Raw genomic sequence first — 66,019 nt, 5'->3', positions numbered from 1 at the left:
AAAATACAAAACTTAGCCAGGTGTGGTGGCGCACATCTATAGTCCCAGCTACTCAGGAGACTGAGGTGGAAGGATCTATTGAGCCTGGGAGGCCGCGGTTGCAATGAGCTGAGATTGCACCACTGCACTCCAGCCTGGGCAACAGAGTGAGATCCCAAAAGTGCCTCCTGAGAAACCAAGGAAAAGGCTTCTGCTCACATTGCAAAGAAACTGCGTGCAGGTGGGACTGATCCCATCTGTCCTGAAATCCCCAGTTCCACCTCCCACAGCGCCTGGCCCATAGCTTCCTGCATTTGTTTAAGAATTTAAAGTAAGAAAATGAAATCCTGTTTACATGTTCTTATATGTCTTTTTTTCTTGTGTGTATGTGTGTTTATGTATGTACACACACCACACACACACACACAAGAGCAAGTTTTTAGAAAATGACAATGTGCCAAGTGGAGCCACTTCATAAAATCTTATTTATTTCGTAAGCTCGTTTCTGTGAACTGACATTGTGCACATAACGTGTCTTTTTTTTAGTCCTCTGCCTCTAGGTCACAGATCTTTTTCTTTTTTTCTTTTTTCTTTCTGAAGCAGAGTCTCGCTCTGTTGCCTAGGCTGGAGTGCAGTGGCATGATCTTGGCTCACCACAACCTCCGCCTCCCGGGCTCAAGTGATTCTCCTGCCTCAGCCTCCCAAGTAGCTCAGATTACAAGCATGCATCACCACTCCCAGCTAATTTTTGTTTTTGTATTTTTAGTAGAGATGGGGTTTCACCATGTTGGCCAGGCTGGTCTCGAACTCTTGACCCCAGATCCGCCCACCTCAGCCTCGCAAAGTGCTGGGATTACAGGTGTGAGCCACCACGCCTGGCTGACACAGATCATTTTGTGTTTCACATCTAAGTCTTTAATCCACTAGACTCTACCTCTATATATGCAGTTAGGTAGAGATTCAAGTTGTCTTTCTGCACAGAGGAAGCTGGTTTCCCAGCTTCATCCACCAAGCAATCTATCCTCTCTCTGATGACCTGTGGGATTACCTTTATTATTATACTTTACGTTCCCATATATGACCTAAATGAAATACAATTCGTATACGGTATTGTCAATGGCATGTGAACCAGAACAACTGGAGCTGGATAAAATGAGGCTAAAACCTACTGGGCTGCGTTCCCAGACAGTTAAGGCATTCTAAGTCACAGGATGAAATAGGAGGTTGGCACAAAACACAGGCCATAAAGACCTTGCTAATAAAACATGTTGCAGTAAAGGAGCCGGCCAAGACCCACCAAAACTAAAATGGTGACGAGAGTGACCTCTGGTTGTCCTCACTGCTACACTCCCACCAGCGCCATGACAGTTTACAAATGCCATGGCAATGTCAGGCAGTTACCCTATATGGTCTAAACAGGGGAGGCATGAATAATCCATCCCTTGTTTAGCCTATCATCAAGAAATAACCATAAAAATGGGCAACCAGCAGCCCTCGGGGCTACTCTGTCTCCGGAGTAGCCATTCTTTTATTCCTTTACTTCCTTTTTTTTGGAGACAGAGTCTCGCTCTGTTGCCCAGGCTGGAGTGCAGTGGTGCAATCTCGGCTCACTGCAAGCTCCGCCTCCCGGGTTCACGCCATTCTCCTGCATCAGCCTCCCAAGTAGCTGGGACTACAGGTGCCCGTCACCTCGCCCGGCTATTTTTTTTTTTTTTTTTTTAGTAGAGATGGGGTTTCACCATGTTAGCCAGGATGGTCTCGATCTCCTGACCTCGTGATCCGCCAGTCTCGGCCTCCAAAAGTGCTGGGATTATAGGCTTGAGCCACCGCGCCCGGCCTATTCCCTTACTTTCTTAATAAACTTGCTTTCACTTTGCACTGTGGACTCACCCCGAATTTTCTTGTGTAAGATCCAAGAACCCTCTCTTGGGGTCTGGATTGGGACCCCTTTCCTGTAACATATTTCTCTGACTGGACAGCATGAACCGTATGGTCTGCTCATACACTGGTTGAACTAAATGGAATGCAATGATCTGTCCTTGATCTTTCTGTTTGCCACTGATTTGTCTGTTTGATCTTGTGCCAGTGATACCACATCATTTTTATTCCTACGTCTTTGTCCTTGTGGTGTGTCTTAGCATCTAGCAGGACAAGTTCCTTCTTTTTAACTGTTTTGAAAGGTTGAATTAGCTATTTGTTCCACTGAATGCATTTTGAAATAAGTTTATTATGTTCCTCAAAAACATTTCAGCTAGACTTTTTATTGGGAGTGTATTGAATGTACTGATTAATTTGGGAAGACTCGACATCTTTGTGTCATTAAGTCACCTGAAGTAAGAGCCTAAATGACCTCTCCATTTATTCAGATCATCTTCTGTAAACTTTATTGGAATTTTATTGTTCTCTCCATAGAGGTCTTATATAGTCTCGGTGATATGGTTTGGCTCTGTGTCCCCACCCAAATCTCATCTTGTAGCTCCCATAATTCCCACATGTTGTGGGAGGGACCTGGTGGGAGATGATTGAATCATGGGGGCGGGGCTTTCCCATGCTGTTCCTGTGATAGTGAATGGGTCTCATGAGATCTGATGGTTTTAAAAATGGGAGTTTCTCTGCACAAGCTCTCTCTTTGCCCGCTGCCATCCATGCAAGACGTGACTTGCTCCTCCTTTGCCTTCTGCCATGATTGTGAGGCCTCCCCAGCCACATGGAACTGTAAGTTTGTTAAACCTCTTTCTTTTGTAAATTGCCCAGTCTCAGGTATGTCTTTATCAGCATCGTGAAAATGGACCAATATAGTAAATTGGTACCAGTAGAGTGGAGTGTTGCTGTAGATACCTGAAAATGTATCTACATTGGAACTGGGTAACAGGCAGGGGTTGGAACAGTTTGGAGGGCTCAGAAGAAGACAGGAAAATGTGGGTAAGTTTGGAACTTCCTAGAGACTTGTTGAATGGCTTTGACCAAAATGCTGATAATGATATGGGCAATAAATTCAGGCTGAAGTGGTCTCAGACTGAGATGAAGAACTTGTTGGGAACTGTAGTAAAGGTGACTGTTGTTATGTTTTAGCAAAGAGACTGGCGGCATTTTGCCCCTGCCCTAGAGATTCGTGGAGCTTTGAACTTGAGAGAGATGATTTAGGGTATCCGGCAAAAGAAATTTCTAAACAGCAAAGCATTCAAGAGGTGATTTGGGGACTATTAAAGGCATTCAGTTTTATAAGGGAAGCAGAGCATAAAAGTTTAGAAAATTTGCAGCCTGACAATGAGATAGAAAAGAAAAATCCCATTTTCTGAGGAGAAATTCAAGCTGGTTGCAGATATCTGTATAAGTAACGAGAAGCCAAATGTTAATCCCCAAGACAATGGGGAAAATGTCTCCAGGGCATGTCAGAGGTCTTCACGGCAGCCCCTCCCATCACAGGCTCAGAGGCCTAGGAGGAAAAAGTGATTTCGTGGGCTAGGCCCAGGGTTCCCCTGCTCTGTGCAGCCTAAGGACTTGGTGCTCTGCATCCCAGCCACTCCAGCTATGGCTGAAAGGGGCCAATGTAGAGTTTGGGCCATGGCTTCAGAGGGTGCCAGCCCCAAACCTTGGCAGCTTCCTTGTGGCAGCTTCCTTGTGAGGCTGAGGCAGGAGAATGGCATGAACCCGGGAGGTGGAGCTTGCTGTGAGCCAAGATTGTGCCACTGCACACCAGCCTGGGCGACAGAGCAAGACTCTGTCTCAAAAAAAAAAAAAAAAGTACACAGTACAAGTACACAGAAGTCAAGAATTGGGGTTTGGGAGCCTCCACCTAGATTTCAGAGGATGTATGGAAACACCTGGATGTCCAGGCAGAAGCTTGCTGCAGGGGCAGGGCCCTCATGGAGAACCTCTGCTAGGGCAGTGTGGAAGGGAAATGTGGATTAGAGCCCCCACACAGAGTCCCTACTGAGGCACTGCCTAGTAGAGCTGTGAGTAGAGGGCCACCATCCTCCAGACCCCAGAATGGTAAATTCACTGACAGCTTGCACCATGCACCTGGAAAAGCTGCAGACACTCAACGCTAGCCCATGAAAGCAGTTGGGAGGGAGGCTGTACCCTGCAGAGCCACAGGGGCAGAGCTGTCCAAGACCATGGGAACCCACCTCTTGCATCAACGTGACCGGGATGTGAGACATGGAGTCAAAGGAGATCATTTTGGAAATTTAAGATTTGACTGCCCTGCTGGATTTTAGACTTCCATGGGACCTGTAGTCCCTTTGTTTTGGCCAATTTATCCCATTTGGAATGGCTGTATTTACCTAATACCTATATCCCCATTGTATCTAGGAAGTAACTAAACTTCTTTTGATTTTACAGGCTCATAGGTGAAAGGGTCTTGCCTAGTCTCAGAAGAGATGTTGGACTGTGGACTTTTGAGTTAATACTGAAATGAGTTAAGACTTTGGGCAACTGTTGGGAAGGCATGACTGGTTTTGAAATGTGAAGATATGAGATTTGGGAGAGGTCAGGGGTGAAATGATATGGTTTGGCTCTGTGTCCCCACCCAAATCTCAACTTGTAGCTCAAAATTCCTATGTGTTGTGGGAGGGACCTGGTGGGAGATGATTGAATCACAGGGGCGGGTCTTTCCCGTGCTGTTCCTGTGATAGTTAACGGGTCTCATGAGATGTGATGATTTTAAAAATGGAAGTTTCTCTGCAGAAGCTCTCTCTTTGTGCCACCATTGATGTAAGATGTGACTTGCTCCTCCTTGCCTTCCACCATGATTGTGAGGCTGCCCCAGCCATGTGGAACTGTGAGTCCAGTTAAACATCTTTCTTTTGTAAATTGCCCAGTCTTGGGTATGTCTTTATCAGCAGCATGAAAACAGACTAATACACTTGGTAAAAATTAATATGTCAGTTTTGGGTGTAGAGGGATAACTAGTAAGTTATTAAAGATTGTTATTTCAAGCTGGGCATGGTGGCTCACACCTGTAATCCCCATACTTTGGGAGGCTGAGCCAGGAGGATCACTTGAGCCCAGGAGTTCAAGACCAAACAGGCAACCTAGTGAGACCTCATCTCTACAAAAAAATAAACAAAGTTAGCCAGGCATGGTGGCATGAGCCTGTAGTCCTAGCTGCTCCAGAGGCTGAGGTGGGAGAATTGCTTGAGCCTAGGAGGTGGAGGCTACAGTGAGCCGTATCCAAGCCACTGTACTCTGTCAGTGCACTCTGCCTGAGTGACAGAGCAAGATCTGTCTCAAAAAATAAATACATAAATAAAATGATTGCTTTTTTTCCTTTTTCTTTTTTTCTTTTCTTTTCTTTTTTTTTTTTTTTTTTTTTTGAGATGGAGTCTTGCTCTGTTGCCCAGGCTGGAGTGCAGTGGCATGATCTCAGCTCACTGCTACGTCCACCTCACAGGTTCAAGCAATTCTCCTGCTTCAGCCTCCCGAGTAGCTGAGATTACAGGTGCATGCCACTGAGCCCAGCTAATTTTTGTGTTTTTAGTAGAGATGGGGTTTCACCATGTTGGCCAGGCTAGTCTCGAACTCTTGACCTCAACCCACCTGCCTCGGCTTCCCAAAGTACTGGGATTACAGGCGTGAGCCACCATGCCCGGCCAAAGATTCCCATTTAAAGATGCCATACACTTGGCAATATCTATCAAAATTACAAGTGCTCAGACTTTGAATTTCTCCAACTTTACCCTTCAGCTCTCTATGAAAATGTGCAAAATGGCATGCGTATGTCATGGCACAAACAATGGAATGTTACGGGATGTTCTGCAGCATTTATAGAAGAAGGTAAAATAATCTCCAAGATGGTTGTGACATGAAAATACTACTGTGCAGGAATGGTGGGAATGGGGAGGATATCCCCATATATGGGAATGGGGAGGAACATATACATGTAGGCTGTATATACATGTATATATGTGCAAGATGATTAACTATCTCAGGGGAGAAACATAAGAAACTATTAACCTTATTTATGTCTGGATTCCTGGTGACAGAAATAATAAAGGGACTGACTTTTCACTGTATATTCTCCTGTAAATTTTGAGTTTGGGCAGGGCATGGTAGCTCATGCCTATAATCCCAGCACTTTGGGAGGCTGAAGTGGGTGGATTGCTAGAGCTCAGGAGTTCAAGAGCAGCCTGGGTCACACAACGAAACCCTGTCTCTACAAAAAAATTAGCTGGGTGTGGTGGCGCACGCCTGTAGTTCCAGCTACTCAGGAGGCTGAGGCAGGAGAACTGCAGTGAGTCATAATTGTGCCATTGCACTCTAGCCTGGGCAACAGAGGAAAACCCTGTCTCTGGTTTGACAAAGATGGTCCTCCCAGTGTCCTTTGGTATGCAAAGCTTCCTGGAAGGGAGTTGGCCAGTAAGACTTCTGGAAGACTACTTCAAGCCAGCCCACTCCCTCCTGCTATGAGGCCTCCTTGGAGAATGGGGGTGGTACCAACTGAGACTCTCTGGCAGGAAGTGATATGAAGGACTCCCAAGGGGCTGCCACCTTCCAAAGGGCAAGTGGTTTATACCAGGGAACTTATTCCTCCATCAAGCCTTAGAGATTGATGGGGCAGGGGGCTGGGGCCAGTGTGTGGCTGTGGCTGCGATACCCTCCTGTCCCAGCCTCCCCTGGCCACTCCACCCAGTTTTATTGTGGAGGTCGTGGTTGTTATAGCAGCTGGCATTCATAACCAACTGATAGCCTAGACATTTGCATTTTACAGAGGACTTACTTCTAATTGATAGAAATTCAGACTTAATTAAAGAGAAAATACTATTTCAGAGAATTGAAGTTCACACCCATTGAGGAGAAGGGGTCCTTCAAACAACCCCTTGAGTCTTAGAGTGAGTCTGGTGCCACGCACCTTTGTGTTTTAAACCACCCTGCAGAATTCTGTCTCTGCAAACAGGACCCCAAGAAGGGTTACTGCAGGTCGGGACTGGAACGTGACCGGGCTCAATTCAAGTGAAGTCAACAACTATTTCTGAGTTCCCCTCCATACCAGGTGCATGTCTAAGCCCCAGCCCACATTACAGGCTTCATGGCAGCCTCACCTTTCAGATCCGGGAGTCCACATTGCACAGCTCCAGGAGTTCAAGGCTGAGCAACACAGTGAGACCCTGCCTCTAAAAAAGAAAAATGAAAATGAAAAAATGAAAACATAAAGCTGTTGGCAGCTGCCACAGACTCAAGACAGCCTGGACAACTCTGTATCAAATTTCAAATCTCCCAACAAGAAAACTGCTGTGTTTTCCAGCATGGAAACTGCCAGGCATGGCGGCTCATGCTGTAATCCCAGCACTCAGGGAGGCCAAGGCAAAAGGAGCGCTTGAGCCCAAGAGTTCAAGACCAACCTGGACAACATGGCGAGACCCCATCTTTACAAAAAATAAAAAAGTCAGGCATGGCGGCACATGTTTGTAGTCCCAGCTACTCAGGAGGCTGAGACAGGAGGATCACTTGAGCCCAAGAGTTCCAGGCTGCAGTGAGCTGTGATCGTACCACTGCACTCCAGGCTGGGGGACAGAGTGAGGCCCTGTCTCAAAAAACAAACAAGCAAACAAACAGACATCATGGTGAGAAGCAGCTGTGACCCACCTTCTCCCGCTCAGTGAGGACTTCTCTTAGGATGTCCCCAACCCACTGCACCCACAAGGCTTCTCTGCACTCATCTGGTATCAAAGCTGGGAGCTTTCTTTAGCAGAGGATTGCAGACACATAGCAGGCATTGTTTAAATAACTTTTTACTTTTCCCTTAATAAGATATTTGAAACTGTTTTTATATCTCATATTAAAAATAAACCTAGGAGTCGAGAGAAACTTGCCACCAGTCCTGGAGCCATGAGCAATTCTCTCCTCCCTCTGGCTTCAGTTTCCTTGTCTGTGAGGTGGGGAGGATCTTTGATCTTGATCTTTAGTGGGTCCCCCCACCATGGCCCCCATGTGAACAGATCTCCACTTTGGCACTCTCTTGGCTCTTCCTGACAGTTCTCCCCAACTCCCAAGCAATTCCAGACATTCCTGTGGGGCTGTGATTGACAAAGCTAGTGGCAGGTGCCGCCTACGTGAGCCACATCTTTTCCTGGAGCCACGCGAAGGATCTTTGTCCTCCACACACAGAGCCGGGATGAAGCAGGGGCAAAGTGGAAAGGGGCGACAGGTGCTGGTGACTGGGAGTGCTTCCTGCTGCTCCCCGGAGCCCCCAGCCCTGCTGGCCCTCAGGGAAGCCAGTGGAGCTGATGGCAACAGAGGGACGGCCTGGGAAACCCAGCTGCCTGTCTGTTGGTCACTGTCGTCGAGGGCAGCCTGAGGAGGACATGGGCCAGGATAAGGGAGCCATCCCTGGACTTCCTGGGGCCCATGAGACCTCCGGACAGTGAGGCAGGACAAGGCCTATGTCTTCTTTATCACACTGTAATATGAATCTGGTTCTTTCTCCTGGGGCCTCTGAGCAGCTATCCTGTTGGTGTTAGAATCAAACACCACCGAGGCATAGTGAAGTTCTTCCCTGGGGGCGGCCTGCAGAGAGAAACCAAGAAACCAGAGGCTCGGGAGAGGCAGGGGAAGGAAGGACCCCCAGCATAGGACGGAGGAGGGAGGACACCTGAGGAGCCTTGGAGAGGCCTCACTGCAGAGGCTCTACTGTCCTGGCCTCTTTCTCTCTACGATCCTGTCCACCCAGCTGCTCCTCCCCACCTGTGCAAGCCACACCACAACATCCCCAGCATCAGAGGCAGGAGGCTCCCTGGACTCCTTGGGGCTGACCCAGCCTGGTCCATTCTACAGAGAAGAAACTAAGGCCCTGAGAGTTGGCTGGGCTCCCCTGAGACACCTCTGTGCTTCTCTTCATGAAATATTCTCGCGGCCAGGCATGGTGGCTCACGCCTCTAATCCCAGCACTGTGGGAGGCCAAGCGGGTGGATTGCTTGAGGTCAGGAGTTTGAGACCAGCCTGGCAACATAGTGAAACCCAGTCTCTACTAAAAATACAAAAATTAGCTGGGCGTGGTGGCGGGCACCTGTAGTCCCAGCTACTTGGGAGGCTGAGGCAGGAGAATCCCTTGAACCGGAGAGGCAGAGGTTGCAATGGCCAAGATTGTACCACTGTACTCCAGCCTGGTGACAGAGTAAGACTCTGTCTCAAAAAAAAAAAGAAAAGAAAAAAGAAAAGAAAAGAAAAGTTCTCACAATGAAGCAGCCATGGATCCCTTTCTGAGGTCCCTTTCTGCAGAGGACCCCTAGTTCTCTAGGTAGAGGTGAAGCCAGTACAGGGGTACCACACTGGCCCTGCAGCTCTGATTAACTTGCTGTGCTGTGGGCATGAGTCCCAACTTGTACCATGGGGGCTGGGAGAAGAGTAAGACCATGCCCCATCCACTTTAGATCATGAGACAACAAGTTAGAACAACAAGGATGTTGCTGGTTCCAGGCCATGCAGCTTTGTGGACACAAGATCACGTCACGCAAGGAAGGAGTCAGGCTTGACCATCGCAGGGGCGCTCAGAAACTTGGCCAGGAGCTAGCCGAGTGTGATGTCTCAATCCTGTAATCCCAGCACTTTGGGAAGCCAGGGCGGGCAGATCACTTGGGGTCAGGAGTCTGAGATCAGCCTGGCCAACATGGTGAAGCCCCGTCTCTACTAAAAATACAAAAATCAGCCAGTGCAGTGGCATGTGCCTGTAGTCCCAGCTACTCTGGAGTCTGAGGCTGAGGCAGGAGAATTGCTTGAACCTGGGAGGCAGAGATTGCAGTGAGCCAAGACTGTGCCACTGCATTCTAGCCTGGGGGACACAGCAAGATTCTGCCTTAAAAAAAAAAAAAAAAGAAAGTTGGCCAGGAGCCATCCAGGACCCTGGGTCCCCAGACCATCCTCATCCTCATTCTGACAGCTGGCAGGAGGTTGGGGAGGGGTGTGGCTATCAGAGGACCCAGAAGTTGCAGGACTGGATCCCCTCTTCCCCTTTCCGGTGCAAAACGGCGGCCTGGGGAGAATGGTACCAGGTTGGAGATATCCTAGAGAGTTGGGCCACTTTTCCAGGCAGACCAGCAACAGTGTCCCCTGTCACCCTGGTGCCAGCCCTCCATGGCACCACACAGCATGTCTGAGGGGCCCCTTCAGCTCCCAGGCCTGGGGGGTTCTTTACGCATCCCTGTCTGATGCTTACATCTCTCCCGATCCTCTCTGCCAAGCGACCCCCAGCTTCTGCTTGAACTCTCCCACTAGTAGGTGAGTCATGACCCAGGGAGGCAGCCCCCATCCCGTTATCCCAGTTGAAGGTGGCTGCGCCCAAGGGTTGACCCACAGCGGGTCACAGACAAAAACCTGGAAAGCAGAGCTGATGCCAAAGAGATGATGAGACCAAAACAGTGAGAAGTCTCAGTTTCTCACCTTGGCGCATGAAACACAGCAGGTGCTTAACCCGTGCTGGACTTCACAGACTCTCAGAGCCATAGCTGCTGGCCACCCCCGTAACCCCCCAGCCGCAATGACACCAAGCTCTTCTAAGGACCTCTACTCTGGCAAAATCAACCCTTGTTCCATCTCCGTGTGTCCCCGTCCCTGACAGGCACAAGATCACCAAGCTCACCCCTTCCTTCCCCTTCTGCCCACCCCCCTAGGAGTGCCCTGGCACAGCCCAGGGGCCGCATGCCCCTGCACTTACCACGGTGCTGTATTCCACCTGCGCCTCTCTTGGTGCTGGCTCTTCCTGCAGAGGCCATGACAGCAGCTCCAGATTTGCGTAGTGCAGCTCACTCTGCTCGGCAGCCTGGGTGGGCGGGAGGTCCCAGGTGGGTGTCCACGGAGCCCTGCAGCCTCTGTCTCTGCATCTCTGCATGTGTCTCCCCCTCCTCTATGCTCTGAGCGCCTCAGCCCCCACTTCCCCTTCCTGCCTCCATCCCACTCTGTCCAGTAGTTGAATGGTCCCCAGGTCAGCCCCGCTGGGAGGGCCTCCCTTCATTCCATTTGCCCTGTTTGGGAGGGGACAGGCTGGCCAGGACTCAGAACAAGACCCAGTGACCACATCTCCCAGCATCGTTCGTCCTGCTCTGGGCGAGCTCCCCGCTCCATGCATCCACCATCCATCCTCCACTGGCCGATGGGACTGTCCAACTCCCCAGCATCCTCTGTACCCTCCACCCAGCCACCTGCTACACCTCCTGCTGAAGCCCCCCTTACCTGCTTGGGGTTCTGAGACAGCTCTGAATGCTCACCAGCTAGAGATAAGAGGAGAGGAAGGAGGTTGAATCCTGGAGCAAGGGCCAGGATGTAAGGTCCTACAAGCCTTCTGGGAAAAGGCCTTTCCCTAGAGACCCCAGCCCTGGGGACCTATCCCTTCAGGCCTGAAGCATGGTAGGAACTCAAGAGTTTGTTGAGTGAGTGAATTAGTAACTTAGTAAATGAATGAATGAACACAGGATGAGTGAATAAATAGAGAAATAGAAAGATCCCAGCTGGGCCGGGCATGGTAGCTCACACCTGTAATCCCAGTGCTGTGGGAGGCCAAGGAGGGCAGATCACCTGAGGTCAGGAGTTCAACACCAGCCTGGCCAATATGGTGAAACCCTGTTTCTATTAAAAATGCAAATATTAGCTGGGCGTGGTGGCACACGCCTATAGTCCCAGCTACTTGGGAGGCTGAGACAGAATTGCTTGAACCTGGGAGACGGAGGTTGCAGTGAGCTGAGATCATGCCACTGCACTCCAGCCTGGGCAACAGAGTGAGACTCTGTCTCAAAAAAAAAAAAAAAAAAGAAGAAAGATCCCAGCTGGAGGAGAGGGACCAAAGCAAGCTCTCAATGCGGGATCTCACATAAATGTTTCCAGGGGAGGAAGGATACCACTGAAAAACCCTGTACATCTGGGGCTTAGGGCTGCATCAGACTGTGGGAAGTTGCTGGGGGCCTCTGCTTCCATCCCTGTGCCTGAGGTCTGCCCTCCCAGACAGCCCACCTGCCTGCTGCCCCGGGCCATAGGGAAGGAGGCCTGACAGCCCCAGGCACCCCAGCTCAGGCTCACACAGCCCTTGGCTCCCAGCACCTGCTCTGTAGGGGTGCTGCCTGTGAGCACAGCCCTGTACACCCTGACCCTTTCACCCCGGGAGCCCGGACCAGGTGGGCAGTGGGTAACACACATGCCGCTAATGCCCTTGGTTTGGTCCACAGCCAGGTAACCAGAGCCCACTGCACTGGATGCCATGGGGAGAGACACTGTCCACCCTTTGGGGGGCCCCCAGAATCAAAGGGGAGGAGTCCACAGTTGAGAGACACAAGACCACGTATAGTGATGGGCTTGCTGAGCCGCAGCTGACCTAACGGAGCACGCAGCCGGGTACTCTAGGGTGCGAAGTGCTCTGCTTCCAAGTGTTGTGTCCAGGCACCATGCCACCCTCTCTGTCCCCACCTGGGACAGATGTTCTGAAGGGAAGGGGAAAAAGAGCTGGTGGGGAAGAGACAGGAATTCAACGCCAGGGAAGGAGGGTGGTAGTGAAAAGGTTTGGGGGGAGCCAGCCGCAGGGGAAGGTCACTGAAAGTAAGACCCAGTCTACCCCAGTCACAATTGTGTCCCCAGGGCCCAGCATAGGCCTGGCACACAGAAGGTGCTCAGGACAGCTTTGTTGTATGAATGAATGAATGAATGACAAAGGTGGGCTGGGGGAAAGAGTGGGGAGTAGGTGTGATGAGGCAGGCATCAGGCTCCAGACAGGGCAAGGGGAAGTCAGCCCTAGCCACACAGTCAGGGGATCGGGCACGGATTTGCAAAGCAGGGGACAGAGAGTCAAAAATGCTTGAATAGAAAGCCTTTATCTTGTTATGAGGATGGGTTAAAGGAAGCTTAAGACACTGGTAAACTCTGCAGTCTGTGATTTTTAGAACATTTAATAGCTGGGAACATGATACTATATATATATATATATATATATATATATATATATATTTTTTTTTTTTTTGAGACGGTGTCTCGCTCTGTCGCCCAGGCTGGAGTGCAGTGGCACCATCTCTGCTCACTGCAAGCTCCGCCTCCTGGGTTCACGCCATTCTCCTGCCTCAGCCTCCTAAGCAGCTGGGACTACAGGCGCCCGCCACCATGCCCGGCTAATTTTTTTGTATTTTTAGTAGAGACAGGGTTTCACCATGTTAGCCAGGATGGTCTCGATCTCCTGACCTCGTGATCCACCCACCTCGGCCTCCCAAAGCGCTGGGATTACAGGCATGAGCCACCATACCCGGCCGGTACCATATGTTAAGTGCAAAAATGTAGGTTTAAAAGAGAATGAGGGGTATGAGGCCAATTTGTTAAGACATCACAGATGCATGACTGGGTGTGGTGGCTCACATCTATAATCCCAGCACTCTGGGCTTGAGCTCAGGAGTTCAAGACCAGGCTGGGCAACATAGTGAAACGCTATCTCTAAAAAAAAAAAAAAAAAAAAAAATTAAACAATTAGCCAGACGTGGTGATGAGCACCTGTGGTCCCAGCTACTTGGGAGGCTAAGGTAGGAGGATCACTGGAGCCCTGGGTGGTGGGGGGTCGAGGCTGGAGCGAGCCAAGATCATGCCACTGCACTCCAGCCTGGGTGACAGAGTGCGACTCTGTCTCAAAATAAAAAAAAAAAAAAAGAGAAAAAGAAAACAAGAAATCATAGATGCATTTATAAAGGCATAGGAAAAAAAGACTGGAAGGACATACCTCAGGTGCCAGTGGCTGGGTTTCTCTAGGTGGTGGGGTTTTTAGTTATCATTGATGATGGGGGATTTATTTCCTTCTTTGTGCTTTTACTCATTTTTCAAATTTCCTAAAATAATCACATATATCCTTCTTAAGGGAAGAGTGAGAGCCTTTCTGGGTGAAAGGGCACAAAGGAAACTGAAAGGGACTCAGAACTCAAACAACCCAGTGGCGTCCACGTGAGTGCTGAAGTTTAGACTGGGGTTGCCAGAAAATGACACAAGCGAAGCAGACAGGAAAGAGGAAGTGATGTTCTTCCCATACACCCTGTACAGATCTACTATAGCTGATTTCTCCCCCAAAAGCCTGGGTCCCACGGGAGGCACTGGGGGTGCATGTGAGCAGTGCCCCCACCAAGTATGCACCAGCCTATCCTGCAGCTATGGGTAGGACAGGATAACCCCATCTCTTCCCACCCCAGTCTCACTGCAGTCTTGGAAGGCTTTGGACAAAGATTCCCCTGAGAATCTTCTGCCCACGGAATCTTGAATTCTCCAAACAGGGAGGAAGTTTCAGGCTTACACTTGACCTTGGCCAGGAATCTGCTCTCCTAGAGGACTGGTGGCCACACCTCCACTTGTTCATCTGTTCCTGTGCTTATTCAATTCGCCTATCAGGTATTTATTGAGCACCTGTTTACTGAGTGCCAGGAGTTCTTGTTCTCTCTTTTAATCTGAGCTCAGAGGAGGGCAGCTGGACTAGACGTTGCCTGGAGCCCCCTGGGGTGCCCATTGTGGCTGGAGATATTGAGTAACACATTAATTTGATGAATATTGGTTCTGTACCTCCTTGAAACACATGCCTGTGGGAAGACAGGTGAGGACGCCAGCAATGACAATCTGTTTCCAAAAGGCTGTGACAGCAGAGGTATAGCCAGGAGGGGTCCCAAGTCACTCTTTGGAGTCAAAGAAAAGGTCCCAGAGAAAAGAAAGTCTGAGGACCACCACTGGAGTCCACTGGGAGTGAGCTTGGGAGAGAGGGCAGGGGAGGCCCTCCAGGTGTCCAGAGCAAACCCAGAAGGAAAGGAGAGGCTGAGGTTGAGGCTCTCATTAAAGGAGATATAAGAAGTTGGCTTCCAGGGTGCACGGATGGGGAGAGGGAGGTGGGTAGGGCCAGATGGTGGAGGGCCGTGACTCCTGGAGAGACCTGGACTTTTTATGGTGGGGGAGATCATGCAAGGGTTTATTTTATTATATAGACACGGGGGTCTTATTGCATTACACAGGCTGGTCTTGAATTCCTGGGCTCAAGCAATCCTCCCATCTCAGCCTCCTGAGTAGCTGGAACTACAGATGCACATCACTGCACCCAGGTCACCATGCCAGGGTTTTAAACAGAAGAGGATCATTGCTTCATGGGCCAACCACCCTTGGGCTGGCAATGGGAATGCCTGCTGCTAGGGAGCCACCGCCCACAGCCTGTAACCACCACGCACAAGGATGCCTCCTCTGGGACCTGCCCCGAAGGATCACCCAGGGTGTGCGGTCTGGGTGTTGCATTTGATAGCAATACTGTGAGCCGAGGACATAGCTTTGAAGATGAGTGTCTGTGGTCAAGGCCTGACCACCCCAGGTGGGGCAGAGGGGTGTGGGGAGCCAACTCACCTTTGATCCATTTCTGAAACATCCTCCAGGCTAGCAGGGAGGCCCCCATCAACAGAAGCAGCAACAATGCCAACAGGGAGAGAAGCAGCGGGAGCCTGGAGGAGGCACAGGGTGGTGAGGGCGGGGTGAACTTGCCTTCTTCAATTTATTTTTTTATTTTTATTTATTTATTTTTGAGACAGGATCTGGCTCTGTTACCCAAAGGAGGCTGGAGTGCAGTGGTGATCATGGCTCACTGCGGCCTTGAACCCCTGGGCTCAAATGATCCTCCTGCCTCAGCCTCCTGAGTAGCTGGGTCTACAGGCACAGGCCACCATGGCTAATTTTTAAATTTTCTGTAGAGATGCAATCTTGCTATATTGCCCAGTATGGTCTCAGACTCCTGGGCTCAAGCCACCCTCCTGCCTCAACTTCCCAAAGTGCTGGGATGACAGGCATGAGCCAACATACCTGGTCTCCTTCTCTAACTTTTTAAGTAGATAGATACGGTCAATTAAAAAAAATAGACAGTATAAAGCTTCCTTTCTACACACCCCTCATTTACACATTCCCCAATTTCCCCACATACACACACATGCTGTTCTTAAGAACTGTCCAGACTTTATGTGTATACAAGCAAATACGAATGTACGGGATTTCCCTTCTCTTTTCACACAAAAGAGGCCTCATCTAACACTATTCTGGTTTTACTTTACAACACATCTTAGAGGTCTTTCCACGTCAGTGCATAAAGAAGTCTCTCACTCTTTCCTATAGCTGCAGGGTATTCCAACACATGTACAGACTGTGATTTATTTAAATGTTCCCTCTGAATGGGCATTTCCCCCAGTCCTTTGCAATGGTAAATGTTGCTTATAAATCACCTTGCAGCTCCACCTTTTCACAACTGACCACGCAGCAGCAGATTGACAAGGAGGCTGATGCAGCCCAGCTTCAGGCGCCTCCATTGCTTGGGCCCCTTCCTGCATGCCTACGTTTGCATTCATAATTTTTTCATATTTTTCTTAGATTACCCACCCACTAACCCACCCTGCAAATTGCACAACCTTCAGGCCCCACAGAACCCAGCACTGCCACCTATGTGAATCTACAGGGTAAGCTTCTAGAAGTGGCAGGTTCAAGCCTGAACTTTGCCTTGTCTTATATGTTGGCAGAAGACTGTAGAGGGGTTTCTAGGTGTTGTCTAGTAAAGAATCTGGCTGGCCTTCATCCCCAGCTCTTAGGAGGGAGGCTCTAAATCCTTGGAATTTCCCAAGAATTAGGAGTGTCTTTGTTGTTCATGAATCACACCTAGACTTTGGTAAGAGATGAGACAATAGGATGGGGCTGGTCACCAGAAAGACCAACCACGTAATTAGAGATTTGGAGCCCTGAGCCAGCCCAACCTCCCAAAGAGGGATTGGAGGTGGAGACAGTACAATCACATCATACCTATGTAATGAAACCCCAATAAAAACTCTGGACACCAAAGCTTGGAGGAGCTTCCTGGTTGATAAGTATATTGAGGTGCAGGGGGGAGGGTGCAGGTGATGCTCCCTGATTTTAGCTGGAGAGGGCACAGAAACTGTTTGGGATCCTACCAAGCCTTGTCTTATGTGTCTCTACATTGGCTGGTCCTCATCTTTATCCTTTATCCTTTATGATAAAACTGTAAGAATAATACTTTCCAGAGTTCTGAGTCTAACAAATTATTGAACCTGAGGGGGTCCTGGGAACCCCCAAATTTGCAGCCAGTTGGTCAGAAGTGTGGTGTGGCCTGGGGATCCCCAAAGTTCAACTGGCATCTAAATCAGGGCGGTCTTGTGGATATGGAAGCTCTTCACCTGTGGGGTCTGCACTAACTCTGGGTAGCTAGCACCAGGATTGAATTGTGGGATTTGGGGCTCGAATAGGGAGTCCGTGAATCCCAGAAATGGTTTGTGACTGCACGTGTTTTTCTGAGGAGAGTGTCCATAGATGTCAGATTCTATGTGGAGTTGGTGAACCCCAAAAAGGTTAAGAACCACTATTTAGAGAGGAGAACTCAAGGCTTTGGAGTCACATAAACCAGAATTGGAAGCTTAGCCCTAGCCTCTTGTAGCTACTTGACTGGGCAAATTGCTTAACCTCTCTGAGTCTCTGTTTACTCATCTGAAAAACGGGGATTGATGTGGGTTGGCTGTGTCCCCACCCAAATCTCATCTTGAATTGTAGCTCCCATATAATTCCCATGTGTTGTGGGAGGGACCCGGTGGGGGATAATTGAATCATGGGGGTGGTTTGCCCCACACTGTTCTCGTGGTAGTGAATAAGTCTCACGAGATCTGATGGTTTTATAAGAGGAGACCCCTTTTGCTTGGTTCTCATTCTCTGTCTCGCCTGCTGCCACGTAAGACATGCCTTTCGCTTTCCGCCTTGATTGTGAGGCCTCCTCAGCCATGTAGAACTGTGAGTCCATTAAACCTCTTCCTCTTTATAATTTATCCAGTCTTGGGTATGTCTTTATCAACAGTGTGAAAACAGACTGATATTGGGAATGACGATAGTACAGGGCTGCAGTGAAGGGCAAATGAGAGCACTCACATGAAGCATCTAACATGGGCCCCGTAGGATGTCACCAGCCCTCAGTAACTATCAGTTTCCTTCCATCTGCCCCCGACTTCTCCTCGACCTGAGCCCCCTTCCAAAGCCAAGGGCAGGTCCAAGCCGGGGTGTACAGACTGTGGCTTCCAACCTGGGCCTGGGGCAAAGGGAGCGATGCACACCTCTGGCTGACCCACATGGCTGAGGTCCCCGCCCTGGGTTCCTCCCCGCACAGGGCCCCCTCCATATCTCAGGGGCTAGGGTGCTTACTGTGAGCTCACGACCTCCTCATTTTCCTCCTGGTTGCTGGTACTGTGGGTGGCACTCACTGCAAACAGGGAAGTGGATGATACAGGTGGAAATGCAGTTGTGATTGTTGAGGTCTTGGCTGCAGTGATGCTTGTAGGTGTCATTGACATTGATGCTGGTGGCAAAACCACATCATCAGACCCAGGGAGCCATCCTCTGGCTCTCCCACCCCTCAGGATGCCTTTTTGGTTTGATTTCACACAAAATGTCCACTCAGGAAGGGGGCAGGTTGCAGCACCCCATGGCCAGAGGCTCTCCAGGACCCTCCTGGGCCAATTGGGCATTTCTGAGCAGGACACAGGTGCCACTCCCAATGGTCCTGATTTTCCATCCTGCTGATGAGGGTCCAGGTCTCCTGCAAGCCTCCATGCTGCAGAGGAGTCTGTCTACACTGCAAATCTGACCTGTCTTGTGCTAAGGCTCCCCCTGAGGGCAGCAGCTTCCCGTCTGGCCCCCCAGCCTCTCTGTGCAGCCCCACCCTTCCCCCATGCAGCTGCACTTCCGTGGGGCTGAGCCACAGGTGCGCTCCTGGCTCCTTCACAGGCAACGCTCTCTCAGCCCCCCTGTCACCGGACCCTCCCCTTCTTCAATACTGGGCAGACATGCCGGCTGCTCCAGGAGAGACGCCCTGACTGTGTTCCCCTGGCCCCCACCTCTCTCTCTCTCTTACACACACACACAGTCGGCTTCACGTCTTTGACCTGATTCCTGTCCCAACAATTCCAACCTGAGCCTGTTTAGGCGCTGAGGGAAGGAGGGGCTCACCTGGGAACATGGACACCTCAACCTGGACTACGGGATCATGAAAGTCTCGGAGCCACGGTGTATCCACCCCACACCAGTATGTGCCTGCGTCCTCCTCTGTGAGGTTCTCCAAGGTCACTGTGAAGCTGAGATTTGCAGGACAGTCCCTGATGGACACTCGGCCGTTCATTTTTCCTGCTGGCCCTTTGGTCTCCACAATCTTGTCACATCGGAGAACCCGTGGTGGTCTGCACCAGTATTTGTTGAGAGTCTTGTGTTCCTCCTCATAGTGACACTGCACGCTCAGGGATCCCCCCACGTGGCCGTCCACGGTGCCGGGGCCTCTCAGAGCAAAACAGCCTGGAAAACACAAGCCCGAGTCCTGGCTCTTCCTCAGATAAGCCTGGTCAAGGGTGACCTGGGGTCAGGGCCGCATGGACCCTGGGGGTGTGGAGGAGATAGTGGCAGGCAGACCTTGTCCACCCAGAAGCGGGGACTGAGAGGCTCCCTCCGTGCACAGGTGGAAATGAGGCAGAAGCTTTCCATGGAGACTGGAAGAGCTCAGGCTGGGCGCCCTGGGGTCACCTCCTCCAAAGATTCCCCGACTGCACATCAGCACCCCCAGCCCTCAGCCCCTGACTCCTTCACCTCATATCAGCTCCATCAGCCAGAATTGCACCTTGAGCATTTCTCTTTTCTGCTCTGCCACCCCCAAGATTTTGCTCATAGCAGCCTCTTCCTCCAGCCCCCTGCCTCCTTTCCCTTACCCTTCCCACTCCTCACCCACCGGAGGCCTCCTGCTTCCAAACCTGCCAGGACCGTGAGAACTCGCGCCTCAGCACCTGCCCTCCCGGGAGGGCCACCCCAGCCCTGGGCACTCCAGCAAGAGGAAGATCAGCCCTCATACTGATCTGGTCCCACCATGGGGGCAAACCTGGGCAGTAATGGGGTTGTCAAGCCATTTTAAAAAGAAGACTGGCTGGGTACAGTGGGTCACACCTGTAATCCCAGCACTTCGGTAGGCAAAGGCGGGTGGATCACTTAAGGCCAGGAGTTCGAAACCAGCCTGGCCAACATGGTGAAACCCGTCTCTACTAAGAATACAAAATTTAGCTGGGTGTGGTGGCGCACACCTGTAATTGCAGCTACTGGGGAGGCTGAGGCACGAGAATCTCTTCAATCCTGGAGGCAGAGGTTACGTTGAGCTGAGATCGCGCCACTGCACTCCAGCCTGAGTGACAGAGCAGAGACTCCTTCTCTCGAGTCACAAACACAGAACGCTCACTGACAAAAACTTCAGTTCATCCTGTGTCTTAGTTTGCCCAGCTCTCCTAGACTTAAATCTCAGAAATAAATGAGCTTCCTTGAAAATTATGTCTACCATTTTCCCAAATAATTCTCAGATGCAAAGCGGGGAGAGTAAGGTGATGGCTCGAAGCTAGTGTCGGCCGCCAAGCAGAGGACACATGGCCCCTGCCCAGGGCAGATGGGCATGTGCCCGCTGGGCAGTTATGTGTGCAGTGTCTCACTGCCCTTGTAATTCTGTGGCCCCATATGGGCCGGGGATGGCAGGAGGAGGGTTTGTTCTCCTTTCCTCGGGTTAGAACTTTTTTTTTTGAGGTGGAGTTTTGCTCTGTTGCCCAGGCTGGAGTGAAGTGGTGGGATCTCGGCTCACTGCAACCTCCGCCTCCTGGGTTCAAGTGAGTCTCCTGCCTCAGCCTGCTGAGCAGTTAGGATTATAGGCGTCCACCACACCCAGATTAATTTTTGTGTTTTTAGTAGAGACGGGGCTTCATGTTGGCCAGGCTGGTCTCGAACTCCTGACCTCAGGTGATCTGCCTGTCCTGGCTTCCCAAAATGCTGGGATTACAGGCATGAGCTACTGTGCCTGGCCAAAACTCTTTAATTTTACTTACTGTTTCAAATGCTTAAATCTCCACACACATGAGACTTTGAGACCACGCTAATAAAAGCCCCAGGTGGGCAGGGGTCTCCTTCTCATACCTTCAATGTCTACAGGTGCCTCGCACATGGTAGGCCCTCTCTAAAACCTTCAGTGCAAGCTCCTCCTCGACCCCATTGGCTCCACACCCAGCCCACAGCTGCCCAAAGATGATGACAAGCTCCTCAGTGCCTCTCCCAGAGGCCCATCCAAACCTCTCCTCGCCTGGATGAACAGATCCCCCTGTAGGGAAGGCCTTTCTAAGCTTGCCACAGGTGTGACGTTTCCTGAGACTCTCAGCGGCAATTGCCAGGACAAAGAGAAAGAACCTCAGAACCATCTGCGTTTACATCTCTACCCTATTACGTATCAGCTGTGTGTTCCGGGGCAAGTGAGTTAACCTCTCAGAGCTTCAGACACCTCGCCTGTAAAGTGGTGACAATTGTCCCTGACTCATATGGCCTTTGCGGGTGTTAAATGACATCACAGGTGTAAAACGCCTGGTAAATAACATTAGGTTGAATCACATGAAATGGCTGATATTCAACCTTTTGACCAAGACAACAGGGTTTCACATGACTTGAGCTAATAAAACTAGATAACCTTTGGGCTGGCCTAAATAAGACATGACAAGAGAAAAGGACCATAGATGAAGAAAGAATGAAGAGTCAAGATACTATTTTGCAGAAATTCCCTACAGAAAATTCATAAACTTGGATGAATGTGATTTCCTAGAAAAACACAAATCACTAAAATTGACACATATTAAGTGCTTAATAAGTAAATGGAGCCTGGGCAACATGGTGAGATCCCATCTCTACAAAAAAATACAAAAATTAGCCAGGTGTGCTGGTGTACACGTGTGGTCCCAGTTACTCAGGATGCTGAGGTGGGAGGATCACTTTAGCCCAGGAGGTTGAGGCTGCAGTGAGCTATGATTGCATCACCACACTTCAGCCTGGGTGACAGAGTGAGACCCTGACTCCAATAAATAAATAGGCCAGGTACAGTGGCTCATGCCTGTAATCCTAGCACTTTGGGAGGCCAAAGTGGGAGGATTGCTTGAGCCTAGGCATTTGAGACCAGCCTGGGCAACGTGGTGAGACTCTTATCTCTACCAAAAACAAAAAATTAGCCAGGCATGGTGGCATGTGCCTGTATTCCCAGCTACTGAGGAGGCTGAGGCGGGAGGATCACTTGAGTCCAGGAGGTGGCGGTTGCAGTGAGCTGTGATCACACCACTGCACTCCAGCCTGGGCGACAGAGTGAGACCCTATCTCAAAAAATAAATAAATACTGTCAGTTCACAGCCCACCTTCACCCAAGATACTGTTCCTGCTCCCTGTCCTGACCCGATTCCCTCCCTCTCCTGGGCTGCAAATCGTCATCTTTCTTTGTCCACGTTTTGGCTTCTCTCCTGACCTCAGCAACTCCACCACCTCTGCCCACAGCACCCAGTCCTGTCTCTCATCCTACCTCCAGTGTCTGACTTCTCTTTGGATTTAGTCTGTCTCCCCCCCACCTTTCTCTCTCTCTGTTGCTCTCTCTCTTTCTCTTTCTCCTGATTAACTTCTTTCCTCTGAAATCTTGGATAAAAAACTGTCACCCAATCTCCCCAAAGCTCTGCCCCATCTGTCACCCAATGACAGCTCTGCCCCAATGACACCCAATGCAGGTGTCATTATAATTTAGAGATTGCAAAGTGTCAGAAAACCCTGTTTACTTCCCCACTTCCCTGGAACAACCACACGGATCCCCAGTGCTCCCACGCTTGTGTTTGTGTGCTTTCTCTCCTCCAACCCGAATCACTACCCCCAACCCGTCCAATCACAAACAGGAGACTGGGGACCACCTTGGGGCCAGGGTCCTCTACCAGGATATTCCTCTGTCGTCTTAATGTTTTCCTTTAAGATCACAGAGTCTTGACCCATTAACTCTCAGATAAATGACTGAACTGTCCAACTCAAGAGGTCAGAGGAGGAGCACACACGCACATACACAACACGGAACACACACACACACAACACAGAAAGAACAAGGTCATCTTTCACGAATTGGTGAATTCACAGAAATCAGTGAATTAAGAAACAGGAAAACAGTGGAGTTAGTATATACATTAATAAATGGATTTTTTTGTAAGGGGTAAATGATTAACTATTTTATTTTATTTTTTGGGGGACAGAGTTTCGCTCTTGTCGCCCAGGCTAGAGTGCAGTGGCATGATCTCGGCTCACTGCAACCTTGGCCTCCTGGGTTCAAGCGACTCTCATGCCTCAGCCTCCCGAGTGGCTGGGACTACAGGGTGGGTGCTACCATGCCTGGCTAATTTTGCGTTTTTAGTAGACACGGGGTGTCACCATGTTGGCCAGGCTGGTCTCAAACTCCTGACCTCAAGTGATCCACCCGCCTTGGTCTCCCAAAGTGTTGGGATAACAGGCGTGAGCCAACGTGCCTGGCCTCAGACAATTAATTGGACTAGTGGGTAGCCAGACCAAAAAAAAAAAAGAAGCCACACGTTGTATCCCACACTTTGGGAGCGAGAGGGGGATCAGAGTCAGGAATCGAGAATCCTGGCTAACACGGTGAAACCCCGTCTCTAAAAAAATTAGCGGGGAGGTGCGGGCGCTGCAACTCGGAGCTGAGCAGGAGAATGCTAAAACGGAAGGGGAGTATAGTAATCTGCACTGCAGCCTGGCGACAAGCAAGCTCGTCTCAAAAAAAAAAAAAAAAAAAAAAAAAAAAAAAAAAAAAAAAAAAGGACACAGACAACATCAAGAAAAAGACAGTTTTTTGCATGCTCTACAAGTAAGTCCGTAAATCTGGACGACACTGATGATTTTTTAGGAAAATCTAAATTTGTAGGCCAAGAATAGACTTTTTTTTTTTTTTTTTTTTTTTAAGAGACAGGGTCTTGCTATATTGCCCACGCCAGTCTTGAACTCCTGGTTCAGGCTATCCTCCCACCTCAACCTCCCAAAATTCTGGGATTACAAGTGTGAGCCACTGCACCCAGCTAGTTATTAAGACCAGCTAGTTATTATAACTGTTATTAAGAAATTAAATTATTTCCCTTCCATCAAAAGAAAAGAAGCGAAACTCAGACAGTTTTACAAGTTAGTTCTTTCAAAACTTCAAGGAACGAATAATTTCAGTTTTATTTAAACATTTGCAGAGAACACAGAAACAGGGAGATCTCCCTAATGCTTTTCATGAAGTCAGCATAATATATCAAGACAAACATCTGACTAGATCTCCTAATGTAATTCACCTCCTTCATAGCTGAAAGGATAAAAAAATAATAATTTCTATAGATAATAAAAATGGTATTTTGTGGGGGCCTGGAGCAGTGGTTCACGCCTATAATCCTACCACTTTGGGAGGCCAAGGCTGGCAGATTGACTGAGCTCAGGAGTTCTAGACCACCTTGGGTAACATGGTGGAACCCTGTCTCTATTAAAATACAAAAACTTAGCCAGCAGTGGTGGCAGGTGCCTGTAATCCCAGCTACTCAAGAGGCTGAGGCAGGAGAATTGTTTGAACCTGGGAGGTGAAGGTTGCCGTGAGCAGAGATCAAGCCACTGCACTCCAGCACTGGGTGATAGAGTGAGATTCTGTCTCCAAAAAAATAAATAAATAAAAATAAAATAAAAAATGTTTTGTAGGAGCCAGGTGTGGTGGTTCATGCCTGTAATCCCAGCAGTTTGGAAGACAAGGTGGGAGAATCCCTTGATCCCAGGAGGTGGAGGCCAGCCTGGGCAACATGGTAAGACCCTGTCCCTAAAAAAAATTAAGAATCCAGCTGGGTGTGGTGGCACACACCTGTAGTTTCAGCTACTGGGGAGGTTGAGGTGGGAGGATCTGGAAGTTGGAGCCTGCAGTGAACTGTGATTGCACCATTGCACTCCAGTTTGGGTGATGGTGGGAGACCCTATCTCAAAACATAAAAATGCTGGCCAGGCTTGGTGGCTCACGCCTGCAATCCCAGCACTTTGGGAGGCCAAGGCAGGTGGATCACCTGAGGTCAGGAGTTTGAGACCAGCCTGACCAACATGGAGTAACCCCATCTCTACGAAAAATACAAAATTAGCCAGGCATGGTGGTGCATGCCTGTAATCTCAGCTACTCAGGAGGCTGAGGCAGGAGAATCACTTGAATCCGGGAGGTGGAGGTTGCAGTGAGCCAAGATCGCACCATTGCACTCCAGCCTGGGCAACAAGAGCGAAACTCCGTCTCAAAAATAAATAAATAAATAAATAAATAAATAAATAAATAAATAAATAAATAAAAGTAAAAATGTTTTGTGGATAGTCATTAGTGGATCCCTTCTTCCTACTACTGAGAAGCTCTGGTCCTTTTCCCCTGAGTCAGAGACAAGGCAGGGACAACCACCACCACTGCGTCCACTGGGCCTCATTCTGGCTGTACCAGCCAATGAGTCAACGGGAGAAAGAGAAACAGATATCAGACAGGAACTGAAAACTCCCCATGCACACCGATCCTATGGAAATAAGAACACCCAAGAGAATCGCAGGAACACCGGTCATGGGAGGATGACCCGTTTCCAAGTCAAGACACCAAAAGTAATAACCTTCCCACAGACAAGTAGTTAGCAAACACAATTGCAGAAAACCTCTGGTCTGTAAGGAAAGCAACCAAAACGACGTCAAATATCCTGGAACTAGGCCTGAGGAGTCTGCACAGGACCTGTCTGAGGAGAGTGGTGGATGTGACTGAAGGCACAGCGGGTGACTCTGCGGGAGGAAGCCCTGTGCTTGGACAGGGAAGGCTCAACCCCACGCTTCTCTGCCCGGCCTTTTCCCTCCTCGCCCTCCCTACCGCCTTTTCTGTCCCCTCTGTCCCATATGCCCTTCTTGGAGAGGACTGACCCCTGGTTCTCAGGCCCACGCAAGGGCTAACCCCAGCCAGGCCTGCCTTGGGACTTCCCCCTGCTCAGGCTCCAGCCGCTGGACTGCCCTGGTTAAATCTCCACATTCCAGAGACTACTGACCTGCTCCCCACTCCCACCCTACCTCCCCCACCACCCCACCCCTCCTCCACACCCTGCATCTGGTGAGCCGGGCATCTCCCCCACCCTCCCCACATCCCCCTCCTCCACACCCTGCATCTGGTAAGCCGGGCATCTCCCCCACCCTCCCCACATCCCCCTCCTCCACACCCTGCATCTGGTGAGCCGAGCATCTCTCCCCCACCCTCCCCACATCCCCCTCCTCCACACCCTGCACCCAGTGAGCCCGGCATCTCACCCACCCTCCCCACATGCGCCTCGCAGTCAGTGGCTGCCACTCTCCACCCATGCTGCCTCTCGTCCCTCTTCCTGTAAGAATTCAGCTGAAAACCCAAAAGGTTCCTTTTCTGCACCAACCCCTTATCGCTCGCCCCACTGTGCTTCAGCCAAGGTAGGTGGATGCAGAGCGGGGAGAGGCTCTGGCTCCTTCCTCTCCCAGGCGTGTGGCCCTTCATCTGTCCATCTTATATGGTGGACAGAGCGCAACCCGTTCTGCGTTCTGCACGGAGTCCAGACTCGGGGTGTCTCGTGTGACACCTGGCCTGCGGCCCTGCCCCTCGCACCCTCCCTCCCTGATGCAGACTTTCCCGGGCAGGGAGCCTCTTACCTGGGACCCAGAGAAGCAGCAGAGCCCAAGGCAGCCACATGGTCCCTTCCCCAGCACAGGCGGCACTTGCAGCGCCAGGCCCCAGCTGGACCCGAGGGGAGAGTCACGACTCCAAGGCCCCGACTTCTGCTTTTCTTGGTGCCGCACTGCTTCCTTGTTCAGCTTCTTTTGGTTCTATTCCTGGAGCCGGTCAGAAAATGGAGGAAGCTGGGGAGCCCCGGCTAAGCCTCCCCTGGGAACGGCACATCCCCCTTAACCCAGGTTGAGGAACCTTAATGCAGGTTCCTCTTGCTATTTCTAGTAATGAGACCTCTCCCGGTAGTGATTCCGCAGCTTGCAGGACTGCTCCCCGACTCTCACCTCCCCGGGTCTCCTTCTAGTGAAAGGCCCAATAACTCCTCCCTCCTTTCCTTGTAGCCAAGATGGGCAACCCTGGGGGAGGGGCCCGCTGAGCCGGCTCCTGTCACCCTCGGTGGTGCCCATGAGGAGGCTGCCGGGGGGGACTCCCCTTTCCTGAGTCCCTTCCCTGAGTCCCTTGGGGGTCCAAGCCTGGGCTTCGGGGCTTAGGGAAGGGGAGTTGTCATCGTGGCCCCAGAGTCCCTGAATGGTTCCTAGTCTTGGAAATGTATTCAACTGGACACGGAGGTCCTCCAGCCATGCCTTCCTTCCTCTATAAAGCCCCAATGGAGCCAGCTGGGGGCTGGGCACAGAGCAGGGACTCAGTGAGCCTGTAAGGACCCCTTTCTTTCCTGATCCACACGGAGTTCAGACTCTAAACACACACACTCACTCACACTCACATACACACTCACACAAACACACACACATTCACACATACACTCACACCCACACACATTCACAAACTCTCATACACACAAACACACACTCACGTATTCACACACACATACACACAAACACATTCACAAACACACATACACATTCATACACTCACACACACGCTCACATATACACACTCACACACACACAGGCCCTGTCACCCACACACATTCACAAACTCACATTCACACACACAAACACAAATTCACACACACTGATACACACACACATTCACACACATTGAAACACATACACTCACATTCACACAACGCATTTACACACATATACAATTGAAATACACTCACATATACATTCACACACACAAACTCTCACATACACACTGACACATTCACACACAGTCACATACACTCGCAAACTCACACACACGGTCTCACACACGTGCCTTGAGTAGGTGCCCCAGCTTGCACAGAATGACCAGGTGGGCACAGGAAATGCCACTCCTAATGTGTAATGCGTCACCTGGGAGCTGGCAGTCCCCAAGCTCAGAGCGTCCACCCACACGGAGCCCTGTGCCAGCTATGGGATCCCAAGAATGCTCTTCCCTCTGGCTCCTTTCGGAATTTTTCACTATCCTCTTCCTTCCGGCCCCAGGAGCACCTTGCCCAGGAAGGTGTCAGGAAGCCAAGGAGACCTGTGGGCTCTGCTGCTGGAAGATCCAAGGACAGAGCCTGGGGGACATTGTGGAAATTTCCATGATGATGCAGTCATAGATTAACTAAAGTTCATTAAGATCCAAGACACTTTGGGGCCGGCCGCGGTGGCTCACTCCTGTAATCCCAGCACTTTGGGAGGCTGAGGCGGGCGGATCACGAGGTCAGGAGTTTGAGACCAGCCTGGCCAACGTGGTGAAACCCTGTCTCTACTAAAAATACAAAAATGTGGTGGGCGCCTGCAATCCCAGCTACTCGGGAGGCTGAGACAGGAGAATTGCTTGAACCCAGCAGGCAAAGGTTGCAGTGAGCCAAGATCGTGCCATTGCCCTCCAGCCTGGGCAACAAGAGCAAGACTTCATCTCGAAAAAAAAAAAAAAAAGATTCAAGACACTTTGGATCATGACACTGTTGAGCTGAACATAAAAATGCAGGAGATGCGTCATATTCGGTGGTTTTTGTGGCCTGATCATTGCAAATTTTCTCAAAAATTATTTTTTGATTCAACCATGACCAAAAAGGAGCTGCTGCAGTCTTACACATCCAGGCCAGACAGAGAAGCGGAAGGCTAAGTTCTGGCGTGGCTTGTCCACTTACCTCTGAATGACCTTGAGCAAAGCCTGTGGCTTCTGTAAAACGTCAATAATGGCTTCTCTGTGGGAATAAATATTATAATGATGATACAAATACTGAAATGTCCGTGTTCCTTAACATCCTCAGGTCAGTTTTTCTGAGGGAATACATCTCTACTTTTGGTGAAAGGTAATCGGAGAATTGGATTCAACAGGAAGTGTGCTTCACAGATAATCTATGGGATGCAATTCTCCTTAGGCACATAGAGAAACACCTGACTTACTGCAAAGGGAAGGGATCGGGGGATCCCTTAGACCCTGCCACGCCCATCCTGCTCACCCCACCCTGTCCACAAACCCAAAGGAAGAAACAAAATCATGCAAAATAACCACAAAACATGAGAGAATTCAGGAAGTTGCGCATTCTGGCTATGTCCCGATAGCCGTCAGGTGATATGACTCAGGGGGAGGATGAGCTGAGGCCACAGGGCTGAGGCCCATTTCCCAGGGGTGGGGGTTGGGGGGTGGTCCCACAGCAGCCACAAAACTTCTGATCAGCTCTGGAGTCTCTTCCTGGTGTGGACACACACGCCCAGGGGCCAGTGAGGGGTGCTGGTGGTGATGTGGGGTTGGGAGCTTTCTGGGCAGACCTGCGGCAGCAGCATTGAGCCCTGTGAACCATACGGTCCTCAGAAAAGATTTGCGGAGTGGATGGGCTATGGCACTTCTCCGCAGAACTTCCCTTTTGAAAGCAGCCCAGTCTCAGAGCCACCCTCCTGCCGGGGCAGCCTGGCTGTTCCCCATCCACTCTGTTCCTTCCTCCCCTGAGCTTGAAGCTGGGAGGGCCTCAGCCCCCTGGGTGCCACTCAAGGGCGGCCCAGAGGCTGGGCACCCAGAGCTGAGAAGCGGGATCAGGGCAGCGTGACTGTGGCCCCCCATTGGGACGAACAGCTTGACAGCTGCTGAGCATAGGATGGAAAGGGGGGGGCAGACTGACCTCTCGGGGGAACCTGCTGCTGCTTGGTGCTCTTGCTGTGTGTACTTTGAGTTGTGTACTCAGGGTCTGAATGAGATTTGCAGGGGGAGAGGCATTAGGGAAGGACAGAGATTGGGGACTAGGAAGATCTCGCTTCCTTTCTTTCCCCAGGAGCCTGGGTGAGACCAACTGCAAGAGCCTGATGCTACCTGGGGACAGCCCACGCCCTGCCCTCCTGCCCATCTCTGGGGAAGCTTCCCCACCCCTCCTGCAGCCCCCAGAGGCTCGGGCAGCTTCAGCAACTCATGCCCCGGCACGTACCGCAGTCCCCAGGCCATACATAGTCCACACCAGCTGGTCACGATGACTGGTTACCTGCTCTCCTGGTTGGTCCTGGGTGTATTGTGGTCAAGAGGAAGAGGAAGAAGAAGCTGTAGGCAGATGTGTGGTGATCATAGTCAGAGGCCTGGGAGCCTCAGCGTCCCACAGGGTTTCCTGTCCACGATGCCACTGCTCCATGCAGGCCCCAAACCCAATCACGCCTGTAGTCCCGGCTACTCAGGAGGCTGAGGCAGGACAATCGCTTGAACCTGGAAGGCGGAGGTTGCAGTGAGCCGAGATGGCGCCAGTGTACTCCAGCCTGGGGTGACAGAGTGAGACTCCGTCTCAAAAAAAAAAAAAAAAAAGAACACTGGCTCCACCTTGGCTCTGTCCCCACCCCCCCATCCCTGGTTGTCTGTCCCATAACTGGTTGGCCCCAAGGGGACACATTGTGACCCTAAAAACTTAGGGTGGCAGGGAGGGGAGTGAGCAGAGACTGGACAGAGTGGAGCTGGGGTGGGCCAGATGGTGAAACTTAGCCCTGGAACAGGCAGGTTGTGGGGAGGTGCTTGAGCGGGGGGTCCCACAGTCCTGCTCCTAACTTCCAAAGTGGCTGGAGCCAGGGGATGCCAATCAGGCAGTGGGACCCAGCAGCCAGGAAGTGGTGCATTCTGCAGCCCCCTGAAGAAGCTGCTCTCATTGGAACCCTGGTGAAGTCTGAACTGGCTAGTCACAAGCAGTCCCTGTCGCCATCTGATGGTGGCTGCTAGAGCTGCTCGCTTTCTTGGACAGGCAAATCAGTTCTTATCTCTGCAGGTCTGGAAGTGGAGAGGCGTCTGTATGCGGATCCGTCCAGACACCCTAGCCAGTAGACCAGGAACAGGGAAAGGCTCCAGCCCCTTTGGAGGAGAATCTGAAGGCTCCAGAGGGTGAAGCCCTCCAAGGGAGAGGAGGAGTGGATGAAAAGAGAGGGAGAGGCAGAAGTCACAGGGGAGGCCTGGGCGCAGTGGCTCAAGCCTGTAATCCCAACACCTTGGGAGACGGAGGCATGAGATCACTTAAGCCTAGGAGGTGGAAGCTGCAGACAGCTATGATCGTGCCACTGCACTCCAGCCTGGGAGACAGAGAGAAACCCTGTCTCTAAAAAAATAATGAAAAATAATGAAAATGTTTTAAAAAGATGTCACAGAGGAGGAAATGGCACAGTGCCCAGCCTTCAGACCAGGCCACCCAGGAGGGTCCACGGGTGCCGTGGCTTGGCCTCTGTGGTCTCTTGGGCTCCTGGTTGGCAGTTGAGGAGACCCAGGGGACTCTCAATGCCCAAGAAGGCCTGTAGCCCTGAGGCCAAACTGGGACTGTCCAGCTGCCCCAGTAGCGTAAGCAGGCTGCAGCACTGTGGCTCCACTTCCTGCCTCTGATGGACTGTTCCAGGAGAGGGGAGGGGCTAGGCTGCAGGCGGGGAGTTGCCTCTAGGACTGAGAGGACAAAGGCAGGAACCTGGGTTTCACGCCTCCCTCCCCTCCCCTGAATAAGGTTATGTGCTTTACCTTAAGGCTCTGGGGTCAAGGGACACTGCCCCAGGGCTCCCAGCTGGCAGTGACCCCTTTGTGAACATGTGTTTTTGCCATAGGTGCAGGAACCCAGGGTTGTGACTTTAAATACTGCTGAGGGCCCGGGCGTGGTGACTCACACCTGTAATCCCAGCACTTTGGGAGGCTGAGGCAGGTGGATCACTTGAGGTCAGGAGTTCAAAACCAGCCTGGACAACATGGTGAAACCCTGTCTTTATTAAAAACTCCAAAAAATTATCCAGGTGTGTTGGGGAGTGCCTGTAATCCCAGGTACTTGGGAGGCTGAGGCAGGAGAATTGCTTGAAACCAGGAGGTGGAGGTTGCAGAGAGCCTAGATCATGCCACTGCACTCCAGCCTGGGTGACAGAGCAAGACTCCATCTCAAAAAATAAAAAATAAATAAATAAATACTGCTGAGATCTCTAGCTTCTAGAGAATAGGAGAGTCAACTTTTATCGTGGGCGGTTTTGGGGGTGTATTAGTCAGGGTTCTCCAGAGGGACAGGACTAACATAGATGTAGATATAAAGTGGAGTTCATTAAGGAGTATGGACTCACACAATCACAAGCTGAGGCCCCACAACAGGCCATCTGCAAGCACAGGAGCCAGTAAGCCAGTCCGAGTTCCAAAACCTCAAAAGCAGGGAAGCTGACACTGCAGCCTTCAGTCTGTGGCCAAAGGTCCAACACCCCAGGCAAACCACTGGTGTAGATCAAAGAGACCAAAAGCTGAGGAACTTGGAGTCCAATGTTTGAGGGCAGGAAGCATCCAGCACAGCAGAAAGATGGAGGCTGGAAGACTCAGCCGGTCTGCTCTTTTCATACCTGCTTTTATGGCGCTCACCCAGATCGAGGGTGGGTCTGCCTCTCCCAGTCCACTGACCCAAATGTTAATCTCCTTTGGCAACACCCTCATAGACACACTCAGGAACAATACTTTGCACCCTTCCGTCCAATCAAGTTGACACTCAGTATCAACCATCACAGGAGGTCAGAGTGTATATGTTGGGGTGGGGACTCAAGAGTGTAGCAAAAACAGCAACGACCTGGAGAGAGCTCTGTGGGGTGAAGCAGAAAGAGACGTAACTCCAATGCAGCTTCCTGGTCCCGCTGACCACATTTGCTTACACAGATTCTGGCAGAAGTCTCAGGCCTAGGTGCACATGAAAATTCTTCGGGGACCTTCGGGGGCGGGCATGGTGGCCCACACCTGCAATCCCAGCCAGTCAGGAGGCTGAGGTAGGATGATGGCTTGAGCCCAGGAGTCCTAGACCAGCCAGGCAACATATGGAGACCCTGTCTCTAAAGAAGAATCATAAAAACATCCATGCCGGAGTCCATGAGTGGAGCCCTGGCAGACATTCCACACTCTGAGGAAGAGGGAGGATGGGAGGGCACTGCAGTGGGAGAAAAGAGGTTTCAGACACCAGACAGTGCATAGGAGGGGGTGGAGGAAGTGCAGAAGTCGGCTGGCCATTCCAACTCAGGGAGATATTCTCCTATCCCAGGACTACCTAAGCTCTCCACAGACAAGGAGGGGGTCTCTTCAGGGAGGACTCAGCATGACAAGTCCCAGCCTCCTGCTGAATCGACAAGTTCCAGCCTCCTGCTGACTCCTGCCCATAAAGTTGGTTCTGAAAGTGAATAAATGGATGGATGGATGGATGGATGGATGGATGGATGGATGGATGGATGCCGAGAGTGATGAGGAGCATGAACTCTGGGTTTCACTGCCTGGTTTGAATCCCAGCCCTGCCTCTGATAAGCTGTGTGACTTTGGCTGAGTTACTAACCTCTCTGAGCCTCAGCTTCTCCACCTGCAAAATGGGAAAAAAATCACACCACTCCACAGTGTCCACACTCCATAAATGTTGGGATTGTTGTTATCTGCAGTCTTTATTATATCACCACCACCCTCCATGCTCACAGGGAATGCATGGTGCTGCAGCCTGTGCCTCCTCTTCCCTATCCAGAAGGAGCAGAAGAGCCTCCTTGGTCTCACCCTGTCCATCACACAGCCTCCTTTCCCTCTTCTTTTTCCATGCCCTAAGTGTCCGTGCCTCCCTTTCCCACCTGCCCCTTGTTATCCTGAGAGAGTCACATCGTTCAAAGGCCCACCCCTCACCTCCCCACCAGACCTTGTTCAGGGACCCTTACCTCACCCCTATATGATGTCACACTTGGATGGGCCGCCCCAAACCAGGGGACCAGGACGCATCCCCCAAGGTCTGCTGCTCCGAGATCTAAGCACCACCATGCCCGCTGACGCCGCCAGGTGGCGCTCGGTGCCCAGGCACTGCCAATTTGCTCACCAAACATTAATGGTGTCCCCATTGAGCCAGGCACTGGGTCCAAAGATGGGGACATGAAGATAAAAATACCGCAAATCTCCTTTTCAGGAGCTCATGGTTTCGTGGAAAACATGTAAACAAAGATGGGAAAACAAAGGATTGCCTTAAAAGGTAAGAGGCAGAAATCCCAGGGGCCTGGGTAGGAAGGGCCCCTTCTATCAGACGCAGGGAAATGGCAGGAGACAAGTGGCCCAGGGGTCCTGGACACCAGCCCCGTGCCTCCTTCTCAGCCCACTTGCTCACTCTCCCCCTTGAGGAATTCTGGAAGGAGGGTGAACAGAACCCTTGAAAAATACAGAAAAACATCCAGCCTGTCCTCAAATGGGTCCTCAGTCGTGGGGGAAGCTGGGGGACCACAGCCTTAGATCTCTTAACTCTTCCCTCTCCTACCCCAACCCCACACCACAGTCCCTCCACAAGGTCCCACCTCCACCACTGAAAAAGTGAGAAGGTGATGGCTTGAAAGGCCTCCCGGTCACTCAATCACCCAGCTCCTTCTCCCAACACCCCCAGGCAGTGGTGGAGGCAGCATTAACCCATCTCAGCCTCCCCTACAGTAGTGGGGCCCAAGTTTAGCTGATGTAACAAACACCTGGGGTACTGGCTGAGAATGCAGATTCTGGGGCCTGCCTCTGACCAGCTGAATCAGGAATCTCTCCAGTGGGGACTGGGAATCTGTCATTTAACAAACGCTGCCTGATGATTTCTAGAATCAGACAAGTTTAGGAACTGGAGTGCATAGGGGTTATGAGAATACCTGGCACTTCACTAGTGCCCAGGAGAGCACCCTCTTAATCTTTCTATGACCAAAGGAGAGATTCCCCCACCTCAACCCAGGCCATCTCCCTGGCCTACTTTCTTTTTTCTTTTTTTCTTTTTTTTTTTTTTTTTGAGACAGAGTCTCAATGTGTCACTCAGGTTGGAGTGCAGTGACACAGTCTCTGCACACTGCAACCTCCACCTCCTGGGTTCAAGCGATTCTCCTGCCTCAGCCTCCCAAGTAGCTGGGATTACAGGTGAGCACCACCACACCCGGCTCATTTTTGTATTTTTAGTAGAGACAGAGTTTCACCATGTTGGCCAGGCTGGTCTTGAACTCCTGACCTCAAGCAATCCCCCTGCCTTAGCCTTCCAAAGTGCTGGGATTATAGGTGTGAGCCATCATGCCTGGCCAACCAGCCTCACTTTCAGAGCCGGGAGACAGCTGTCCCCAGGTGACCAAAGTCCCCATCAGTGACCCCTCATCCCCAACACAGGGACATGAACACAGATGCAGGGATGGGGGTGTCTTTGCCCTTGTAGACCTCAGAGCAGGTCAGCATCTGTGGACACTGTCAAGTAGCTGAGGAATTGGCACACACAGTGAGAGGTTCCCCTCAGAGACCCAGGACACTGGGCTGCAGTGAGTTGGGGAGGTAGAAGCCTCAGGTTTGAGGAGGTGAAAGAATTGTGTGCCAGACAGACTGGGATACTAGGAGAGAGATCAGTGTGGGAATTGATGTTAATTAGAATGATGGCACGGAGCAGCCTTTGATAAATATGGATGAAAACTTGATGAACGAATGAATTAATGAGCCAAATGCTATTCCCCTGTCTGTTGCTGTCTGCTCCGTGGGACAAGGCGTGTTTTATGATGATGAGCTACACTTGGAGAAACAGCACACCAATCTACTCCACGGATGTAAATCTAATTCCGCCTTCGAAGAATCATTTAGCAAGGCTGGGTGGAGGGTGGGCGCCCCAGGCCACATACATGCAATGAACACACACTCCCCACCCCAGCCTCCTTGAAAACCCTCCCAAGGAGAGAATGAGTTGAAAATCCAGGCAGGGTAAAAGTTGGCCCATCTTTCTCAGGGGGAGAGATGAGGAAGGGGAGTGTGGCTGAGAGTAGCTCACTCTGGTCTTTGTGTGGGCTAGGGCAGGGACGTCTCAGGCCACTGCAGCTGCTGACGGAGGGCCACTGCAGCTGCTGACGGAGGGCCACTGCAGCTGCTGACGGAGGGCCACTGCAGCTGCTGACGGAGGGCCACTGCAGCTGCTGACGGAGGGCCACTGCAGCTGCTGACGGAGGGCCACTGCAGCTGCTGACGGAGGGCCACTGCTACCTCTGGCCCTTTTTCTTTCTTTCAGATGAACTTTTTTTAATTAAGTAATTTATTTTTATAGAAAAGAGAGAAAGGAAGGAGAGACAGAAAAAGCAAAACAAGACAAAAAATCTTCTTGTCCCTCATCTGCTTGGTACCAGTGGATTCCCACCCCCACGCCCAGCCCCCTTCCCCCCTCTCCCCCGCCCCCGGCCAACCCCACCAATGATCCACTTTAATATCTGCTATGGTGCCTTTTGTCTCTTTTCAGATTTCCTATGCAAATACAGCCCATTGTGAATACACAGGGGGAGGAGGACTACTAAAACCTCCCCTGTTAAGTCTGGAATTGGATTCTTCTGAAAATTCTGCTTTGCATGGCAGGGTGGCATGCAGATGGGGGTTGGGGCCAACAGTGCCCTGCCCCAGCCCTCTCAACCGGCCCTCCTGGCTCTGATGACCGCCCCCAAATGGGCCTGGTGAAGGGACAGGGCGGGATCCTCCCCGGCTGGGACCGACTCCTTTTGTCTTTCCCACGCCCCACCCTGTGTGTGTGTGTGTAAGGGGTGGACCCTGTGGGCCAGGTTGCCCTCTGACCTTCAGCCCTGACAGCCCCCGGGCTCACACGGTAGCCTCAGCCCAGCTTCTCCTGGGGAACCTCAGGCTGTCCATGGACACCCAGTGCCTGAATCTCTTTCTGGTGCCCCAGCTGGCCTGACTGCTAGTGACGGGCTTGTCCCCAGCATCCCCTGTCCCAGCACCCACATCAGGGTGGGGGGCACCCTATGGTGAGAAAGCCTGGCAGGTCACATGCTGCCGAAATACTGTCAGGCCGAGGGTCACAGTCCCTAGGCCGGCCTGAAGCAGCTGGCAGCGGCAGGGAGAAGGGGAGGCCGGGGAGAAGGGGAAGCCAGCACCAGCGTCCTGGCTGCAGGGACCTCGGGCTCCTGGCCCCCAGGCCGTGTGGCTGCCTCAAATGCCCACCGTAAAATCCTCAGGGAGTGGGTCTCTACCCGGAGAGTTTGCCCCCAGGGGACATTTAGCCGTGTTCAGAGACGTTTGTGTTTGTACGGTTAGGGGGCTGGCTGTGCTCCTGGCATCCAGTGGAGGGGGTCAGGGATAATATCCTGCAGTGCCCAGGCCAGCTCCACTACACAGCGATCCGGCCCCAAATGTCGCTGGTGGAGCCGAGGAACCCCGGTCTAGAGCCAGACGTAAGGCAGCGCCAGGGCTCCCCGTGCCCTCGGCCCCACTACGTCCACCCGTGGAAACTCCAAGACCCGGCGGGCCTCCGGGAGCGGATTCTTCCCTTGGGAAAAGGGGCCTGCCTCCCTGGCGTCACCCACCCCACCCCCGTCTCTGCGCTGGCCTGAGAGACACAGGGATGAATGCGGCCCCCGCAATCCCCGGCGGCTGCGAGGCCCGGCTCTGAGGGCGGGGAGGGGCGGAGCGCGGCGGCCCCAGGCTACAGCAGGAGCTGGGACAGCTGTCTCCGGCCGCCGCCCGGCGGCGAAGATCGGGTTGCAGGGGCCGGGGCGGGGTATGAGGTGGGGCACGAGAGGCGGTCTCGGGTTGGCTGCAGCTGGGGGTGGCCGGGCCCTCGCGGGAGAGGCACGTGGGCGCGCCTGCTGCTCGGGCCCACCCCCACCTCCCCCGACCCAGGTGCGTGCGGAGGAGTGGGCTGTCTGCGGCTGGGGTTCCGGGGCCCCGAGCCCTCTGCCAACCGGGTCAGATTATGACGCTGGGTTAAGGACGGAGCGTAAAACCTTCCCTGGGCCCGGGCCTCCATGGCCCTCTCATGCCCTCGGTGGAGTTGGGGATGAGGCAAGCCACTGTCGCCTTTGGGTGAATCAGAAGGAGCCACTTCCAGGCCCCTGGCTTGGAGGAGTCTGCGGGGGTGAGAGGTGGGGGGATGGGGCGGACAACCGGCTGGGACAGGCTCCACTCACCCCCGACGGGACCCAGCTTCTCTGTCCAAAGCACAGCCAGGCGGTGACCCTGTGTCCGCCCAGTTCTGCTCCAGACTTTGAGTCAGAACCCCTAGGGGTGTATCTGTGTCACAGCCCTGGGGCTTTAGGTCCCCTCTCCACTGCTTGGGACACCAACTCCAGGGCTTAGACAGAGCTGGAGACATCGGGGTGCATTTTACAGATGAGGAAACCCTTGCGGGGGTGGGGGTGGGGTCAAGGGAGCTGTCCAAGGCCACAGAGCTAGCTGGAGCCAGGATCTGTCCGAGATGCCCTGCCCGCCACGAAGGTGCCGCTTGGGAAGGGGATGCCCGGGGAAGCTTGCTGAAGGCACCTGCCTGCTTAATCCCAAAACGCATTTGCTGGGACTCACATGGCCACTCTCACTTCAGCCCTAAGGCCTGACCTGGCAAAGGAGGGCAGGGACCAGATCGCTCTCATCTCCACTCCCTCCGGTCCACCCAGTAGACAGTGGACTTTGCTGTCAGAAAGCAGTTCTATCCCAGCTCTTCAGCCTAGCTTCCTAGACTTCCAGCGCACCTAGTGACCCTCCTAACGCCTCTGCTAGCCCTTCTCCCCTGCCAATCAGGGCGCGGGCACTGCCAAGGGTCTCTCTCCTTAGCATCCTCTTCCAATCGCGGCAACCTGCCAAGCCACCCACTCTGGGGACCCAGGGCATGAGGCAGCGCAGAGGGAAGGGAGGATGCGGCACCAGGAGGTGCCAAACTGAAATCTGGCTGGAAGACCTGCTTGTCTGGGCAGGAAACACTGGGCAGATGGTGCCTGGATGCTCTGCCTTGGCTGTGACTTTCATGGGGGTTACCTGGAGGGGACAGAACGCCAAACACAACTCAGGAGGCTGGTACCCCCATTTTTCAGATGAGAAGACTGAGGAAGGACCAAGGGAGCTGCTGAAGGTCACAGAACTACTAACAGCCAGGATCTGAACCCACAGCCTCTGATTCCAAAGTCATATTTTCTCCGTGCTGCAGAACTGCCTCCTGCTACAAGGGCATGGGTCCCTGCTCCCCACCTCCTTCTCTGCGGGTACTGATGTCTCCCTTTCAATCCCCCGCACCCCAGAGGGATGCGCCGCTCCAGCCTCTGCCCATCAGCAACCTTTTCTCAAGGAGGATGAGGTCAGAGCACTCCCGGTCTGGTGCAAGTGCTAAATAATTCATGCAGCTGCTGTGAACAGGGGCTGCAGCTTCCTGGAGGGCCCACAGTGGAGACAGCAGACAGGAAACACATTCTGGTCCCTGGCACCTGTGCCTGACCTTGGCGCATCCTCTGGGGCTAATGAAAATGCTGGCCTTGGCGAGAATGGCTTGGAGGGCCGACAGACCCTTCCGAGCAGCACCCCCACGGGGCAGGCACTTAGCCTCCGTTGCTTGCTCTCTTCTTTTTTTTTTTTGAGACAGGGTCTCGCTCTGTCACCCAGGCTGGAGTGCTGTGGCCAGATCTCAGCTCACTGCAAGCTCCGCCTCCCGGGTTCACGCCATTCTCCTGCCTCAGCCTCCCGGGTAGCTGGGACTACAGGCGCCACCACCTCGCCTGGCTAGTTTTTTGTAGTTTTTAGTAGAGACGGGGTTTCACCGTGGTAGCCACGATGGTCTCGATCTCCTGACCTTGTGATCCGCCCGTCTCGGCCTCCCAAAGTGCTGGGATTACAGGCTTGAGCCACCGCGCCCGGCCCAACTTGCTCTCTTCTATGAGCTGCGAGGGGCTGACGAACAAGTGCAGGGCCATGAGTAAACTGGAAAGTCAGGCATGGCACTTGGCAGGTCTTCATGGCCCGGGGGATTTATCAGCCATCTCTGGTTCTGGTATGCCTTTCTGTGCACTGAAAATCTCACCCAATAGGTGTCCTGGCTGCCTCTTCCAGCCATGCCAGGCAGCAACAGGGATACTATTGGGGTTGCCCCCCTCCCCACTTACATCTTGTGTAGGTGTCAGAGTTCTCTGGCCTTGACTGGTTGAGAGCTCAGTGGTTTTTGGAGGCCTGGTTTTCCCCAACAGAGAAAAAGGTTAGTTGGAATCAAACAACCTTTGCTGGTATAAAAAGCAAGAGGACTAGCAGGGAAATACACATGAAAAAAATCCCAGAGGCAGGGTGGGGGGTGGGGGAGCAGGCACCTGGAATCCCAGCTACATGGAAGGCTGAAATGGAGAATCGCTTGAGGTCAGGAATTCGAGACCAGCCTGGGCAACGTAGCAAGACCCTGTCTCTAAAAATAAAATAATAATTAAAAAAAAAAAAACTAGTAACTCCCAGAAGAATTTATGAACACATAGGAATTCAATGGCAATAAGCCCTCACCCACGGAGGGTAAGGTCATTTAATTCTGAGCAGTTATGAAGTCCAAAGTCCTCGGTTTGACAGTGGTGGGTGTGAGATTTCCCACGGTGTTGGCTGGATGATGGTGAACGTGCGACAGGCTCTGCCTCTTCTAGTTTTCTTCCATTCAATGCTTGTTTGTGATGCCACTCGACCACCTCAAAGAAGCCACCTCTTTCCTCCTAAGAACTCATCTAACTTCTTCTCCACTTAGCCTGGGCAGGAGTAAGCAGGGCCAGTGGGTACTCCTGAATACAGGCAGGTCTGCATCTTTTAGGAGCCCATCCCACCCTGAGCCTGACACGCAGAGCCCCCAGAGGACTCAGGCTATACACAAACCCGCGTCCACTGGAGACTGCAGCCTCTGGGCAACAGGCACTGCCAGGGACTCCTTTGAAATTATCACATAGGAAAGCAACGCAGCGCCTTGATTCACTAAGGGATCTCGGGGCTGCTAAGCTAGACCAAGCGCAGCGTGAAGTCCACAGAGCTCCCTGCTTTCCTTCCACTGGAGGGAAATAACACTCTGTTCATGGACTTCAGCAAGCAACAAAGACAGGCCGGGGGCCACAGTCAGGGCTGCAGTCCTACTCTGCAGGGATTGCTCACCCAATTTAGCTCTGGAAAAGTACGCCAGTGACAAAGGCACAGGCTGCTGGGGATGGGAGTAGCACCGGAGGGCTGTGGGACTGACTACAGGGCACCTCCCCAGAGAGCTGCTCTGGTCGTCACCCTCCACCCCGGCACCCAGAGGTGCTGCTGGGCTGGGGACTGAGCTCTAGGGCCCACCTTGGATAAGGGCAGGAAAAACCCCAGGAAGACAATGCTATAGAGAGCTCATTTTCACAAGCCTGGAGCTGTGCCCATCTCTGTCCTCGGTGCCAGCATCATGGAGGTCCTGAGAAGGCACCCTCTTCACTAGGTGACCGCCAGGATCCTCTGGAGCATGTCTGAGGGCTCAGAACACAAGAGGCTCCTCCAGTGATGAACTGGCACCAGCACATCCAGGTGCTGCTCAAGATGAGGTAGAAACTCAACACATCTGACCATCAGGAAATAGCAGAGTCTTTAGTCCTGGATCCCACTTACCTGAGGATCCCACTTACCTACTTACATATCTGCCCATCAGGAAATAGCATAATCTTTAGTCCTGGATTTCACGGGCCTCCCACGTCCCACAAGTCCCAGTCATGAGAGAGGCCTAGACTCCAGTTCATCTGGTCCAGGGCTCTCCACTGGTCCCTGAGAATGCAGTCTGAACCCCGACCCCACGTGTCCTAACGGTACTTCCAAGCCCTGACCAGAGATGTTGGAATAGCCACAGCAGGCCCCTACAGCATTCCCAGAACCTGTGAGATCTAGGTAATCAGGGTCATGAACACCTGTTCCTGCCACAGGAGCCACCTTGAACCCCAGATGCCAGGGTGGCCTGCCATTCCCAACTCCTTAGTGAGCTGTCCATGAGGTACTGCTGGATAAAGAGAGCTGCCCTCATCCCAGCATGCTCATCCTCGTCCCAGACGGTGAGGGGCACTGGGGGCAGAGCTCAGGCAGGGCTGGCCCTGGCTTGCTGGTGGGACCCGCTTTGTGGAAGATGGGGACGGCTCAGGGGCTCTCAAGTGAAACACCCCAGGGGTTCAGATCCGGGACCCATAGGCCGTGGAGAGAAGCAGTGTGCAGTGTGCCCAAGCCTCGGGCTGAGCTCTGCCCCCATCTCAGTGACCTTCCACAGTCCAGGTGGTGGCAGGAGGCCCTGGTGAGAAGGGCAAGGATCAACTGCTGCCCTGGCTTGGCCTCCAAGACTCATGGAGGAGATCCATCTAGGCAGAGGGCGGGACAAGCCAGTGCCAGACACCAAGATGGCAGGGCCAGGAAGGTCCAGAGTCAAGACGGTGCACTGAGGCCTGTTGTTCACAGAGGGGAGGATGACAATCTGAAGAACCACAGCCTGGGGACATAGGGGCTATGATTTGGTGAGGGGCGGGGTGTGTCAAGAGGGAAGTTGGAGGCAGCCTGGGGGCCTGCGGACAGCTCCTTGCAGCTGCAGCCACCTGGGAACCAGGAAGATGGGCTGGGCAGGAAAGGGAGGTGGCCCTAGGTCCTCCAGTCACACACTCAGGGCTTCATGGGGGCCCACTCGGTCCACTGCTTCAGGTCGGTGGCCTCTGGCCCCTCCCAGCTCCAATGACAAGGACAGGAAAGGTGCTGGGCCCAGCCCAGCCTGGGTACAGAGGAATGAGGATCAGGATGCCGTGCGGTCCCGGGAAGAGGGCTTCTACCATCTCGTTTTACTTTGCGGGGACTGAGCCTAAAGTGACCAGAAAGAACAAGAGTCAAAGAGGACTCTACCGCGCAGGGCCCAAGCACTAGTTTGTACTTAAAAATAGTGTTTCAGTCCCCAGGAGGCTGATGCAATCTGAGCACAGAAGGAGAAGTTTGGGAGAAGTTTATTTTTTTTTCCAGCAACCTTTCTCTCCCTTTCAAGTTGTTTTTTTCCCCCCCCAGCAACTTTTCTCTCCCTTTCAACAAAAACATTTTTTCCCCTACAACCGGTATCAGAAAATAGCTTCTGACTAGTTGGGGAGAAACATTCCCAAGCCTGGGAGGAGCAGGCTCCCCGGGGCAGGCCTGGCAGCCCCCGGCAAAGCCTTGAGCAGCGTCCAAAGGTCAGGACCCTGCTGTCTCATCCACACGGCTGGAAGTGCCACCCACTGGACTGACTTACCCAGGGTGGGCCATGGAGAAAGGCTGCTGGACGTCAGAGTCTTAGGAAAACCTGGTTGGGGTTGGCCTGACCTCTCTGGGTCAGTTCGCTTACCTGTAAAAGGGGGTGGTGTAACCAGTCTGAGGCCTTGTCTCACCCCAAAATGGTACAGTTCTGGGATTTTGACTCGGGAAAAGGGAGAGCATACTAGTCCCGCCCACCTTCCAGGGCAGTCTTGGGGATTAAAATGAGCTGATGGGCCGGGTGAGGTGGCTCATGCCTGTAACCCTAGCACTTCGGGAGGCTGAGGTGGGCAGGTCACTTGAGGCCAGGAGTTCAAGACCAGCCTGGGCAACATGGTGAAACCCTGTCTCTACTAAAAATACAGAAAGTTCGCCAGGTGTGGTGACACACGTCTGTAATCCCAACTACTCAAGAGGCTGAGGCAGGAGAATCACTTGAACCTGGGAGGCGGAGGTTGCAGTGAGCCGAGATTGCGCCACTGCACTCCAGCCTAGGCAACAGACCAAGACTCTGTCTCAAAAAAAAAAAAAAAAAAAAATTAAATTAAATTAAATTTAAAAAAATGAGCTGCTGAGGAAAGGCTTTTGCTTAGTATAAAGTACTGAGCAAACTGACTTTCTTTTTTTGAGACAGAGTCTCGCTCTATTGCCCAGGCAGGAGTGCAATGGTGCAATCACACAGCTCATTACAACCTCGACCTCCTGGGCTTAGGAGATCCTCCCACCTCAGCCCCATGAGTAGCTGGGACTAATGCCTGGCTAATTAAAACACCTTTTTTTTTTTTTTTTTTGGTAGAAACAGAGTCTCACTATGTTACCCAGGCTAGTCTGGAACTCCTGGGCTCAAGCGATCCTCCCACCTTGGCCTCCCAAAGTGCTGGAATTACAGGCTTGAGCCATCGCGCCCTGCACAAATGGACATTTTTTTTTTTTTTTTTTTTTTGAGACGGAGTCTCACTGTGTCACCCAGGCTGGAGTGCTGTGGCCGGATCTCAGCTCACTGCAAGCTCCGCCTCCCAGGTTCACGCCATTCTCCTGCCTCAGCCTCCCAAGTAGCTGGGACTATAGGCGCCGCCACATCGCCCGGCTAGTTTTTTTTGTAGTTTTTAGTAGAGACGGGGTTTCACCGTGTTAGCCAGGATGGTCTCGATCTCCTGACCTCGTGATCCGCCCGTCTCGGCCTCCCAAAGTGCTGGGATTACAGGCTTGAGCCACCGCGCCCGGCCTACAAATGGACATTTTAATGACTGCTCAGGAACGAACCCAACCAGGACCTGGCCCAACCCTTTGCACTTTTGTCAACCCATTTGTAAACAATTCCTGACCCTCTCTAGGCCATTCCTTTGCACGTATCACATGGTGTGATCTCAAAGCATGGAGCAGAATGAGTCTCCACTTTGTCCGCTATGGGATCTTTACTGTTACTCATCCCAGGAGAAGCTGAAATTAGTTCATCTTCCCTTATACACACAGCCACCTGCTCAAGGCCCACCTTCCCAGTCCTGTCCCTGCAGCCACTGAAGGGGGGTTCCCAGAGGAAAGCTGCCTGACCTCAGACAAGCCCAGGTGTAGGACTGCATCCTAGGCACGCACTGAGCCTGGGTGTTCCTTCTGATTGCACACAATACAGACAGAGGACCTGCTAAAGAACCCCTCACTGGGGAGAGGCATCAGCTACTTAATTGCACAGGAAAAATCTGCAGCAGCTTTAAATATGAGCTGGATTTGGAGGGAGGAAAGAGAAGTCACCCACAGGCCATGGAGGAGGAGAGATTCATCAGAAACCAGGAGCCCAGCTCAGAAACCACAATCCCAAAGCGAGAGTTAATAAAGCAGAAATGTATTTATTAGGCACCCTTGTTCCTCACAGAGGAGCAAGATCCAGGCCTGAGTGCCTGAGAAGTCTCTTGAGGTTCCAGGAATCTCCAGAGAAACATAGGTGCTGCCCGGCCACCACCCCGAGAACACTATTTGGCTGGAGTGTGACCGCGGAGGTGACCCTGGCAGGAGGCCGGGGTTGGCTCCTTGACTCCACAAACACTGAGGAGTGGGTGAGGACACCCAGGACACCCACCGAAACACTGGCAGAGAGGGAGGCCCTTCTAGCTCTGGGGCACATGTTGCTGAGCCTGCCAGTAGGAGGAGGAGCCTGGAGAGTCCCTTGCCTGGGGCCAGGTCCTCAGGGCCCTCCCCAAATCCCCCTGCCTCTCCTGGCCGCGGCTGACTCAGTCCCACACATAGGGGTTTCTAAAGACCTGAGAGTTCTTGCCATCTTTCAGCGGTGTGGCCGCCTGGTGGCTCTGGGCCGAGTACATGTCTTCAGCCCGCAGGGTCGAGTTGGCACTGCCCATCACCTGGCTGTTGGCGGTGGCCCGTGGGAGGATGACGTCGTAAGCTCCTTCGGACTGGAAGGAAGAACAGGCGGTCTCACGGTCGGGGACCGGGAGCCAGGTTCCGCCGGGGCGGATGCACAAACACTCACTTCCTGCAGGGCTGGGCCTGCCAGATCCCCCCGGACTCCCCCCTCGGCTCCTCTGCCCCCTCTGGCTGGGCCCCAGGGGTGGCCTGGGACAGCCAGACCTGAGCCCCTTATCTTGCCCTGCCTCTGGGCATGGGAACAAGGCCCCTGGTGACCTTGGATGGTGCTGGGGCTTCACAGAGGGGGGTCCTCTTCTCAAGCCCCCTCCCGCTTCTAATTGTTTAGGGAAATGCTAGGCCCAGTGGAGGGTCAGCCACACAGAGCTGCTATTACCTGTCTGGTATAGCTCCCAGGCCCCCTTCCTCCAAGAATCTTATCCCGAGTCTACCGCCTGTCACTACCATACCGCCAGCATCACAGCTGCTGGCTTCCCTGGCCGAGGACATGGCTCTGGGTGTGCCCACACATCCCTCTAGGCATCTAGGCTAGCCGGTCTGATTTAGAGTCTTTTTTTTTTTTGTAGAGATTGAGGGGGGGGTCTCACTACTTTGCCAGGGCTGCTCTCGAACCCCTTGCCTCAAGCAATTCTCCCATGTCACTCTCCCAAAGCACTGGGATTACAGGCATGAGCTACTGCATCCAGCCCTGATTTGGAGTCTTGAAACCTGAATCCTCTGCCTGGCGCTGGGTCTTGCTCCCATGTGGGTGAGAGACACCAGCTGTGGGGTGAAGAGGGTCCTGAGGTACCTGTGCTGGCTCCCATGCTGGAGGGAAGGTGCAGTCCTGGCCCCATCTGTCTTAGCCCTATGGGAAAGAGCTGCCACCAAATCTCTGTAGCTCCTAGGCCCCAAACCAGCCTTCAAGTCAATCAGGCCCAGGAGGTCCTCAGCCCTGTCTGCAGTGGCCCCTGTCCACGTGGCCCCTGGAACATCTACATCCGTGGTCCCAATCCACGGATGAGTATGCACTGGAATCACCTGCACTGCTTGATAAGCCTCACCGACTCACAGCCAGACCCTACACAGTGGGCCCCACGCAGCTGGCAACAACTGGGGCTGGGGAAGGGAATGCTGAAAGCAGGGCTTGCGGATCTGCGCTGAGTAGTACCCCCATGGTGCCAATGCCCTGAAGGGATGCTAACAGTCAGCTCCATCCCAGCTCTGGCCCCGTCCCATCTGCACTTTTATTTTTTTTATTTCTTATTTATTTATTTTTTTGAGACAGAGTCTCACTGTGTTGTCCAGGCTGGAGTGCAGTGGTACAATCTCAGCTCACAGCAACCTCCGCCTCCCGGTTCAAGGGATCCTCTGGCCTCAGCTTCCCCAGTAGCTAGGACCACAGGCATGTGCCACTATGCCTGGCTAATTTTTGTGTTTTTAGTAGAAATGAGGTTTCGGCATGTTGACCACCCTGGTCTCAAACTCCTGACCTCAGGTGATCCACCTGCTCAGCCTCCCAAAGTGCTGGGATTACAGATGTGAACCACTGCACCTGGCCCCCTTTGCATTTTTAGCAGGCTCCCAGGTGAGGCTAATGCTGGTGGTCCGGGTACCATGTTTTGAGAACTGGTCAGATAAAACATCCCTGTTAATCCAGATCATCCCCCAGGAAGCGGACTCCAAAGGTGCTGGGGAGTGAGGCACAACGGTGAGGGAAGCTACTCAGGAAAAGCTTCTGTGGCTGCCCACTCCCCACCAGAGCCGGCGGCCCGCAGCCTCCACTCCTGGTCCTCCGGAAACTCTCCTCTGCCCAGGCTCAGTTTCTGGCTCAGGGAGAGGGGAGGCGCTGGGATTGGAAGCTTCAGCCACACTCGCCTCCCCCTGCCCTGCGCCTCTCAAAGAGAGGGCGGGGAGGGGGATGAGAACGCCACCCGGCTGACCTCCTTGCTTCCTGTTCCCAGTGTCCTGCCAAGACGGGTCACTGACCTCTCCCCACAGCCTCTGCCAGTCGGGAGGAGGAACACATACAGGAGTGAGCAGAATCCAACCCACTGTCTTCCTGCTCCCCTCCCCTCCCCTGGCTAATTAAGCATCTAGTTTCCAGAACCCAGGGGAGGTGTAAGGTTGCGATTTGCTGCCTACTGGAGCGGGAGGGGAGTCATGGGCCCCCTTGGCACAGCTGTGGTTGAGAAGTAAACACCTATCCAGACCTGCAACATTTGGACCCTGGTCCATTTTGGAAACACCTGGCTGAGACCTTCCTTTGTCCCTCCACAAGCTCTCCAGGGTAAAGCTGGCAGCTCCCACCAGGGAGAGCTAACCCAGCATTCCCTATAGCATCCCGACAGAGCCTGTGTGCAATGCCCCAGTGACACAGGGCGGGTCCCACTGCAGTGCAGCTGGAGGTGGTGGGTACGCTGACTCCAGGACAAGGAAGTTAAGAACTGGGGCTCTGGATTCCCCAGGTAGAAGCACCAGATGGAGAAGCTTGCCTTCCCCCTACCATCTCCACCCAACCCAGCTCCAGCCACATGGCCCTCTCCCGCTGGCCTGCTGAGACTGGTCTCTGTAGCCCAGCTGCGTCATGGGGACCTGAGGAACCCACTTACTGGGACTTTGTGCATCAGGGCCATCTCGGTGGGCTGGTACACACTGGTCAGCAGCTGCCCGTTGTACCCGCTGTATGGTGACACCGGCCTCTTAGCTGCAAGGAAAAGCAGGAACAGTTTGAAGATCCCTTCCCCACCTCCCACAAGCCAAGCAAGGCTCTCTGGGGGCAGGGAAGAGGTACAGGGGGCAGGCCAACCCTGGCATAGTCTCTAACCCAGGAGTGGTCAAGGTTGCGAACACGGGGGCCCCTCCCAAACCTAGCACCCCTTTGTACAGATGCATGGGAGTGAGCAACACTGCTGGGCTTCCCTGCACTGTAGACCCCCCCAGCCCCTGACCCAACACCTCAGAAAATGCTCTGTCAGCAACCTCCACATCCCCATCCGCCCTCCAGGGCCGGGGCCAAGAGGACACATGGACCTTCGGCCACCTTCCAAGATGGCCAGCCTCCAGCTCTGCCTGTCACCACGGGCCAGCTGCCAGGCGCAGGGGTAAATACATCTGAGTTCCCACCGCCTAAGCCTCTTCATGTCCTCCCAGGATCGACCTGGGCGCCCCTTCCCCACTACACCAACCCGGAGCCTGGCCAGGGAGCCTTAACGCACGTCCCATCCTATAGCCCCCTGGCAAATTTCCAGAACTATTTTTAGCTCCAGGGATACTTCCCTGTGCCTTTGGGGTGTTGGTTTCCCGATGTGTTCTGCCCTGCTGGGCACTCCCAGGGTGTTTGAGGAGGGCTGCTGACCCACCCCAGGGCCTCGGAGCAGGCCCTGCTGTGAGGACGACACAGCGGATGTCTGGCTCCAGCAAGGCTGACGGTCCCGCAGCTCTGAGGGACCGCAACCTATATAGGGTTTCCTAAGTGCTGAGGCTGGGCTCACTCTATTGATTTTTCCATTTAGAAAAAAAAAAAAAAAATAGGAAATAAAAACTCAGCCCGAAGGTTGAGAACCATTTGGCCCTGACAGGCATTCGGTGTGGGGGCGGGGCCTGAGGCTCCTCCCAGCACTTGTCCATAAGCCCCGCCTCTCTGGTGGGTTTTGCCAATTCTGGCCCCCCCATGCACACTGTGCGTGTGACAGAGGCCACCCAGGGCTGCGGCCAGCACCTCAGCCCAGGTGGGCAGATCAAAGATCAAGTGCCCGGCAGGACAACGGTCATTTCTTTCCCCAAAGCAGGGATTATGAGGATTTCAGAGTTAGTAGAAGAGAAAGGAATGTCTCTAATTCTGGAACTTCCACTGCCTGACTCTGACCTCCCGACAGGGACCCCAGAGCCGGTGCTTGTTAACCAGGCAGTTAAGGAAGTCTGAAGCCCCCAGGCCTCCTGATCAGTACACTCTGGGGACAGGGTCAGGCCTTTGAGATGGTACCCCCAGATTTCCAGGTCATGTCAGATGAGGGGCTGCAGCCAGCAGGCTGAGGAAGAGCAGGTGGGAAGCACGCAACGGGCCACATAGGTAAGGGGATTAGCACAGGGGCTGGCACAGAGCAGGTGCTGAGGAAATGCTAGTGGGCTGCACAGCCAACAAGGGCGCTGCTGAGACCTCTACATGGCACCCTAAGTACTTTTATTAAAAAGAGAAAAAGGCCAGGTGCAGTGGCTCACACCTGTAATCCCAGCACTTTGGGAGGCTGAGGCAGACGGATCACTTGAGGTTAGGAGTTCGAGACCAGCCTGGCTAACATAGTGAAACCCCGTCTCTACTAAAAATGCAAAAATTAGCCGGGTGTGGTGGTACACGCCTGTAATCCCAGCTACTTGGGAGGCTGAGGCAGGAGAATCTCTTGAGCCTGGGAGGCGGAGGTTGCACTGAGCCAAGATCGCACCACCACACTCCAGCCTGGGTGACAGAGCAAGACTCCGTCTGAAAAAATAAAAATAAAAATGAAAAGAGAAAAAAAATTTCCTGAAAAATACTTCCTTTTAAAGAAAATTAAGGTGATTATGGATACACACATAATAGAAAAACAAGTTCTGGAAAGACAGTATTAGTAAAATATGTAAAATAATAGTCACGCACACACAGCAAACAGCTAATTCTTCAAGAGCACTTTTCATGGACCGGGCACTAAGTAACTTTTTTTTTTTTTTTGAGATCATCAAGGCTGGAATGTGGTGGTGCAATCATGACTCACAGAAGGCTCAACCTCCTGGGCTCAGGCAATCCTCCTGCCTCAGCCCCCCGAGGAGCTGGGACAACAGGAGTGCACCACCACACCTGGCTAATTTTTAAAATTATCTGTAAAGACGGGGTCTCGGCCGGGCGCGGTGGCTCAAGCCTGTAATCCCAGCACTTTGGGAGGCCGAGACAGGCGGATCACGAGGTCAGGAGATCGAGACCATCCTGGCTAACATGGTGAAACCCCGTCTCTACTAAAAATACAAAAAACTAGCCGGGCGACCTGGCGGGCGCCTGTAGTCCCAGCTACTCGGGAGGCTGAGGCAGGAGAATGGCGTGAACCCGGGAGGCGGAGCTTGCAGTGAGCTGAGATCCGGCCACTGCACTCCAGCCTGGGCGACAGAGCGAGACTCCGTCTCAAAAAAAAAAAAAAAAAAAAAAAAAGACGGGGTCTCACTATGTCCAGGCTGGTCTCAAACTCCCGGGATCAAGCTTCACTCACCTCAGCCTCCCAAAGTGCTGGGATTACAGGATAAGCCACAGCACCCAGCCGGCACTAATGAATTTAATCTTCACAAGAACCCTATGAAATAGATACTGTCATTATCCCCATTTTACAAATGGAGAAATGGAGGCACACAGATATTATATCAGTCAATAGCGCTCACTTCAGGGAATGGAACAGGATGGGATGGATGGGTAGGACTGGGGAGGCAGCTGGGGAAATTTTCATTTTATCTGTAATGTTTGAAATTTTAAGGTGAGAACATATGCATGAATTATATGGATATAGAAAAAAAAAATCTTTTTTTTTTTTTTTTTTGAGATGGAGTCTCACTCTGTCACCCAGGCTGGAGTATAGTGGCTTGATTTTGGCTCACTGCAACCTCCACCTCCTGGGTTCAAGTGACACTCCTGCCTCAGCCTCCCGAGTAGCTGAGATTACAGGCATGCACCAGCACACCCAGCTCATTTTTTTGGATTTTTAGTAGAGATGGGGTTTCACCATATGGGTCAGGCTGGTCTCGAACTCCTGACCTCAAGTGAGCCACCTGCCTTGGCTTCCCAAAGTGCTAGGATTACAGGCATGATCTGCCATGCCCAGCTGAAAAAAAAAATCTTTAAATTAAATGGAATTTAGAGACACGTAGGCAGAAAACTACAGGAACCCTCAAAAACTTTCCATTTTGCTCAAGGGACTGGATCTCTGTCCTGCAGTAAAAGACATGGGATGGAGAAAGGGGCCACTGGGGGCATCCACAGAGACCCACCTGCAGCCGGCTCATCCATGGAAAAGGCCTTGTTCTCCACGAACATGCTCTGACCCTTCTGCTCTTTCAGGATGGTCTCATAGCCCACACCCCGGGTGGGGTACATGTCCCCCTGGTAGCTTTGCTCTGGGCTGGCCTTGGTCACCTGAGAGACCTCGGGGATGACGTAGAAGAGGACAAAGGCCCAGGCATTGGCGGCAAGGGCGATGGCCAGCGTGGGGTCATCCCAGGTGGGGCTGTTGCGCTGCTCGTTGCCGTAGGTATACATGACGATCCACACCACCCATATGGCAATGGAGGTGGCCGTGGTGAGCAGCACGAAGACCCCGTGCTTACGCCAGCGCTTGAAGCGGCCACACAGGGCAGGCCAGGCCCCCAGGAAGGCACCCAGCAGCAGCAACATAACGTAGATGAGCGCCATGACAAAGTCCATGTTGGCGATGGCACAGGGGGAGACCACGGCCCAGTGGGCACTGCTGTTGCCCTGAGGGCTGCCCTCGCCACTGCCCCGAACCAGTGTGATTATCAGCCACTCCGTATTGATGATGACCTCCACCAGGGTCAGCAGCAGAGCCACAGTGAAGATCACCCAGCCCCGGGGCCCATGGTTCTTCCGGGCCAGGAAGTTGAGGGCAAAGACGTGGGCCGCCAGACAGGAGAAGCAGATGGCAAACAGAACCCCAAAGAGGAAGCGCCGAGAGGCACAGGTGGAGAAGTCGGGCTTCACCACGCAGGCAAACACGAGGCAGAAGAGGCCCAGGGTCCCCAGAAGGAAGAACACCTGGGTCCCCAGCAGGCTGCGTTTCTTGGTGTCCTGCACAAAGGGGAGGCTGGCCACCAGGATGATGGTGAGCACAAATGTGGTGACGACGCCTGCCCCAGCCACGGCCTCCAGGACGATGCCCCACGCCCCAGAGCGGTCACACAGATTGTAGTAGAGGGGGTTGAGGCCTTGGCTGCAGCCGGGTGGGACATGGCTCTGGGCCTTGGCCCCTGGGAACAGGAAGAGAGGCAGTCCCAGGCACATCACCAAGGCTTTGTGGATGGCCATCCTGGCTCCCAGGCCAGGCTCTGGTTGGGTCCCTACAGACAGAAGGAAAAGGGACAAAATTAGTCCTCCCAGGTCAGACTCCAATATACATGGTGCTGCTTTCCCCACCCCAAACCCAGGCAGACAGTGCCAGCTGACCATGAGGCTCTCTGGACCTCAGAATCCTTCTTAACACAGAACTCCCGAGAGGCATATTCAACTGGCCAGAGAGGCAAATGAGATGAAGCCCATTTGTCAGCCCTATTCCTAGCCACGGCAAAGGAAAAACCTGTCATTGAATTTTCAGTGCCCTCCCTTCTGCCAACCATAACCTGGGTTCAGATATTCCCTGAGCTCTAGGGGCTAGGGTGGAAGATGAAGGTGCTTTGTGAACAAGTCAAGACGAAGCATACCACCCACCCAGCACTTCCTCTCTGCCCTGGGACTTCCAGGCTTCAGGAGGTCAGCTGCTATGTCCCTAAACTCCATTCCTGTAAGGCCTAAATCCATAGCCAGTCAGCTATGCATGCATTAATTCACTCATTCATTCATTCATTTATTCAATAAGGACTTAACAAGCACCTGCATCAGGTATAACCGACAGCCAGGAAAAATGAAGAGACAGTCATTTTCCCACTTTTAGTGCCAAGTCTCCACTTCAGAATCCTACATTTTTTGCCTAGCTCAGAAGCGGACGTCAAGGATAAAATAAACAAAGTCCCCAGCTAAGGAGTTAATGACTTAATGCCAAAATTTTCCTTCGGAGCATTAACATTTTAAAAGCAAGAACAAGGCAAGGGCAATGCAAAACCCAAAGGAATTAATCTTTAATAGAAGACTTTAAGACGTCGTAGCGGCCGGGCGCGGTGGCTCACACCTGCAATCCCAGCACTTTAGGAGGCTGAGGCGCGCGGATTACGAGGTCAGGAGATCGAGACCATCCTGGCTAACACAGTGAAATCCCGTCTCTACTAAAGAATACAAAAAATTAGCTGGGCGTAGTGGTGAGCGCCTATAGTCCCAGCTACTCTGGAGGTTGAGGCAGGAGAATGGCGTGAACCCAGGAGGCGGAGGTTGCAGTGAGCCAAGATTGTGCCACTGCACTCCAGCCTGGGCGACAGAGCAAGACTCCGTCTCAAAAAAAAAAAAAAAAAGACGTCGTAGCTAGAAGGCAAGAAAGTTAGCTTTTATTAACACCAGCAAGGTAATTTTCACTCCATCTACTCACTGCCGCTCTACCAAATGCCACAGATCTGTGCCAAAGAAGAAAACCAAACCCCTGCTCCCAATACCGATTGGATTTTCCCGCGTGAAGTGGAGGTAATGGATTTAACAGGTTAAGAGAGACATTAAAGACCAAATCAATGAGTTTTTTCCAATCAAAAGTTTTAAATGTACTTGCAGGAACCTAACACTGAAAATTTAAATGCTGCTGAGCACGGTGGTTCATGCCTATAATCCCAGAACTTTGGGAGGTCAAGGTGAACAGATTGCTTGAGTTCAGGAGTTTGAGACCAGCCTGAGCAACATGGTGAAACCCCATCTCTATAAAAAATACAAAAATTAGCAGCCAGGCGCAGTGGCTCACACCTGTAATCCCAGCACTTTGGGAGGCCAAGATGGGTGGATCACTTGAGGTCAGGAGGTTGAGACCAGCATGGCCAAAATGGTGAAACCCCGTGTCTACTAAAAATACAAAAATTAGCCGGGCGTGGAGGTGCACGCCTATAATACCAGCTATTCAGGAGGCTAAGGCAGGAGAATCACTTGAGCCTGGGAGGTGCAAGTTGCAGTGAGCCAAGATCATGCCATTGCACTCCAACCTGGTCAACAGAGTGAGACTCCATATAAAAACAAAAGAAAACAAAACAAACATATATATATGAATTAGCAGGGTTTGGTGGCATGCACCTGTAGTCCAAGCTACTTGGGAGGCTGAGGTCAGAGGATCATCTGAGCCCAGGGGATCGAGGCTGCAGTGAGCTGTGATTACACCACTGCACCGCTGCCTGAGCAACAGAGCGAGACTGTTTCCAAAAAAAGAAAGAAAACTAAAAAAAAAAAGAGAGAAATCTTAAATGCTTTAAGAAGCAGGTTATACATTTCAAAATTCTATGAATGCAGGTAGTCCACATTTAAGTCACCCCACGTGTTGAAATAACTAGTTGTAACCCCGCTTCATCAGGAACTCTCTGGGAAAACGGCAACCAAGCTTTCCTGGTCTGACAGTGACCACTAGTGGCTGGTAGGGGAATGGCATTATCTAACTGTATTCTGTAAGGCTGCTACCCTTCTTCCCTTCTTGGGGGGACTGTGAGGTTATTTATACACGGTTTACCTCCTTACTGTTTTCTACCATTCCTGGCTACTTAATTTCTAATAGGCAAACAAAAGCCCTACATCCCACAGTTGATAGAAATTGTCCCTCTTTTCAACACAGAAGCAAAAAAAAAAAAAAAAAAAATTCTGTCCATAATTGATATGTGAAAGAACATGTACTGAATCAGGGGCAATGAAACTCATAAAATTCAGTGAAATGGACACAATAAAGAGGACCCATTGTCAAAGTCCCTTCAAATAGTCTGCAGGCCACTTGAAAATATTTAGGTCATTTTAGCCATCTTAGCTACCTCGTCTTTCAATTAATCTTGCTTAAGATTAATTCTCTTTTTTTTTTTTTTTTGAGACGGAGTCTCGCTCTGTCGCCCGGGCTGGAGTACAGTGGCCGGATCTCAGCTCACTGCAAGCTCCGCCTCCTGGGTTTACGCCATTCTCCTGCCTCAGCCTCCCAAGTAGCTGGGACTACAGGCGCCCACCACTTCGCCCGGCTAGTTTTTTGTATTTTTTAGTAGAGACGGCGTTTCACCGTGTTAGCCAGGATGGTCTCGATCTCCTGACCTCGTGATCCGCCCGTCTTGGCCTCCCAAAGTGCTGGGATTACAGGCTTGAGCCACCGCGCCCGGCCTAAGATTAATTCTTAAAATTAACCATCTCATGCAAATGTACAGTTATTTCCTAAATAACTGGCATTGTAACAGCTAGTTTCTCTTCACTTCCAATGCAGGACTTAAGCTTCTGTAGGGGACTTTGAAAATCAATAAAGCACCAACTGTATTTTATTTACAAGTGCTGGAAAGAGGAGTAAGAGAGGGCTAAGAGGTAAGGAGTAGGCCAGGCGCAGTGGCTCACACCTGTAATCCCAGGACTTTAGGCGGACAGATCACAAGGTCAGGAGCTCCAGACCAGCCTGACCAACATGCTGAAACCTCGTCTCTACTAAAAATACAAAAATTAGCCAGGCGTGGTGGCGCGTGCCTGTAATCCCAGCTACTTAGGAGGCTGAGGCAGAAGAATCACTTGAACCTGGGAGGCAGAAGATTGCAAAGAGCCGAGATTACGCCACTGCACTCAGCCTGGGCGACAGAGCGAGACTCCGTCTCAAAAAAACAAAACAACAACAAAAAAGGTAAGGAGTAATTATGGAGCCACTCCCGGGACATAATTTATGGATAACAACATTCTGTGGGGTCCTAAATGTTCAACTTCATCTTGGGCTCCACAGCCAATCAGCCAAAACTTGGGCTTGAAGCTGGACGTAGGGAAGAGAACCCTTAGAACTGCCACTTAGCCTCCGGGCACCTGTACTTTCAAGGGCTTTTCACCCTACCTCCCTCGGACAGGGCCCAGTTTAGAGCAGGCAATTACTCCAAATCAGCAAATATTGACCGTGCGCTGGGAAGGAAAGGCCCTGTTGTTCCCAGAGCTGTGGAAAATACAAACATGAACATAGTCCCTGACTCGATGGCATTTAAAATCTATCAGGAGAGATAAGGTAGGTACTCACAAAAATCACACAAGGAAGAATATGATTAAGGGCCACACAATGGAATTTACCTGTAGGAGAGAGACAGGGGCTACAGGAACACAGAAGAAAAATAGGCAGAGCAGAGAAAGGTTTTCCCACAGAGTTTTACTCAGAATCTAATAAAAAACTTACCAGGTCCCAGACACCGCCAAGAGACAGGGACACCCAGAAGCTAAGCCCTGAAGAATGTGAGGAAGGGCTGAGCAGGTGAAGGGAACAAGGAGAGGGACGTGTAAGGCAGAAAAGATGGTGTGAATCAAAGCCCTTTGAGCCCAAGTCCAGAGCAAGTGAAAAAAGAATTCAGTTTGCTAAGTATCAGCTGAGTTTGCAAAGGGAGGCTGCAGCTGCTGGCTGACACATTGGAAATGCTACAGGGGTGGGGCTGGGGGCATTATTCTAAAGGCTGGGGCCATTATTCTAAAGGTAACAGCCAGCCACTGAAGGCTGTTTTCAGCATGATGGGGGCATAGCCAGGGTTGTACTTTTAATAAATGAGTCTGGGAAAAATGCACAGGCAATCGGTTTGTTGGGGGGGGGGGCACATTCATCCCAGTTTAAAGGTCAAGGCCAAAGGTAAAGCCAAAATGGCCAGCTCTGAGAGATCGTTTCCAAAAAATAATCAAAGGACTGGTTGGCAGGCAGAGGTGGGGGAAAAGGATGCTAAGCCCACACTACAAGTTCAAATCTAACAGGCATGTCATTACAGAAAACCAAGCCAGGGACCAATGTCACTCATTCTTCTTGATCCATCTTGCCCTAGAAATACTTGCCTGTACCCTGCCAGCTCCCAGAAGCCCACAGGCACTTGGGGCCAGGGTCAGGAAAGCGTCACAGCTCTCTGTCCCCAAGCCCCCACCTCCAATTTCCCCCTGACTTTGTGGTTGGTGACCAGCAACTTCCTTCTGCACCTGACCCTTCAAGTCTTGTTTCTCCTGCCAACCCCCTCAATATAAAAACTTCCAGGGAATGAGAGAGGAACCTGTATCTGCCCCTTACCACATCCGGGTACCATGCTGCTGCCCAGCAGCCAGGCTGCTGCTTTTAGGAAGTTGCTGAGCAACTTAATAGCCTCAGAGGACACAACCTGGTCCCATCCTGAAAGACCTTATTTCTCTGGTACCCCCAGAAATGGAAGACCAGGTGGGAAGACAGAAATGCATGGACTCAGGTGAGAAAGCTGGGCCTTCTGGGCGTGGCTCTCATCTACTGCCTAGGACAAGGACCCTCAGAGAGTTAAAGAGAAGCTCAGAAGAGCACAGCTCCAGTCCTCTGATGTGGGAGTGCACATTCAGCCAATGCCACCTTTTTTTTTTTTTTTTTTGAGACAAAGTTTCACTCTTGTCGCCCAGCCTGGAGTGCAATGGCGGTGATCTCAGCTCACTGTAACCTCCAATTGCCAAATTCAAGCAATTCCCCTTCCTCAGCCTCCCAAGTAGCTGGGATTACAGGCGCCCGCCACCATACCCGGCTAATTTTTTGTATTTTTAATAAAGACAGGGTTTCACTATGTTGGCCAGGCTGGTCTCGAACTCCCAACCTAAGGTGATTTGCCTACTTCAGCCTCTCAAAGTGCTGGGATTACAGGTGTGAGCCACCGTGCCTGGCCCAATGCCACTTTTAAGATGGTGGCTAAGGGACTGACAAGATGGACTCAGTTCTGGTCAGAGGCTTTTCCTCAGGACCCTGGAGGAACCTTCTGCTTCCTGTGGGTCCCTAGATCCCGCACTAAGACTGAGCCTTCTGATCCCTGAACATTCAAATCATATCCGTGTCTCCCTTCCAGGACTGGAAGGTCTTTGAAGCTGGTGAACAAGAATTGTAGAATCCACTGCCACAGCGGGTGCTGTGCCTGAACACACTGGGCATTTGTAAGTCACCTCTGGATGGTCTCAGGTGCATTGATCCGTACCCAGAGCTGCCCCTTCCACTTTGGAGTTGCATCTTCTGCTTACAGATTCTCAGAGGGTACAATGAGTGGGGTAGGAGGGGAACCTCCTTCTGCCCTGAGTCTCCCCCACCCCACAGCTGAAGCCCAGCCCCAGCCTCAGATTATTTTCTGGACAAAAGGGCCTTTTGCTTCACTTCCCTGGAATCAGTTGTACAAATATTTTTAATCGCCTCTGAAATCGGCCTTTCCCCAGGCTCAGCCACCCGGCCCCCAGCTCTCCTCTGAATCAGTCCAGTCCAGTTGCTGAATCTCCCTCCTCCCTCCTTCTCTCTGCAGGGGGCGCAGAGGCCTGGTGGGCTCAGAGGCTGAGGCCCAAGCAGCCCTGACTGGTTTCCTCCAGCAACAAGTGGCTTCATCCAGCAACAGGGGAGACAGCCAGGCCTTCTCATTTCTCCAGAGCAAAACCCCCTTCCTCGCTCCAGCATCATCCACACACAAGCCTGAGACCCCCTCCACCCGCTCAACACTGACCCATGGCCAATGGCTGCCTTCAAGGGTGCTATGACCAGGGCACGCTCCAGGGAGGTTCACCCAGGTATACCACAGAGCACCTGCCTTCCTCCCATCCCACACACTGTACAGCCTATCGGGAAAGAGGATGGCCTCACTGACAGCCTTCCTACCTCCATTCCCATCCGTCTCTCCCAGTCCCTGGTTAGGTCCCATTGTCTCACCCCTCTATCCAGGGCGCTCAGGCGTTTACCCCATCAATAAGAAGGCGCACAGGAGAAGCCTGTGCCTGGAAGGAGTGGGCTCAGTGTGTAGGCTGGTGGGCGGGAGGGAGGGCAGGGGTTCCTCGAACCTCAGCCTAGACACCCCACCCTTATCCCCCTCTCCCTGCCCCGCACCAAGACCAGGCATTTGGGCCAAAATGCCCTGAGCACTCTGAGACTTGGAAATCGTCAAGGGTCTGCTCTGGAATGTCACTCTGGAATGCGCCCCGGCCCCCAAGGCACTCCCTCCCCTAGTCACAGTTGAAGGCACAGGGGTGGGGGGCCGGTGCTCCAGGAGCACAAAACCCTACTTCAACACAGTCTCCTCCCCTGGACTTTAGGATCTTGATCGTGGAGTTTGTAAGTGATTGGGTCTTCCTGGGTGTAACACTGCGGGCCTGAGGATGGAGGTGCAAAGGACGCTGGAAAAGCCAGCCGGGAGTGGGGGTTCGGGATCTAGGGACCAGGCTGCCAGAAGGAGGGGCGCTTTGATAGTCTGAATTTCCAAACTTCCCTCAGGGAGATTCTGAGCCCTCTCGTCCCTACTTGGGTCGACGGTACTGGGGTCTATACCTGCGCTCCCCGGGTGGCTGGAATGGGGAGCAAGGGAACCAGTCTCTCTCTCCCATTTTTAGGGCTACAGAAACCTGCCCTCCCCATCCACAGTAGCAGGCGGCGGAGAGGACGCCGATTCACAAGAGAGGGTGACCGCGGACTCCCACCGAGAGGCAGGCGGTGGAGGGGCTCCCATTGGAGACCCCGAGCGTGGAGTCCTTTCCCCTCCCTCCAGCCTGAGCCGCAGCGCCGGGCTCCCCCATCCCCCAGTCCCCATCCCCCAGCCCCCAGCCCCCAGCCCCCAGCCTGCTCGGGTCTGAAAACTTTCAGCGACCGAGCGGAGTTGGTGCGGCGTCCCCCGCCCGCAGGATGTCCCAGCCCCCGCCTCTGCACTCGCCCACTCCCCGCCTGCCCGACCCGACTCTTCCGGACGGCGGAGGGGGAGGGCGGAGCGGAAAGGCAGCAGCCCTTACCTGGGACTCGCCGCGGGCCCCGCTCCCGCACAGCTTTTGGGGCCAACTCCAGACCCAGGCGGGAGGCGGGCGGGGGTAGGAGGGATTCGGCGCGGGGCGCTGGGCCAGGCCCGGTCCTGGCTGGGATGGCGGGACCCGGGCCGGGACGCAGGGCCTGCCTCTCCCCGGGACCGAGGCTGAGCCGGGCGCTCTGGGTCGCTCGCTCTCCCGCGGGCCTGTCCCCAGGCAGGACTCCTTGCTGTCGGCGAGGGTGGGCTGGCGCCTGCATCACCGTTACATCACCTCCATTCAGGGCACTTATCGGGCGCCCGTCGCGCTCCAGGTACGTGCGCTCCGTTTACACAGGAACAAAGCCTGCCCGGGCCTCCCCGCCCCGACTCACCTCCAGGCTGGGCCGACTCGCACTTTCCGGCTAGGGAGGGAGATGGGAGTTTCTGGCCCTGCCGGCGTGTGGTTTGTTGCTGTTGACTGCCACGCCCCCGCATGCGGGCGCGCGCACACTCACGCGCACTCACTTTCTGGGCTCGGCCTTCTCCCGGGCAAGCGGTGTGGGGGTGCAGCCCTGCGCACCCCCCATCGCGTCTCCCAGAGAGCGCGCGTACGGACACGCGTGGGGCTACCCTGACGCGTCTCCGTGGGGGACACCTAGCCTTTGTCACCTTCGTCCTGGCCTTCCCATGAGACACACTTAGGGCACAGTTCGCTGGGAGCGGGCCAGAGCGAGGCGCACACTCAAGACACAGAGTCCGTCTTTTTGTCAAGCTTTCTGCGCCCCCTCCCCTCCCCAGCTTGCACACGTGGACACACCGAGGTTCGCCTTTTGCACGCGCGGTCCTTCTCTGGGACCCCCCACCGGTCACAGAGCGTACGTGGGATCGTTACCAAGTGCTCCTCTCACGCATGGGCCGTGTCCAGAGCCACTCCGCACCGTGGGCAAAGGTCGCCCTGGGCCCGACTATCCCGCGCCCGGATTTCCTGCGACCGTTCCAGGTTCTGCCCAATTCGGAGCGCGCGCTCCCCTCCCCGCGTCCCCGTTCCCTGCTCCGACTTGTCCTAATTAGCCTTCACGGTTTTGTTCCCCGAGGTACAGTGTTTAGCGCGGCCCCCTCGGTCTCTGCGCTCCGGGACACGTCGGCTCTGACTCCGAGTCCGTCCCCTCCAGCAGCCGGGGGACCTTTCCAAGAGGTCAGGTTCCCACCAGCCCCACCCCCACTCCCTGTCCCGGGGTGGATCTGTGGGTTGCCACCCTTTCCCCTCCGGCCCCAGGAATCTGCTGAAGGTGGACCGCAGAAATTGGGAAGCGAATCCAGTTTGGGACTTCTCCAGCCCGGTAAACAAGAGGAGATTTTCCGGCCGCCTTCCCCTGGGGCTGCTGGCCTCGCGGTGGGTGGGGTGCGCCGTCCCAGGGACCGGCAGCGAGGCCTAGTTTGCCCGCGCCACAGGCCCTTAGGGGCCGAGGCGCACGGAGGAGGGAGACGTTGTTGGGTCTGGCCGGGGCCCTGGGGACGCGGAGGGGGGGCAGGGCGCCGAGTCTCGGGGTGCCGGTTCTCATGACGCCGAGTTGCCTGGGGGATCGCCAGCATCGCGCCGGTCGGAGCCAGCTGGTGGCGGGGCAGGCGGGGCGGGCGGCCGGTGTTTGCTCAACCCCGAGCGCCTGCGAGGGGGAGGGGAGGTAGCTGGTCACGGGCTAGGGGGTAGCAAGGTGGAGGAGCGGGGGCAGGGAAAAAAGGGTGGATATCTCCGGGGCTGCTTGTTTGCGTGCCTGCCCCGGTCTAAGACAAGTGGGAGTCTAAACTCTATGAATCACCCGGAGTTGCTGGAGCGATAAACCTCAGGCTGGTTCCTCCCCTCGCACACTGGCTTCTCTGACTCCAGGAGGGAGTGTTTGCTTAGCGGCTGGAGCTGGCAGTGAGGCCCTGGTTCTCTAGAACCCTGTATCCCTTCCTGGCCTTGCCTTAACGGGCTGGTCTGGGGTGGCGGAGACTGAATTGTTTCAAGTCTCTTCAAGAAGAGGGGCGCAGTGCTGCTGCTGATTTGTTCCTCACTCTTGGGCTCCCTCCCGTAGCTCCACCCCCCACCCTAAGATTCAGAGGCCCCCATGCCAGGGAGGCAAACGCTTGTAGGGCCCAAGCAGTTGGGTGCCCACGCTAGAAAGGCAAACGGCAGGTCAGACCTAAGCAAGGGGCATCCATGACTCTGGACTGGGACTAGTTCTCATGAACCAGGCGACTAGTACTGAACACAGTGTGCTGGGAGGGGCTGTTCATTAGCATATGTGAAAAACCAGATAAGAGCTAGAGGAAGGTGGAATGGAAATAGTCTCTGAGACTGCTTGTGACCTTAAGAAGCCAAAGATGAATTGTGCATCTGGCAGGTGTGTTTCAATTTATTTTCAAGCTTCGGGAATCTCTTTTCCCTACCTAGATTCTCCAAAAAGGCAACTCTTGGCCCCTCCCTCCCCACCCAGGCAGGGAAAAGACTGGGTCATGTGAGGCCTGGGCACCCCAGCAGCGGAGCCCTGTCTACCTCCTGCGCTGCATGGTAGATGGCAGTGGAAATGTAGGGAGGTTTCCTGAGAGCTATTTGCTCTTTTTGTGTTCACTCCATCTCACTTCTGGGGCAGGATCTGCCTTTAAAGGACAAACCAAGTCCTTTGGGGCGGATGACATGGGCTTCAGCCTTCAGGGTCCCTGTTGGCCTCTGCTCTAATTCCACGGGCCTGTGCTGGTCCAGAGTGGGGAGGCAAGAGTTGGAGAGGGCATGAGACCCCTCCACCATGAGTCAGACCCTGGTGGGGGCTGCTGGACACAGCGAGCCTGTGATGCTAGAAGGAAAGTTTCGTGGGAGGTGGCTTTGCTTTCCGAAAAACTCCAGCCACAGGGTCCTCTGTGCCCCCAAATGTCCCTCACCTTAATTTAATACTCCAGTAGGTGTAGAACCCATTGCGAACTCCGTTTTCACCAAAAAACTACACTCCAAGAAGTGTTCAAAGAGTGTTACTGTTCAAAGGATCTCAGGGCCCAGCACAGTGACTCATGCCTGCCTGTAAACCCTGCATTTTGGGAGTCCTAGGTGAGAGGATGGCTTGAGCCCAGGAGTTGGAGACCAGCCTGGGCAACAAAGACTTCATCTCTATTGAAACAAACAAACAAAAAAGAAAATGATATGGGGTCTCACTGTGTTGCTCAGGCTGATCTTGAACTCTTGAGCTCAAGCGATCTTTCTGCCTCAGCCTCCCAAAGTGCTGGGATTACAGGTATGAGCCACTGTGCTCAGCCTATTTAATTTTTTTTTTTAATATATGAAATAAAAAGGAAGAAAAAGATTCTGGATTGCAGAGAAGCATGTCTGTGTCTACCACCCAACTACCTCCACCCCCACCTGAGTTGGGTTCCTACTGGCAGAGTGAGAAACCACCTTTGTTCATTAGAAAGCTTCCTTCAGAGATGTCTGAGGTCTTGACAAGGCCCAGGGGTGAGAACACCTGTGCCACCTGCCGGCTGTGTGACTTGGGTGAGTGGTCTTATCTCTCTGAGCCCTGCTTTCCTCAACTGTAAAACTGGATGATATCACCCCCAGAATGAAGCTGTGTCTGGAATGTTCCTCACACAAGCCTGGTGCTCACAGGGAGCAAGCGATCAGCCTCCGCTTTCCTGGTGTGATTGTCATTCCCTCTAAGCCTTGACAGGTCTACCAGTTTTTATTTATAATTTAAATTTAAATTAATTAATTAATTATTTTTGAAACAGGATCTCACTCTGTCACCCCGGCAGTGGTGCGATCTCAGCTCCGGGCAGCCTCAACTTCCCAGGCCCAAGTAACCCTCCTGCCTCAGCCTCTCGAGTAGCTGGGACTATAGGAGTGCATCGTCATACATGGCTAATTTTTGTATTTTTTGTAGAGATGGGGTCTTGCTATGTTGCCCAGGCTGGTCTGGAACTCCTGGGCTCAAGCAATCCTCCCTCCCTCACCTCCCAAAGTGCTGGGATTACAGGCAGGAGCCACCGCGCCTGGCCTAATGGTTTTTAACCCCAACTCTTGCAGAAACTGGCATTCTTTCAGTTCTGTTTCACCGTGATTGGAATAGCTTTGCCATGCCATGCTCTGAGGCTTCACCTGTGATGTTCCTTCCACCTCGAACATTTTATGCCTCTCACCCTCCTTTTTCTGTGTGAATAAAAAGTTTTTAAAAATCTCCCCTGCCCCAAAGCTCAGCTCCAGTGTTCCTTCCTTTGCGAAGCAATCCACACCTTCCCACGAAAGACCCATTGTGAGTTGCCCTTTTTACCCACAGCCTGTTACGCATTCATTTATTTATCATTTATCCTAGTGTATCATAATTAGCCTTCTAAATTGGTTTTTTCTCCAATTACACTGTGCCCTTCTAGAGAGCCAGGGACACGTCTCACTCATCTTGTTTTCCCTGGCATCTGGCACTCAGACGGGTGTGGGTAAACGTTTTCAGTAAATGCTTGTGGAATATCCGTTATTCTGTGGCTGGCCACGGCTGATCTTCCCCTCACACCAGCAGCCTTGCAAACAGCACCACCCCTACCCTGCCTCCCGTACCCCACTTTCTGGGAAGCAGGTAAGCCCCAGTGCCTACTGGAGAAGTCGCCTCCCCTGGGGCTGCAATGCCCTGCATCAGAGGTGAGGGTAGGAGGCTCTGGCACCCCGGCTTGGGGCATGGAGAGGCCTACCCAGAGAGAGCCAAAGGTCAGTTGTGTTGTTTTGAGGGACTTCCCAGTTTGCCTGGGCAGCAGGAATTCTGGATTGCAGTCTCAGACTGCAGAATCTCCAACAGGAACCATTTCCTCCTCCACAGAGTAGAAGGTCTGCTCCCTCTGCCTGGGGAGTGGAGGGCCCCAGGTCTTACAGCCAGGCCCCAGTCGGGGAGGAATAGTCCCTCACGGAGCTGAGGGTGGGGCTCCTGCTTCCTGACAAGTTGGGGCCTGGAATCCTGTGCTAGGTGGCTGGGTGCCCTGCAACCCACAGCCGGCCGCTGGTAAACAGTTAGCGTTTCACCTCTCCTTGCTCCCAGGCTCATATTAACTGGTTACTGCCCCGACTGCCGTGTCTGGCCAAATCTCTTTTTCTCGTAGGCTCATAGGACTTTCTGTGTGGAGCAGCGGGAACTGCCCAGTTTTTTGAAAGGACTCTGGTCCCATCGTGGCCCATTAAGAAGCAGAAAACCAGGGCCAGGGAGCAGGCGAGTGAAACAGTCATTCGCCACAACCGGCTGCCCATGGGTGATCGCTCTGGAAGTGTACCCGGAAGCAGGCCTTGGGCAGAGGCCACCGGAATGTCACCTGATGCTGAGCCCTCCCCCATGGCTGCAAAATCTGCTCCTCCCTCATCCCCCTCCCTGCCCAGGGCTCAGTAGCCACTGACCAACTCCCTGTGGAAGGAGAGAACGGGATCTCCTGAGCTGCTTTGATCCGGTCAGCCTCCACCCTCAGACTGAGCAAATCCTGAGAACCAGACCTCAAGGCCAAGGGTCCAGGGATCCAGGCCACTCAGTCTGCCCACCTCTATTAAAATCAAAATGGAAACGTGTAGCCAGCCCTGCCATTTGTTCCCCTGCCTTCAGGAAGCATCTCACCCCAATCTGTGAGCGGTTCAGGGGAAGCATTCCTTCTACCTTGCTGCAGTGGCTATGCCAGCCCCCAGACTGACGGCCTCTGGTGGCAGTCTTCCTCCAGTCACCCTGAAAATCCCCATCCGGGGCAGGACCTTCACTGACTTCACCCCAACACCTTTCACTCCTAACACCTTCACTGGCTCCTGGTGCCTTTATGTGAAAGTCCAGGCTCCCTTGCCCGGCATTCAAGGCCTCTGCAACCTGTAGGTACCCTAACCTTGGCTCCAGCCTCCTCTCCTTCCTGTTCCCCCACGGGAAATTGTCACTCCAGCCTGAGAAGCCTGCTCCGAGTCTGCCTCGCCCCCGCACTTGCCTTCCTGTGACTTCGCTCACATGTCCCGTATTCTCAATCCAGGATGCCGGCTCCTCCTCTTGGCCCCTTGATTCCATCCCGCTTTAAAGCCCTTGGCTCCTCCCAGAAGTTTTTGCTGGTGCCCGCCACCCCATAGTCCTCTTCCTCCCTCTGCTCTCCTGGGATCCCACCACTGGCGTGCATTTGCTACTCTTAACATGGCTCTGCCTTTTT

At 52.9% G+C, this 66,019-nt stretch overlaps 2 protein-coding genes across 10 annotated transcripts; both read right to left on the bottom strand.

Moving 5' to 3' along the window:
• Window positions 1–7,694: 7,694 nt before the first annotated feature.
• CD300A (CD300a molecule) lies at window positions 7,695–29,958 on the bottom strand. 3 transcript variants are annotated; one of them, XM_030923238.1, is made up of 9 exons: window positions 29,868–29,958; window positions 28,596–28,652; window positions 26,491–26,670; window positions 18,937–19,290; window positions 18,133–18,286; window positions 15,301–15,395; window positions 11,146–11,183; window positions 10,631–10,735; window positions 7,695–8,487 (listed from the first exon to the last, which is right to left on the bottom strand). In XM_030923238.1, the coding sequence occupies exons 3-9, from the start codon at window positions 26,528–26,530 to the stop codon at window positions 8,362–8,364; spliced, it is 912 nt and encodes a 303-aa protein (XP_030779098.1). In that variant the 5' UTR covers window positions 26,531–26,670; window positions 28,596–28,652; window positions 29,868–29,958; the 3' UTR covers window positions 7,695–8,361. The 3 variants fall into 3 exon arrangements, with proteins under 3 accessions (XP_030779098.1, XP_010385974.2, XP_030779097.1); XM_010387672.2 differs by having other exon boundaries at window positions 7,697–8,487; window positions 18,937–19,275; window positions 29,868–29,956; XM_030923237.1 differs by lacking the exons at window positions 28,596–28,652; window positions 29,868–29,958 and having other exon boundaries at window positions 7,703–8,487; window positions 26,491–26,863.
• Window positions 29,959–40,145: 10,187 nt separating this feature from the next.
• Window positions 40,146–61,477, bottom strand: GPRC5C (G protein-coupled receptor class C group 5 member C). 7 transcript variants are annotated; one of them, XM_010387681.2, is made up of 6 exons: window positions 60,735–60,858; window positions 51,269–52,351; window positions 47,875–47,969; window positions 45,163–45,312; window positions 42,906–42,998; window positions 40,146–42,488 (listed from the first exon to the last, which is right to left on the bottom strand). In XM_010387681.2, exons 2-5 carry the CDS (start codon window positions 52,317–52,319, stop codon window positions 42,939–42,941), a joined length of 1,356 nt encoding a protein of 451 aa, XP_010385983.1. In that variant the 5' UTR covers window positions 52,320–52,351; window positions 60,735–60,858; the 3' UTR covers window positions 40,146–42,488; window positions 42,906–42,938. The 7 variants fall into 7 exon arrangements, with proteins under 7 accessions (XP_010385983.1, XP_030779594.1, XP_010385982.1 ...); XM_030923734.1 differs by having other exon boundaries at window positions 60,722–60,838; XM_010387680.2 differs by having other exon boundaries at window positions 60,660–60,744.
• Between the last annotated feature and the right edge of the window lie 4,542 nt (window positions 61,478–66,019).

The sequence above is a fragment of the Rhinopithecus roxellana genome, chromosome 19, assembly GCF_007565055.1.
Source record: "Rhinopithecus roxellana isolate Shanxi Qingling chromosome 19, ASM756505v1, whole genome shotgun sequence".
NCBI classification, from domain to species: domain Eukaryota; kingdom Metazoa; phylum Chordata; class Mammalia; order Primates; family Cercopithecidae; genus Rhinopithecus; species Rhinopithecus roxellana.
The sequence above is the reverse complement of the archived record's forward strand: the minus strand, read 5'-3'. Positions and strand labels throughout refer to the sequence as shown.

What these genes read in the sequence shown, in the direction of transcription:
- CD300A (XM_030923238.1), bottom strand. Translation starts at nt 26,530, where the DNA reads ATGTGGCTGCCTTGGGCTCTGCTGCTTCTCTGGGTCCCAG. An exon ending in GAGGAGGTCGTGAGCTCACA is followed by an intron (nt 15,396 to 18,132) that starts GTAAGCACCCTA and finishes TGCCTCCTCCAG; the next exon opens with GCTCCCGCTGCTTCTCTCCC. An exon ending in GTTTCAGAAATGGATCAAAG is followed by an intron (nt 11,184 to 15,300) that starts GTGAGTTGGCTC and finishes TCTTATCTCTAG; the next exon opens with CTGGTGAGCATTCAGAGCTG.
- GPRC5C (XM_010387674.2), bottom strand. Translation starts at nt 60,120, where the DNA reads ATGCAGGCGCCAGCCCACCCTCGCCGACAGCAAGGAGTCCTGCCTGGG. An exon ending in CCCTGATGCACAAAGTCCCA is followed by an intron (nt 45,313 to 47,874) that starts GTAAGTGGGTTC and finishes TCTTCCTTCCAG; the next exon opens with TCCGAAGGAGCTTACGACGT. An exon ending in AAGATGGCAAGAACTCTCAG is followed by an intron (nt 42,999 to 45,162) that starts GTCTTTAGAAAC and finishes CCCCTTTTACAG; the next exon opens with GTAAGCGAACTGACCCAGAG.